This window comes from Triticum dicoccoides, chromosome 2A (genome assembly GCF_002162155.2).
Source record: "Triticum dicoccoides isolate Atlit2015 ecotype Zavitan chromosome 2A, WEW_v2.0, whole genome shotgun sequence".
In the NCBI taxonomy this organism is placed as follows: Eukaryota; Viridiplantae; Streptophyta; class Magnoliopsida; order Poales; family Poaceae; genus Triticum; species Triticum dicoccoides.
Window position 1 is genome coordinate 227056751 of NC_041382.1, and position 64464 is coordinate 227121214.

At 44.2% G+C, this 64464-nt stretch overlaps 2 protein-coding genes across 3 annotated transcripts; both read left to right on the forward strand.

Moving 5' to 3' along the window:
* Positions 1-42584: 42584 nt before the first annotated feature.
* Positions 42585-51665, forward strand: LOC119354329 (protein RRP6-like 3). 2 transcript variants are annotated; one of them, XM_037621063.1, is made up of 12 exons: positions 42585-43023; positions 43836-44086; positions 44159-44257; positions 45018-45101; positions 45825-45911; positions 47440-47560; positions 48335-48513; positions 48598-48636; positions 49296-49804; positions 49893-50391; positions 50567-51225; positions 51355-51665. In XM_037621063.1, exons 1-12 carry the CDS (start codon positions 42717-42719, stop codon positions 51434-51436), a joined length of 2916 nt encoding a protein of 971 aa, XP_037476960.1. In that variant the 5' UTR covers positions 42585-42716; the 3' UTR covers positions 51437-51665. The 2 variants fall into 2 exon arrangements, with proteins under 2 accessions (XP_037476960.1, XP_037476961.1); XM_037621064.1 differs by having other exon boundaries at positions 42589-43023; positions 51371-51665.
* A 204-nt stretch (positions 51666-51869) lies between these two features.
* LOC119354330 (ATP synthase subunit gamma, chloroplastic) lies at positions 51870-53252 on the forward strand. The gene has a single exon (XM_037621065.1). It carries the CDS (start codon positions 51969-51971, stop codon positions 53043-53045), a length of 1077 nt encoding a protein of 358 aa, XP_037476962.1. The 5' UTR covers positions 51870-51968; the 3' UTR covers positions 53046-53252.
* Positions 53253-64464: the final 11212 nt, after the last annotated feature.

Genomic DNA, 64464 nt, shown 5'->3' on the forward strand with positions numbered 1-64464 from the left:
GAGTAGCCATCTCGTATTAAACGAGATCCTGATACAATGTTCATGCTCAAACTTGGCACTAAATAACAATTATTAAGGTTCAAAACTAATCCCGTAGGTAAATCTAGAGGCAGCGTGCCGACGGCGATCACATCGACTCTGGAACCATTCCCGATGCGCATCGTCACCTCGTCCTTTGCCAGTCTCCGTTTATTCCGCAGCTCCTGCTGTGAGTTACAAATATGAGCAACGGCACCAGTATCAAATACCCAGGAGTTACTACGATTACTGGTAAGGTACACATCAATCACATGTATATCAAATATACCTTTGGTGTTGCCGGCCTTCTTATCCGCTAAGTATTTGGGGCAGTTCCGCTTCCAGTGACCCTTCCCCTTGCAATAAAAGCACTCAGTCTCAGGCTTGGGTCCATTCTTTGACTTCTTCCCGGTAACTGGCTTACCAGGCGTGGCAACATCTTTGCCGTCCTTCTTGAAGTTCTTCTTACCCTTGCCCTTCTTGAACTTAGTGGTCTTATTGACCATCAACACTTGATGTTCTTTCTTGATTTCAGCCTCTGCTGACTTCAGCATCGAGAACACTTCAGGAATGGTCTTTTCCATCCCCTGCATGTTGTAGTTCATCACAAAGCTCTTGTAGCTTGGTGGGAGCGACTGGAGGATTCTGTCAATGACCGCCTCATCTGGGAGGTTAATGTTCAGCTGGGTCATACGGTTGTGCAACCCAGACATCTTCAGGATGTGCTCACTGACAGAACTGTTCTCCTCCATCTTACAACTGTAGAACTTGTCGGAGACATCATATCTCTCGACCCGGGCATGAGCTTGAAAAACTAGTTTCAGCTCTTCGAACATCTCATATGCTCCGTGATGCTCAAAATGCTTTTGGAGCCCCGGTTCTAAGCTGTAAAGCATGCCGCACTGAACGAGGGAGTAATCATCAGCGCGAGACTGCCAAGCATTCATAATGTCTTGGTTCTCTGGGACGGGAGCGTCACCTAGCGGTCCTTCTAGGACATATTGTTTCCTGGCAGCTATGAGGATGATCCTCAGGTTCCGGACCCAGTCCGTATAGTTGCTGCCATCATCTTTCAGCTTGGTTTTCTCTAGGAACGCGTTGAAGTTCATGTTGACATTAGCATTGGCCATTGATCTACAAGACATATTTGCAAAGGTTTTAGACTAAGTTCATGATAATAAAGTTCTAATCAAATTATGAACTCCCACTTAGATTAGACATCCCTTTAGTCATCTAAGTGTTACACGATCCGAGTCGACTAGCCCGTGTCCGATCATCACGTGAGACGGACTAGTCATCGTCGGTGAACATTTTCATGTTGATCGTATCTTCCATACGACTCGTGTTCGACCTTTCGGTCTCCGTGTTCCGAGGCCATGTCTGCACATGATAGGCTCGTCAAGTTAACCCTAAGTGTTTTCGCTGTGTAAAACTGTCTTACACCCGTTGTATGTGAACGTAAGAATCCATCACACCCGATCATCACGTGGTGCTTAGAAACGACGAACTGTAGCAACGGTGCACAGTTAGGGGGGAACACTTCTTGAAATTTTATAAGGGATCATCTTATTTACTACCGTCGTCCTAAGTAAACAAGATGCATAATACATAATAAACATCACATGCAATTATATAGTTGTGACATGATATGGCCAATATCATATAGCTCCATTGATCTTCATCTTCGGGGCTCCATGATCATCTTGTCACCGGCTTGACACCATGATCTCCATCATCATGATCTCCATCATCGTGTCTTCATGAAGTTGTCATGCCAACGACTACTTCTACTTCTATGACTAACGTTTAGCAATAAAGTAAAGTAGTTTACATGGCGTTATTCAATGACACGCAGGTCATACAAAAAAATAATGACAACTCCTATGGCTCCTGCCGGTTGTCATACTCATCGACATGCAAGTCGTGAATCCTATTACAAAGAACATGATCTCATACATCACAATTCATCATTCATCACAACTTCTGGCCATATCACATCACATGATCAATCGCTGCAAAAACAAGTTAGACGTCCTCTAATTGTTGTTGCATCTTTTACGTGGCTGCAATTGGGTTCTAGCAAGAACGTTTTCTTACCTACGAATCACCACAACGTGATTTTGTCAACTTCTATTTACCCTTCATAAGGGCCCTGTTCATCGATTCCGCTCCAACTAAAGTGGGAGAGACAGACACCCGCCAGCCACCTTATGCAACTTGTGCATGTCAGTCGGTGGAACCGGTCTCACGTAAGCGTACGTGTAAGGTTGGTCCGGGACGCTTCATCCCACAATACCGTTGAGCAAGAAAAGACTAGTAGAGGCAAGTAAGATGACAAAATCCACGCCCACAACAAAATTGTGTTCTACTCGTGCAAAGAGAACTACGCATAGATCTAGCTCATGATGCCACTGTTGGGGAACGTTGCAGAAAATTAAAATTTTTTCTACGGTTTCACCAAGATCCATCTATGAGTTCATCTAAGCAACGAGTCAAGGGAGAGAGTTTGCATCTACATACCACTTGTAGATCGCGTGCGGAAGCTTGCAAGGTGATGATGTAGTCGTACTCGACGTGATCCAAATCACCGATGACCAGCGCCGAACGGACGGCACCTCCGCGTTCAACACACGTACGGGACGGGAGACGTCTCCTCCTTCTTGATCCAGCAAGGGGGAAGGAGAGGTTGATGAAGATCCAGCAGCACGACGGCGTGGTGGTGGATGCAGGGCGTCACAGCAGCAGGGCTTCGCCGAGACTACGAGGGAGAGACGTAACGGGGGGAGATGGAGGCGCCAGGGGCTGGTGTATGAAGTCCCTCCTCTCCCCCACTATATATAGGGGTGCCAGGGGGGGCGCCAGCCCTAGTAGATGAGATCTACTAGGGGGGGCGGCGGCCTAGGGGAGGTTTCCCTCCCCCCCAAGGCACCTAGGGGTGCCTTCCACCACTAGGACTCCTCCTAGGGGGAAACCCTAGGCGCATGGGCCTATAGGGGCTGGTGCCCTTGGCCCATGAAGGCCAAGGCGCACCCCCTACAGCCCATGTGGCCCCCCGGGACAGGTGGCCCCACCCGGTGGACCCCCGGGACCCTTCCGGTGGTCCCGGTACAATACCGATAACCCCGAAACTTGTCCCGATGCCCGAAATAGCACTTCCTATATATAATTCTTTACCTCCGGACCATTCCGGAACTCCTTGTGACGTCCGGGATCTCATCCGGGACTCCGAACAACATTCGGGTTTCTGCATATACATATCTTCATAACCCTAGCGTCACTGAACCTTAAGTGTGTAGACCCTACGGGTTCGGGAGACATGCAGACATGACCGAGACGCTCTCAGTCAATAACCAACAGCGGGATCTGGATACCCATGATGGCTCCCACATGCTCCTCGATGTTTTCATCGGATGAACCACTATGTCGAGGATTCGATCAAACCCTGTATGCAATTCCCTTTGTCAATCGGTACGTTACTTGCCCGAGACTCGATCGTCGGTATCCCAATACCTTGTTCAGTCTCGTTACCGGCAAGTCACTTTACTCGTACCGTAATGCGTGATCCCGTGTCCAACACCTTGGTCACATTGAGCTCATTATGATGATGCATTACCGAGTGGGCCCAGAGATACCTCTCCGTCATACGGAGTGACAAATCCCAGTCTCGATCCGTGTCAACCCAACAGCTACTTTCGGAGATACCTGTAATGCACCTTTATAGTCACCCAGTTACGTTGTGACGTTTGATACACCCAAGGCACTTCTACGGTATCCGGGAGTTACACGATCTCATGGTCTAAGGAAGAGATACTTGACATTGACAAAGCTCTAGCAATACGAACTACACGATCTTTTATGCTATGCTTAGGATTGGGTTTTGTCCATCACATCATTCTCCTAATGATGTGATCCCGTTATCAACGACATCCAATGTCCATAGTCAGGAAACCATGACTATCTGTTGATCACAACAAGCTGGTCAACTAGAGGCTTACCAGGGACATATTGTGGTCTAAGTATTCACACGTGTATTACGATTTCCGGATAATACAGTTATAGCATGAATAAAAGACAATTATCATGAACAATGAAATATAATAATACTTTTATTATTGCCTCTAGGGCATATTTCCAACACCTCCACCCTCGTGGGCCCCTCGTGGCTCCCCTGACGTACTTCTTCCACCAATATATCTCCATATACCCTAAAACGAACGGGGAGCACAATAGATCGGGAGTTCCGCCGCCAGAAGCCTCCGTAGCCCCCGAAAGCCAATCTAGACCCGTTCCGGCACCCTGCCAGAGGGGGGAATCCTTCTCCGGTGACCATCATCATCATCCCGATCCTCTCCATGACGAGGAGAGAGTAGTTCTCCCTCGGGGCTGAGGGTATGTACCAGTACCTATGTGTTTGATCTCTCTCTCTCTCTAGTGTTCTTGAGGTGATACGATCTTGATGTATCGCGAGCTTTGCTATTATAGTTGGATCTTATGATGTTTCTCCCCCCTCTACTCTCTTGTAATGGACTGAGTTTTCCCTTTGAAGTTATCTTATCGGACTGAGTCTTTAAAGATTTGAGAACACTTGATGTATGTCTTGTCGTGCGTATCTGTGGTGACAATGGGATATCACGTGAGTCACTTGATGTATGTTTTGGTGATCAACTTGTGGGTTCCGCCCATGAACTTATGCATAGGGGTTGGCACACGTTTTCGTCGTGATTCTCCGGTAGAAACTTTGGGGCACTCTTTGAGGTCCTATGTGTTGGTTGAATAGATGAATCTGAGATTGTGTGATGCATATCGTATAATCATATCCACGGATACTTGAGGTGACATTGGAGTATCTAGGTGACATTAGGGTTTTTGTTGATTTGTGTCTTAAGGTGTTATTCTAGTACAAACTCTAGGGCTGTTTGTGACACTTATAGGAATAGCCCAACGGATTGATTGGAAAGAATAACTTTGAGGTGGTTTCGTACCCTACCATAATCTCTTCGTCTGTTTTCCGCTATTAGTGACTTTGGAGTGACTCTTTGTTGCATGTTGAGGGATAGTTATGTGATCCAATTATGTTATTATTGTTGAGAGAACTTGCACTAGTATAAGTATGAACCCTAGGCCTTGTTTCCTAGCATTGCAAAACCGTTTGTGCTCACTTTTATCATTAGTTACCTTGCTGTTTTTTATATTTTCATATTACAAAAACCAATATCTACTATCCATATACCACTTGTATCACCATCTCTTCGCCGAAATAGTGCACCTATACAATTTACCATTATATTGGGTGTGTTGGGAACACAAGAGACTCTTTGTTATTTGGTTGCAGGGTTGCTTGAGAGAGACCATCTTCATCCTACGCCTCCTACGGATTGATAAACCTTAGGTCATCCACTTGAGGTAAATTTGCTACTGTCCTACAAACCTCTGCACTTGGAGGCCCAACAACGTCTACAAGAAGAAGGTTGTGTAGTAGACATCAGTTCTCAAATCCTTAAAGGCTCAATCTGATAAGATAACTTCAGAGGGAAAACTCAATCCATTACAAGAGAGTAGAGGGGGAGAAACATCATCAGATCCAAATATAATAGCAAAGCTCGCGATACATCAAGATCGTACCACCTCAGGAACACGAGAGAGAGAGAGAGAGAGAGAGAGAGAGAGAGAGATCAAACACATAGGTACTGGTACATACCCTCAGCCCCGAGGGTGAACTACTCCCTCCTCGTCATGGAGAGCACCAGGATGATGAAGATGACCACCGGAGAGGGATTCCCCCCTCTGGCAGGGTGCCGGAACGGGTCTAGATTGGTTTTCGGTGGCTACAGAGGCTTCTAGCGGCGTAACTCCTGATCTATTCTGCTCTCTGATGTTTTTAGGGTATATGGATATATATATATATATATAGGTGAAAGAAGTCGGTCAGGGGAGCCACGAGGGTGGGGGCGCGCCCAGGGGGGCAGGCGCGCCTCCCTGCTTCGTGGCCACCTCGAAGCTTCCCTGACCTCTACTCCAAGTCTTCTGGATTGCTTCCATTCCAAAAATAACTCTCCCGAAGGTTTCATTCCGTTTGGACTCCATTTGATATTCCTTTTCTTCGAAACACTAAAATAGGCAAGAAAACAGCAATTTGGGCTGGGCCTCCGGTCAATAGGTTAGTCCCAAAAATAATATAGAAGTGTAAAATAAAGCCCATTAACATCCAAACAGATAATATAATAGCGTGGAACAATCAAAAATTATAGATACGTTGGAGACGTATCAATATGAAACATATATAATTTCATGTTTACCATATTCAATTCATTTAACCATTTACTCATAGAATAAAAGTGAAGCACGAGAGTAAATGACAAACTACTTCAGAAGGATATAAGTGAAGATCAATGAGTAGTCATATAATTAACTAGCCATGGGAGGACTCTCCCTCATTCAAGATTTCAGATCCAATGATTTTATTCAAACAGTAAGTAAAATGAAAATACGCTCCCAGAATAACACATATCATGTGACGAATAAAAATATAGCTCCAAGTAAGATATACCGATAGTTTTGAAGACGAAAGAGGGGATGCCTTCTGGGGAATCCCCAAGCTTAGGCGCTTGAGTCTTCCTTGAATATTACCTTGGGGTGCCATGTGCATCCCCAAGCTTAGGGTCTTTCCACTCCTTATTCTCCTCATATCTATATCTCATCCAAAACTTGAAAACTTCAATAACACAAAACTTAACGAAACTTCGTGAGATGGGTTAGTATGATAAAGAGCAAATCATTCACATTGGTACTATCAAGATAAGATTCATAATTGTTCTCACACAATGCCTACTGTACCATATCATTTCTACAATTTATATTGAGCAATATAAGCCATAGAAACTAGAGAAAAAGCAAACTATGAATTGAAAACAGAATCTATCAAAAACAGAACAGTCTGTAATGATCTGAACAACAACCATACTTCTATTACTCCAAAAATTCTGAAAAATTAGGACAACCTAGGCAGTATATCAATCTTCTGTAGAAAAAATTAGATAAAAAGCACACTTCTGTGATTTTTGAAAATTATTTTACTGGGCACAAAAGTTTCTATTTTTCAGCAAGATCAAATCAACTATCACCGTAAGCCATCCCAAAGGTCTTACTTGGCACAAACACTAATTAAAACACCAAAACAAAATTACTACAGAGGTAATAATGTGTATTTATTGAAAAATAGAACCAAAAACCAAAAATATAAAAATAAAATTGGGTTGCCTCCCAACAAGCGCTATTGTTTAACGCCCCTAGCTAGGCATGATATTTTAATGATACTCTTCCAAGCCCAATTTCAATGATAGTCTTATTCATACTCCAAAAGATATAAGTGAAGTTCATGTATAATTCTACAATTAATATAGATTTACCAACATCCAAGCTCAAAATATATAAGTGAAGCACATGAAGCATTCTATAAAGCCATACTAAAAAGATTTAAGTGAAGAACAAAGAGCATTCTATAAAGCCATACTCAAAAGATATAAGTGAAGATCGTGAAGCATTCTATAAACCAATTAATGACTATCTCATACTAGCATGGTGCATAAAGAAAAATAAAGTAAAAAATAAACTCAAAAGACACATATCATGTGAACAAAACAAAAACCAAGGTATACCGATAATTGTTGAGGTGTAGCGACCCGACCCAAATGGATCAAGTCTCTGTGCTTAAGTGTCATTGCTGGATCGGTATGCTAACACACACAGTACTCGAGGATTTATAACAGAGGTAAATCAATTTATAAAGTAACGTAAATACTATTACCTCAATCCACATAGCGGAAGTAACAACAAAGTTGTGGAGTCCCTAGAACACCAACGGCAAAGTTGAGTGTAGACATCGTAACCCTAACATATCACTTACTCGTCGTAAGAATTCCTGCAACATGAGATGTTGCAGCCGTGTAGGTCAGTACATTGAATGTACTGGCAATTTCACACTATAGAGCAATAATGAGATTTGTCTATCTCTATATGCATATTTGGCTGGTGGAGGCTCTAAGTTTAAATTTTGCATAAAGCTAATTTTTCCCTACAACAAAGGAACAAATGTTATTTACTACTAAGTTAAATTACCCATATTGAGAAGGTAACCCCAACTCAATCCCCAAATCACCAAATCATCAATAACCCAACAATTTCATTAAATAGAGTGATGAGATCAACCAATAATTCAAATACCAGGTACTCAAAATGACCATAACTGGGGACACGGCTAACCATGATTAGTTTATACACTTTGCAGAGGTTTGCGCACTTTTCCCCACAAGACTCGACCACCTCCATGATCGGAAGATCGAGACACAGTCTTTCTGAAGCATTAACTCTTTACTCTAGGTAGACAGTTACACCTACTTTCCCCTACATCTGCTATCCTACCATTGAAAGAGGTCACACAACTTACTCAACTATGCCAGAGCTCATAATGGCTTGTGGCTGCACACGGAAGTTTCTAGCATGAATAATCTTATGATCCCTTTGAGCCTGGGTGGCATTCCATAGGATGATCACACGGGTACTCCAAGATATCCTAGGACAACATTGGATTCTCCAGGTGCCCGCAACCAATCCACCCAGATGTGCATTAAAGTAGCCACCTTAAGTTTCCCTTAGTTAACATTACTCTCCCAACTTTCATGATTCTCACATACCAATCCCCGTCTATGAGCATAGCTAAGCAATATGAGCATAACGTATATTCCCGGGGTGTTCAAAGGTAATAGGTTCCTGCCTCAAGAACTACATAGACATAACCACATGTTCCCGATCCTACTCATGCAATATTTGAGGGTGTGACTAATGCATAAAAACTGGGTAATAAAAGGGTATGATCAAAGTGTGAACTTGCCTTGTACTGTTGATGAAGATTCTTCGCACTCATAATTCCAGATAGTTCTACTCGTCACACTCCGATCAATCTATCGTAAGCAAGCAATTTTATCCACACATAAGCAATCACTCAAAGACCCAAAATAAAATGCAAAGGAAGATTGTGAAAACTCCAAAAGAACCAAATCAAATTATTTTGCAAGATCAGATCCTAATTTTGGTGAAAAAGTGTGGTGATGGCTTAAGATGTTAGATTATGCCTAGGGATTCAATTTGAAAAAGGAATCAATTGAAAAGGCACTACAGTTTAAAATATATGATCAAAAGAAGGTTCGAATAGTTTGAAAGGTTCAAAAGTTGAAACTAATGATGCTACTGGATATAGGAAGTCAATATAAATATGTAGGAAAAAGAATTACTAGATTGAAAATAACGGATCAAGTAATTCAACATAGCATTGAATCTGCTTAGAATATTGTGTAACAACTCTTTGGTGGACTAGTAGGGTAACTAGCTAAGATTAAAATTATATATCGAAAAGATAACACTAATTGTATGAACGGAAAGATTGCTTTGATACAAATCCAACGCAATTGGATTCATCGCAAACGGAGTTACGGATAAAAAGATATGATCAAAAGAAGTTTGAATATGAATCTGAACAAAATTCGAAATTCAAAAGTTGCAAAAAGTTTATTTGATAGATTCACTAGATAGGTGGAATCAAGACGAAAAGCTAAGCGTTGGTTTTATCTAATTTGGATGAAACGAGTAAAAATGTATGGTTATTTAAAAAATCAGGACCAAGCTGTTTTACAGAAAAAAATAGGTATGACTAAAAGAATATAGGTATAATGTATAAATACAGGGACTAATTGATAATCTAATTATTCTATTGTACACTAGTCTAAAAATACGAAGAAAAATACCTTTATAAGGTAAAGAAAAGACGACTTCGGAGAGAGAAGACAAATTCCAGAAGTCCTGCCGGAGAGGAGAAATATATTTTTCTTTAGTGAATCTAGTCAAACCAAATATTGATTTAACCTGAATCGGATGATTTTTGGAGGCTCTATGAGTCTATATTTATTGATGGAAAATAGGTTTATGGGTCAAAAGCTAGACAATGTAAGACTAAACATATACGTGTGCAGATGAAATTTGAAAAAGATCATGCGCATGGGCTAAAAGTTTGGCCCGACCGCACGCTATAGTTTTTTTAACAAAATCCGGTCGAAGTGAAAAAACAAAAATGGCTAGCTGGGCCTGGCCCATGTAGGAGAGAATAAAAATAAAATGATGGGGCGCCCGATGCCACTATGCCGCGCACGTGGGCAACTGTTAGTTCCAGGCACACGCGCAGTTTTTTTAAACAAAAACTGAATAATGAAAATAAAAATAAAATTGTACATAGGCATATTATATATCAAAATTTTAAGAAAAAGATTTCCCAAATGATGAACATATTTTCAGCGGCAAATAAATTCCACAAAAAGTTAAATAAAGCAAACAATGCTATTGGTTCAAATAAAAACCAAATAAAAATGCTTTAAAATACCAAAATAACTTCAAATTTATTTCTCTCCATTTTTCTATTGTAGGGAATCATTTTACCCTATTTTCCATATATTTTATTTTGGAGAAAAATAATTTGAATAAAAACCAAATAACTCCAAATTGAAAGTGGGTTTCAAAATAACTTCAACGAGACTTTCAATTTGATTCTTTGAAACTTCCAACTCTCTTTCTTAGCATTTGAAGAAGTCATTTTATCTTCTCTCAGGAAACTCATTGAGTTGCATAAAGTTTTTGAATTTGAAATATTTCCAAATGGAATTCAAATCTTTTCAAAACCCTTTCATTTATTTAAATGGAAGAAGTCATATCATCTTCACTCTAGGGTTTCTTGATGAAATGAATATGAATTCATGGAGATCATAAATGCAAGGTGAAAGTTTGGGTAAGTCATTTCATTCCCTCTCATTCAACTTTCAAAAAGTTTCAAATTTCACTCAATTTCACAAAACACATCACAGAAGCAATCATTATTGCCTAATTAATATAACATTCCAAAATTTAGAATTTTGGGATGTTACATGAGGAATGAAGATGGTATGCTAACCGGGGCATCCCCAAGCTTAGATGTTTGAGTATCCTTGAAATATTTACTTGGGGTGCCTTGGTCATCCCCAAGCTTGAACTCTTGCCTCTCCTTATTCTTCTCATATCGATAAATTCTCGACCTTCGAACACTTCATCCACACAAAACTTAACAAAACCCTCGTGAGATCCGTTAGTATAATAAAGCAAATCACTACCTTTAGGTATTGTTGTAAACTCACTCCAATTTCATATTAGTATTATATCTACTGTATTCCAACTTCACCATGGTTCATACCCCTGATACAACCCATAGATTCATCAAAATAAGCGAACAATACATAGAAAACAGAATCTGTCAAAAACACGACAGTCTGTAGCAATCTGGAAACTTTGTATACTTTTGTAACTCCAAAAATTCTATTAAAAATAGGAAAGAATATAGAAAATTGTATAGAAGTATTGTGTAAAAATTTCAAAAACTTTTGAAGTTCTAGAAAAAAAAGAAAATTCACACACTACAGCAAAAGTTTTTGTTTTTGCACCGCACATAGGAAACAAGCAATCTAACCATCCTAAAACCAAAACTTGGTGATGCGGCTTGAACTACGTCGGTATTTCCCCAAGGAGGAAGGGATGATACAGCACAACGATAGGTATTTCCCTCAGTCATGATACCAAGGTTATCGAACTAGTAGGAGAACCACGTGCAACCCGACTTAAAAGATGTTGGGGAACGTACTAATAATTCAAAATTTTCCTACGTGTCACCAAGATCAATCTAGGAGATACTAGCAATGAGAGGGAGGGAGTGCGTCTTCATACCCTTGAAGATCGCTAAGCAGAAGTGTTACAAGAATGTGGTTAATGGGGTCGTACTCGCGGTGATTCAAATCGTGGAAGATCCGATCCAAGCGCCGAACGGACGGCGCCTCCGCGTTCAACACACGTACAGCCCGGGGATGTCTCCTCCTTCTTGATCCGGCAAGGGGGGAGGAGAAGTTGAGGGAGAGCTCCGGCAGCACAACAGCGTGGTGGTGGAGCTTGCGGTTCTCCAGCAGAGCTTCGCCAACCACTACGGAGGAGAAGGAGGTGTTGGAGGGTGGAGGGCTGCGCCAGGGGAAAGGGTGCGGCTGCCCTCCCACCCCCACCTATTTATAGGGTGAAGGGGAGAGGGGGCTGACCCCCTTAGATACATCTAGAGGGGGGCAGGAGGGGGAGACTTGCCCCCCAAGCAGGTCCCCCTCCCCCTAGGGTTTCCAACCCTAGGCGTCTTGGGCCCTTGGGGGCGCACCAGCCCACTAGGGGGATAGTTCCCTCCCATATTCAGCCCACTAAGTCCTCCGGGGCCGGTGGCCCCACCCGGTGGACCCCTGGACACCTTTTGATGGTCCTGGTACAATACCGATAACCCCCGAAACCATTCCGGCGACTGAAACTGGACTTCCCATATATAAATCTTCACCTCCGGACCATTCCGGAACTCCTCGTGACGTCCGGGATCTCATCCGAGACCCCGAACAACCTTCGGTAACCACATACAATTTCCCATAACAACTCTAGCGTCACCGAACCTTAAGTGTGTAGACCCTACGAGTTCGGGAAACATGTAGACATGACCGAGACATCTCTCCGGCCAATAACCAACAGTTAGATCTGGATACCCATGTTAGCTCCCACATGTTCCATGATGATCTCATCGGATGAACCACAATGTCGAGGATTCAACCAATCCTGTATACAATTCCCATTACCCATTGAAATGTTACTTGCCCGAGATTCGATCGTCGGTATCCCCATACCTCGTTCAATCTCGTTACCGGCAAGTCCCTTTACTCGTTCCATAATGCATGATCCCGTGGCTAACTCCTTAGTCACATTGAGCTCATTATGATGATGCATTACCGAGTGGGCCCAGAGATACCTCTCCGTCATACGGAGTGACAAATCCCAGTCTCGATTCGTGCCAACCCAACAGATACTTTCGGAGATACCTGTAGTGCAACTTTTTAGCCACCCAGTTATGTTGTGACATTTGATACACCCAAAGCATTCCTACGGTACCCGGGATTTGCACAATCTCATGGTCTAAGGAAATGATACTTGTCATTAGAAAAGCTCCAGCAAACGAACTACACGATCTTGTGCTATGCTTAGGATTGGGTCTTGTCCATCACATCATTCTCCTAATGATGTGATCTCGTTATCAATGACATCCAATGTCCATGGTCAAGAAACCACAGCCATATATTGATCAACGAGCTTGTCAACTAGAGGCTTACTAGGGACATGATGTGGTCTATGTATTCACACATGTATTACGGTTTTCGATTGATACAATTATAGCATGAACAATAGACAATTATCATGAACAAGGAAATATAATAATAACCACTTTATTATTGCCTCTAGGGCATATTTCCAACAGTCTCCCACTTGCACTAGAGTCAATAATCTAGTTACATTGTGATGAATCGAACACCCATAGAGTTCTGGTGTTGATCATGTTTTGCTCATGGAAGAGGTTTAGTCAATGGATCTGCGACATTCAGATCCGTATGCACTTTACAAATATCTATGTCTCCATCTTGAATATATTCACGAATGGAGTTGAAGCGACGTTTGATGTGCCTAGTCTTCTTGTGAAACCTGGGCTCCTTGGTAAGGGAAATAGCTCTAGTGTTGTCACAGAAGAGAGTCATCGGGCCCGACGCATTGGGAATCACTCCTCGGTCGGTGATAAACTCCTTCATCGAGACTGCTTCCTGTGCTGTCTGCGAGGCAGCTATGTACTCCGCTTCACATGTAGATCCAGTCACAACGCTTTGCTTGCAACTGCACCAGCTGACTGCCCCACCATTCAAAATATACACGTATCCGGTTTGTGACTTGGAGTCATCCAGATTTGTGTCAAAGTTAGCATCGACGTAACCCTTTACAACGAGCTCTTCGGCACCTCCATAAACGAGAAACATATCCTTAGTCCTTTTCAGGTACTTTAGTATATTCTTGATCGATGTCCGGTGTTCCATTCTGGGATCACTTTGGTACTTCCCTACCAAACTTACGGCAAGGTTCACATCAGGTCTAGTACACAACATGGCATACATAATAGAGCCTATGACTGAGGCATAGGGGATGACACTCATCATTTCTCTATCTTCTGTCGAGGTCGGGCATTGAGCTGTGATCAATCTCACACCTTGAAATACAGGCAAGAACCCCTTCTTGGACTGATCCATATTGAACTTCTTCAATATCTTGTCAAGGTATGTGCTTTGTGAAAGATCAATGAGGCGTCTCGATCTATCTCTATAGATCTTAATGCCTAATATGTAAGCAGCTTCTCCAAGGCCCTTCATTGAAAAACACTTATTCAAGTAGGCCTTTATGCTTTCCAAAAGTTCTATATCATTTCCCATCAATAGTATGTCATCCACAGATAATATGAGAAATGTTACAGAGCTCCCACTCACTTTCTTGTAAATACAGGCTTCTCCATAAGTCTGCATAAACCCAAACGCTTTGATCATTTCATCAAAGTGAATGTTCCAACTCCGAGATGCTTGCACCAGCCCATAGATGGAGTGCTGCAGCTTGCATACCTTGTCAGCATTCTTAGGATCGACAAAACCTTCTGGCTGCATCATATACAACTCTTCCTTAAGGAAACCGTTAAGGAATGCTGTTTTGACGTCCATTTACCATATCTCATAATCATAGAATGCGGCAATTGCTAACATGATTCGGACGGACTTCAGCTTCGCTACGGGTGAGAAGGTCTCATCATAGTCAACTCCTTGAAATTTTCGATAGCCCTTAGCGACAAGCCGAGCCTTATAGACGGTCACATTACCATCTGCGTCAGTCTTCTTCTTAAAGATCCACTTATTCTCTATGGCATGCTAATCATCGGGCAAGTCCACCAAAGTCCATACTTTGTTCCCATACATGGATCCTATCTCGGATTTCATAGCTTCAAGCCATTTGTTGGAATCCGGGCCCGCCATCGCTTCTTCATAGTTCGAAGGTTCACCATTGTCTAACAACATGATTTCTAGGACAGGGTTGTCGTACCACTCTGGTGCGGAACGTGTCCTTGTGGACCTACGAAGTTCAGCAGTAACTTGACCCGAAGTTTCATGATCATCATCATTAACTTCCTCTCTAGTCGGTGCAGGCACCAAAGAAACATCTTCCTGAGCTGCGCTACTCTCCGGTTCAAGAGGGGGCACCTCATCAAGTTCTAATTTCCTCCCACTTACTTCTTTCGAGAGAAACTCTTTCTCTAGAAAGGATCCATTCTTGGCAAAAAAGTTCTTGCCTTCGGACCTGAGGTAGAAGGTATACCCAATAGTTTCCTTAGGGTATCCTATGAAGACGCATTTTTCTGATTTGGGTTCGAGATTTTCAGGTTGAAGTTTCTTCACATAAGCATCGCATCCCCAAACTTTCAGAAACGATAGCTTAGATTTCTTTCCAAACCATAATTCATACGGTGTCATCTCAACGGATTTAGACGGTGCCCTATTTAAAGTGAATGTGACAGTCTCTAAAGCATAACCCCAAAATGATAGCGGTAAATTGGTAAGAGACATCATAGATCCCACCATATCCAATAGAGTGCGATTATGATGTTCCGACACACCATTATGCTGAGGTGTTCTAGACGGCATGAGTTGTGAAACAGTTCCGCGTTTCCTTAAGTGTGTGCCAAACTCGTGACTCAAATATTCTCCTCCACGATCTGATCACAAGAACTTTATTTTCCTATCATGTTGATTCTCTACCTCGCTCTGTAATTCCTTGAACTTTTCAAAGATCTCAAACTTGTGTTTCATTAGGTAGACATACCCATATCTACTTAAGTCATCAGTGAGGGTGAGAACATAACAATAGCCACCGCGAGCCTCAACGCTCATTGGACCGCATGCATCAGTATGTATTATTTCCAACAAGCTGGTTGCTCTCTCCATTGTTCCGAAGAACGGGGTCTTGGTCATTTTGTCCATGAGGCATGGTTCACACGTGTCAAATGATTCATAATCAAGAGACTCCAAAAGTCCATCTGCATGAAGTTTCTTCATGCGTTTGACACCAATGTGACCAAGGCGGCAGTGCCACAGGTATATGGGACTACCATTATCAACCTTACATCTTTTGGCATTCACACTATGAATATGTGTAACATCACGTTCAAGATTCAATAAAAATAAACCATTGACCAGCGGGGCATGACCATAAAACATATCTCTCAAATAAATAGAACAACCATTATTCTTGAATTTAAATGATTAGCCATCTCGCATTAAACGAGATCCAGATACAATGTTCATGCTCAAAGCTGGCACTAAATAACAATTGTTGAGGTTTAAAACTAATCCCGGAGGTAGATGTAGAGGTAGTGTGCCGACGGCGATCACATCGACCTTGGAACCATTCCCGACGCGCATCGTCACCTCGTCCTTCGCCAGTCTCCGCTTATTCTCTAGCTCCTATTTTGAGTTACAAATGTGAGCAACCGCACCGGTATCAAATACTCAGGAGCTACTACAAGCGCTGGTAAGGTACACATCAATAACATGTACATCATATATACCTTTGGCGTTGCCGGCCTTCTTATCCGCTAAGTACTTGGGGCAGTTCCGCTTCCAATGACCATTTCCCTTGCAATAAAAGAACTCAGTCTCAGGCTTGGGTCCATTCTTTGGCTTCTTCCCGGCAATTGACTTACCGGGCGCGGAAACTCCCTTGCCGTCCTTCTTGAAGTTCTTATTACCCTTGGCTTTCTTGAAACTAGTGGTCTTATTCACCATCAACACTTGATGTTCTTTTTTAATCTCCACCTCCGCTAATTTCAACATTGAATATAACTCAGGAATGGACTTCTCCATCCTTTGCATATTGAAGTTCATCACAAAGCTCTTGTAGCTAGGTGGAAGCGACTGGAGGATCCTGTCAATGATTGAGTCATCTGGAAGATTAACTCCCAACTGAGACAAGCGGTTGTGCAACCCAGACATTTTGAGTATATGCTCGCTGACAGAAGTGTTTTCCTCCACCTTACAACTAAAGAACTTGTCGGAGACTTCATATCTCTCGACCCGGGCATGAGCTTGGAAAACCATTCTTAGCTTTTGGAACATCTCATATGCTCCGTGTTGCTCAAAACACTTTTGGAGCCCATGTTCTAAGCTGTAAAGCATGCCACACTAAACCAGGGAGTAATCATCATTACGCGACTGCTAGGCATTCATAATGTCTTGAGTTGCTGGGAAAATGGGTGCGTCACCTAGCGGTGCTTCAAGTACATATGCTTTCTTGGCAGCTATGAGGATGATCCTCAAGTTACGGACCCAATCCGTATAGTTGCTACCATCGTCTTTCAGCATGGTTTTCTCTAGGAACGTGTTGAAGTTGAGGGCAACATTAGTGTGGGCCATTGGATCTACAAGACATATTGTAAAGACAATTTTAGACTAAGTTCATGATAATTAAGTTCATCTAATCAAATTATTTAATGAACTCCCACTCAGATAGACATCCCTCTGGTCATCTAAGTGATACATGATCCAAATCGACTAGGTCGTGTCCGATCATCACGTGAGACAGAGTAGTCATCAATGTTGAACATCTCCATGTTGATCACATCTATTATACGACTCATGTTCGACCTTTTGGTCTCTCATGTTTTGAGGCCATGTCTGTACATGCTAGGCTCATCAAGTCAACCTAAGTGTTTTGCGTGTGTAAATCTGGCTTACACCCGTTGTATGCGAACCTTAGAATCTATCACACCCGATCATCACGTGGTGCTTTGAAACAACGAACCTTCGCAACGGTGCACAATTAGGGGGAACACATTTCTTGAAATTTTTAGTGAGGGATCATCTTATTTATGCTACCGTCATTCTAAGCAAATAAGATGTAAACATGACAAACATCACATGCAAATCATAAAGTGACATGATATGGCCAATATCATCTTGTGCCTTTGATCTCCATCTTTGAGGCACAGCATGATCACCATCGTCACCGGCATGACACCATGATCTCCATCATCATGGTCTCCGTCATTGTGTCTTCATGAAGTTGTCTCGCCAACTATTACTTCTACTACACACAGGTCATATAATAAATTAAGACAACTCCTATGGCTCCTACCGGTTGTCATACTCATCGACATGCAATTCGTGATTCCTATTACAAGAACATGATCAATCTCATACATCACATATATAATTCATCACATCCTTTTGGCCATATCACATCACATAGCATACCCTACAAAAACAAGTTAGACGTCCTCTAATTGTTGTTGCATATTTTATGAGGCTGCTATGGGTTTCTAGAAAGAACGTTTCTTACCTACACAAAAGCCACAATGGTGATATGCCAATTGCTATTTACCCTTCATAAGGACCCTCTTCGCCGAATCATATCCGACTAAAGTGGGAGAGACAGACACCCGCTAGCCACTTTATGCAACAAGTGCATGTTAATCGGCGGAACCTATCTCACGTAAGCGTACGTGTAAGGTCGGTCCAGGCCGCTTCATCCCACAATGCCGCCGAATCAAGATAAGACTAGTAACGGTAAGCAAATTGAACAAATCATCGCCCACAACTACTTGTGTTCTACTCATGCATAGAATCTACGCATAGACCTAGCTCATGATGCCACTGTTGGGGAACGTAGTAATAATTCAAAATTTTCCTATGTGTCACCAAGATCAATCTAGGAGATACTATCAACGAGAGAGAGGGAGTGCATCTTCATACCCTTGAAGATCGCTAAGCGGAAGCGTTACAAGAACGCGGTTGATGGAGTCGTACTCGTGGCGAATCAAATCGTGGAAGATCCGATCTAAGCACCAAACGGACGGCGCCTCCGCGTTCAACACACGTACAGCCCGAGGACGTCTCCTCCTTCTTGATCGAGCAAGGGGGTAGGAGAAATTGAGGGAGTGCTCCGGCAGCACGATGGCGTGGTGGTGGAGCTTGCGGCTCTCCGACAGAGCTTCGCCAAGCACTACGGAGGAGAAGGAGGTGTTGGAGGGTGGAGGGCTGCGCTAGGGGAAAGGGTGCGTCTGCCCTCCCACCCCCACCTATTTATAGGGTGAAGGGGAGAGGGGGTCGGCCCCCATAGATGCATCTAGAGGGGGCGGTGGCCAGGAGGGGGAGACTTGCCCCCCAAGCAGGTGGGAGGCGCCCCCTTCCCCTAGGGTTTCCAACCCTAGGTGCCTTGGGCCCTCGGGGGGCACCAGCCCACTAGGGGGCTAGTTCCCTCCCATATTCAGCCCACTAAGTCCTCCGGGGGAGGTGGCCCCACCCGATGGACCCCCGGACACCTTTCGGTGGTCCCGGTACAATACCGATAACCCCGAAACCATTCCGGTGACTAAAACTGGACTTCCCATATATAAATCTTCACCTCCGGACCATTTCGGAACTCCTCATGACGTCCGGGATCTCATCCGGGACTCCGAACAACCTTATGTAACCACATAAAATTTCCCATAACAACTCTAGCGTCACCAAACCTTAAGTGTGTAGACCCTACGGGTTCGGGAAACATGCAGACATGACCGAGACATCTCTCCGGCCAATAACCAACAACGGGGTCTAGATACCCATGTTGTCTCCCACATGTTCCATGATGATTGAGGGAGTCTAGGATTAGGGGGTATCCGGACAGCCGGATTATATCCTTCGGCCGGACTGTTGGACTATGAAGATACAAGATTGAAGACTTCGTCCCGTGTCCGGATGGGACTCTACTTGGCGTGGAAGGCAAGCTAGGCAATACGGATATGTATATCTCCTCCTTTGTAACCGACCTTGTGTAACCCTAGCCCCCTCCGGTGTCTATATAAACTAGAGGGTTTAGGTCCGTAGGACAACAACAATCATACCATAGGCTAGCTTCTAGGGTTTAGCCCCTCCGATCTCGTGGTAGATCAACTCTTGTAATACCCATATCATCAAGAATAAATCAAGCAGGACGTAGGGTTTTACCTCCATCAAGAGGGCCCGAACCAGGGTAAAACATCGTGTTCCCTGCCTACTGTTACCACCCGCCTTAGACGCACAGTTTGGGACCCCCTACCCGAGATCCGCCGGTTTTGACACTGACATTGGTGCTTTCATTGAGAGTTCCACTGTGCCATCGCCAGAAGGAAGGATGTCTCGTCTCTTCTTTAAAGACGGTACTACTGTTGGGGGAGCTTTGGCTATCGGCCAAACTCTCCGACTAGGCGGTTTCATCATGACCGCCTGTTCGGCCGCCGCGCCGATGATGACTTCTCGGGTCATCGAAAACAGCCTCCACGTTAAATCGATGCTCGCCGAACAGATGGATCCAATGGAGCTCGCCTCCCTAAACGAGCTCTTGGATCGCGTCGCCGCCCTGGGAGTCGCTACGGACTATGATCGGATTGGGCTTAAACCCGATCAAAGGGAGATTAACTCTCCGTCGGTCACCCATAATATTGCAGTGGTGGAGGAACAATGTGGCGACCTCTCCTCCATATTGAGGACCAACTATGTCTGGATTCCTAAGCTCTCCGAGCCGGATACCCATTCGTGGGAGGACAACATCCAATCCCTGAACTTAGAGTCAAGCAGCGGGCCAGGATTATCGGGCAACACCCCGGAACAATAATTTCCAAAATTAGAAATTCCTCGGCCCCTGGATCCCAGATTGGGTAAGGGTTCGGATTCAATTCCACCCACCCACCCAAACATAAGCGATCTTTCCCACATCAGGCAAGAGCCCCAGGAAACAGTACATCACTATTGGGCCAGATTCCTCCTTGCGATGAACAAGGTTAAGGACTATCGTGAGGAAGATGCAATCTTATTTTTCTGCAATAATTGCATGGACAAGGGAATCCTTAACGCCATAAATCGCCGTGAGATATCACGCTTCCTGACTTGGCGTCCATAGTACAAAAGTACTGTGCGATGGAAAGTGCCTTGAAAACCGAAACAAACTTTTGGGATAATCCGGCCCTAAATACGAACCCAGTCCGAAATAAAAGGGTGCACTATCAAAAGACACCCGGGTCAACTACCAAAAAGCAAAAACCCTCTATAGGGCATGGAACCGTACTGGAGGGATGGCTCACTAGACCCTGTAAAATTCGCAGTACAGAGGGCGCCATACCAACACATAGCCTTAGAGCATGTTGGATACTCCGGCAGGTAGCCAAAAGTGGCGAGGATCTCCTAATTCCAGAAGCCACAAAGCACCATCCCATAAATACCAGTACAGTATTAACGATCTTCGAGACCTTCGCATCAAATAATAGGTGAAAGCGAACACTCTGCAGCCTTGACGAAATCTACCACGTGGCAACAATAAACCCATGGAGTAACACGGCTATTACTTTCAATGCCAGTGACGAACCTAAATTCCGAACAGCCCGAGCACCAGCAGCATTGGTCCTTAGTCCAATTGTGGATGGCTTTCGACTCACCAAGGTACTCATGGACGGCGGCAGCGGATTAAACCTCATCTATGAGGAAACCCTTCAAAAATGGAAATAGAGTGGAACCGCATCGAGCGAAGCAGCACAACCTTTAGAGGAATAATCCCCAGTCGGGAAGCGCGCTGTACAGGCAAAATCACACTAGATGTGGTGTTCGGCATGCCGGAGAATTATAGGTCCGAAGAGATTACGTTCCAAGTGGCCCCGTTCAGTAGCGGTTACCATGCCCTATTAGGGCGAGAGGCATTCACAATCTTCCAAGCCATACCCCATTATGGGTACATGAAGCTCAAAATGCCCGGGCCCAACGGAATTATCACTCTTGCTAGTGATCCGGACACAGCACTCCGCACCGAAAACAAGACAGCCGCACTGGCCCTCGAGGCATTATCCGAAGCCCTAGCGGCCGAGGAACTGACTGCGCTGCGCTCCACGGTGAACAGGGACGATGTGATACTCGATAAGAGATCCAAGTCCACCTCCTTTAAACCGGCGGATGAAATAGTCAAATTCCAAGTCCATCCAACGGACCCTACAAAAACAGCTTCCATCGGGGCACAATTAAACCCTGACGTAGATGCCGCACTACGAGAGTTCCTATGCGAGAACTGGGACATTTTTGCCTGGCACCCTTCAGACATGCCAGGAATCCCACGCAGGTTGGCCGAGCACAGCCTCAATATTCTAAAGGGATTCAAGCCGGTCAAGCAGGCTCTTCGGCGTTTCTCTGAACCTAAGAGACAATCCATGGGAGAGGAACTAGCCAAGTTATTGGAGGCCGGATTCATTAGAGAAATAAAACATCTGGACTGGCTAGCAAACCTAGTGATGGTACCAAAGAAGGACAAATCCTGGCGCCTGTGCATCGATTTTAAGGACCTCAACAAGGCTTGCCCAAAGGATCCCTTCCCCCTCCCCCGCATCGATCAAATTATCGATGCTACCGCAGGACACGATTCATTATGTTTCCTTGACGCATACTCCAGCTACCACCAAATTAAGGTGGCGGAGCCCGACCAAGCCGCAATGGCATTCATCACACCATACGGCCCCTTCTGCTTCAACACAATGCCCTTTGGGCTCAAAAAAGCCGGAGCAACATATCAGTGCATGATTCAGACATGTCTGGCAAACCAGATCGGCAAAATAGTGGAGGCATACGTAGATGACATGGTCGTCAAAACCAAACATGTCGAATCTCTAGTAGACAACTTGAGGCTCACATTCGATAACCTCCGAACATATGACATCAAGCTCAACCCGGAAAAATGCGTTTTCAGTGTGCCAGCCGGAAAGCTCTTGGGCTTCATTGTATCCGGCAGAGGAATTGAAGCAAATCCAGCCAAGATCCGAGCTCTGTTACAATTGGATATCCCAACGGACCTCAAACAAATCTAGAAATTAACCGGATGCGTGGCGGCTCTAAGCCGCTTTATCTCCCGCCTGGGGAAAAGGCATTACCCCTTTATCGCCTCCTTCGGCGCACCGAACACTTTGAGTGGACTAATGCCGCCACAGCCGGATTGGAAGAAATAAAAGCCATATTGGCAACCAACCCAGTCCTGGCCGCGCCAAACATTGGCGAACCAATGCTGTTATACATTGCGGCAACTCATCAAGTTGTGAGCGCAGTGCTCGTCGTCGAACGAGAAATGGACGGACATAAATTCCCCCTTCAAAAGCCGGTCTACTATGTATCCACTGTCCTTACTCCATGCAAGTCACAGTACCCGCATTATTGAAAGATAGCATACGCAGTATTCATGGCATCCCGGAAGCTGCGACACTACTTTCAAGAGTGTTCGATAATAGTAGCCTCGGAAGTGCCACTTAATGATATTATAAACAACCGCGATGCCACGGGCCGTATTGCCAAATGGGCCATTGAGCTCCTCCCATTCGACATAACTTACAAGCCGCGGCGAGCCATTAAGTCGCAAGTATTGGCCGACTTTGTCACCGAATGGACGGAAGCCGAACTCCCTGAAGAGTACGGCGCATATTCCAACTGGATCATGCACTTCGACGGCTCCAAAATGTTGGCTGGTCTGGGGGCTGGCGTCGTTTTGACGTCCCCAACTAGAGATACAGTTCAATACGTACTCCAGATAATGTATACGGAATCCAACAACGCAGCCGAATATGAGGCCCTTTTACATGGTCTCCGGATGGCAGTATCCATGGGCATTCAATGCCTAGAGGTGCGGGGGGATTCGAACCTCGCAATATCCCAAATAAATGGAGACTTCGATGCCAAGGATCCGAAAATGGCGGCCTATCACAATGCCGTCCTAAAAATGTCAGCTCGGTTCAAGGGGCTCGAATTTCATCATGTGGCTCGGGAAAACAATCAGGCGGCGGATATCCTCGCCCACATCGGCGCAAAACGCGAAGCGGTCCCCCCAACATATTTCTGGAGAGGCTGTTCAAGCCATCCGTAGTATGGGAAGGGGACATCGGTAACAATAATCCGGACCCGGCCAAAATACCCGATACCGAACACTCTGACACAATCGGAGGCTCCGCCACCGAAATAACACCTTCGGCCCACGTAATAATGGCCATCATAGCCCCGTGGACAGAACCATTCCTGGCCTACCTAACTAGGCAGGAACTTCCGGAGGACCAAAATGAGGCACGCTGCATAGTGCTGCGATCTAAGGCCTACAGGGTCCATGAGGGAGAATTGTATAAAAAAAGCACTACCGGAGTCCTTCAAAGGTGTATCTCCGAAGAGGAAGGACGGAACCTTTTGGCAGAAATTCACGCCGGACTCGGCGGTCACCATGTCGCAGCCCGGGCTCTTGTCAGCAAGGCCTTCCATACATGATTCTATTGGCCAATGGCCCGGGCAGATGCACAGGACTTGGTCCAATGTTGCGCCGGTTGCCAGCTCTTTGCAAATCAAAGCCACATGCCACCCACCGCCCTCCAAACAATCCCCATTACGTGGCCCTTTGCAGTCTGGGGGCTTGACATGGTTGGACCCCTTAAAGGGGGAACCCACAAGAAAAAATACTTACTGGTCATGGTGGATAAATTCACTAAATGGATAGAGGCCAAACCTGTTAAAGCAGCCGAATCCGGACCGGTGATAGACTTCATATTCGGGGTCGTACACCGTTATGGCGTCCCCACAGCATCATCACTCACAATGACACGAACTTTACTGCCGATGAGGTAAAACTCCGGTGCAGCAAAATGGGCATCAGGCTCGATTATGCTTCGGTCTATCACCCACAAACCAACGGTCAAGTGGAGCGCGCGAACGGTCTTATAATGAGCGGCATTAAACTCAGGCTAGTGTGGTCCTTAACGGAGTCTAACACGCACTGGGTAGAGGAGCTCGACTCCGTACTCTGGGGGCTGCGGACCATGCCGAACCGTAGTACCGGATATACACCCTTCTTTATGGTGCATGGCACAGAGGTAGTCTTGCCCTGTGACATAATTCATGACTCACCTCGAGTGCGCATGTACGAAGAAATAGAAGCCGAGCTTGATCGGCAGGACAGTCTGGACACCTTGGAGGAGGAGCGCGACGTGGCAGAAGCCCGTTCCACATTTTATCAGCAACAGGCTCGCAGATACCAAAGCAGAGAAGTATGGGCCAAAACTTATAACGTTGGCGAACTAGTTCTACGTCTGCCGGATAAGAAAAAGAACAAGCTGGGGCCCAAATGGGAAGGTCCCTTCATTATTAACCAAGTTCTGACCGGTGGAGCATACCGACTGCGGGATGCATCGACTAATCGATTCGAGCCGAACCCATGGAATGCGGCCAGACTCCGAAGATTCTACGCCTAGAGCCGGACCCTGTGTTCGTCCCCTTCCTCTGTCCATTTTTTATACATTATCTGTCTTGTTTTTCTTTCTTTCTTTTATTCTTTCTCCAGGCCTTCAAAGGCCAACTTGCGCCTCGTTTGCACATTACAGATGCGCTAGCTGCACTCATCATACCTGGGGGCTTCTTTCACAGAAGCTTGATTATTTATTTGGGCCTCGTGCCCCGCACATGTGTTATGCTTCCACATGTACCTTTTTCGCCATTATATGCATCGATATGACTTAAGTTTTGGCCAAGCTGGGTTGCGTGGCTCTTGTATTTATGCCCTACATTCCCGTTAATTCGGCTAGGGCATAAGGGGAGCACATCTACGATTGTTACTGCCGGTTCAGCCGGATGTGTACCTCAGACTGGGTGAAGCCGAAAGCTAGCATTCTTAAGGGAATATTCGGTCGGCGAACAATAGATGATTTTTATTTATTTTCCATATCTGCCCCCAGATGCTTTTTCCTGCGTTTCCTATCGCAGTCCGGACATGCACTTTAGGGCATGCTTACCCAGGGAAAGGAACCCTTAACGGAACTATTCTCCTTGGAAGATGTTTCTTACTACCCATGTAATATAACATAACTAGTTGGGCACTTGTCTGTTCAAGCACCAATGACCCACACGCCTGGTCTCCACGCATACCCCGATTCTTATATAACTGAGCGGGTATTCGGATACACTCTGGACTATCAGGTCCCGAGGTTGAAGCGAAAAGGTCCGCCATGACAAATGATCTACAATCCAGCTAGAAGGCATTATACATGTCACTTTAATTACATAGTCATGCAGACTGACTAAATTCCTCCTCTATACCATCCAACAGGCGTTCTAGCCTACAATCCTGTTGGGAATACTTTGCAGCTAATTCAACTTGCCCATAAACTAAGCTAACGGAGATCTCTTTTCCACCGGGCCCCACAGGTCCGACCTCGGCCATGTGATTTGGGTTAGCCTTGGTGTACCGCGTCTTCACCATGGCCCAGGCTTCTCGGGCACCTTGTAGGCAGGTCGATATCTTCCATAATCGGAAGCGCCATCGTGCTCCCTTGAGCTTCTTCGTAAGCTCTGCAACGCCTTCTGGCAGGGAGGCGGATGGCCACAAGGCCTGGGCAACACCTTGCATCACCTGCCGAACTTGTTCATGCAGATGCGAGAGCTCGGATAGAAGATCACCTGCAGACCCGGGCATTTCCTCCGCAGGACGACCCGTCAGCATACCTACAGACATAACGCTGTTAGTCGGCTTCTTCGCCGAACTCCTTCAAAAGGATTCGTTCAAGCACTTACTAAAAATGTCGCGCTGAAGCCGCTTTTTCTCCTTCTCGGAGTCTGCAAGCTGGGCTCGAATGTCTTTTAGTTCCACGCTCAGCTTGACATTGGCGTGTTGGAGATTGTTTTTCTCCCGCCTAACCTTAGTCAGCACGCGTTTGCCAGCCTCTAGCTGCCACACGACATGCTGGTCCTCCGGATTTTCTCTGAATTCATCTGCAAAATCTATTGTTAGATCTGTAGCCACGCCGCACACTATATGGTAACCATCATTCTTTAAAGTAAATGTTACCAGCGGTAGGCTTTTTTGGTTCCTGTAATGCGGCAACAGTGGCCCGCGGTTGGGTCTTGCATTCCTCAAGCTCTTGGGACAGCCTAGTATTCTTCTCTATAAAAACCTGCACAATAAAGATGATCCTTAAATCAGTTCTGCTAACTGTTTCAAGTCTCAGGGGCTACTAATACATATAAATCGCCAGATTTACTTACCCGTACATCCTTTACACACTGATCCGTGGCTCTGGCTAGACCATCTTGAGCAGCACGGAGGTACGCCTCTCCGGAATTAAAGGCATCAAATGCCTCTGGTGAGAAACAAGCGTCACAGAGTACGGCCCGGCGGCGCCTATGATTCATGGCGCTTTCCACTTCTGAGTTAGTAGTGGATAATCTATCTGCATCCTCTGTAGGGGGATTATCCGGCGCCTGCCCCCCATATCAGCTTCCGCCTCTATGTCCGGTCCTGGAGCCTGACTGGTGGAGGCGTGATCAGCAACATCGCCGGACATATTCCGGCGAGCGTTTTTTCTATTAAAGAAACACGGGCGTCATTACATTTTGAGAAAGACGACAACCATGGAGCAGGGTTTTTATACCTTTGCGCCGGCGTCTCCGTCCTGACCGCCTTCCATTTTGGCCTACCCGGCCTCGGCGCCTCTTGTTGGCGAGTTGCTGCGGGTTTGGCGGGGCGTCCCGAATGCCTTCCCTGTAAAAAATGCCATGTGTATATGGTGGGTGAAGTGTCTAAAAGGGGATCCTAGTTTTTGGAGTTGGGATTTTTGGTTTTTCTTACGTGCGATGCAGGGAGCAGTCCGTGATACTCGGTCGTAATGGCCACCATGGCGTCGTTGCAGCTTAACTGATAGAACTGCCGGTCTATCAGATCCACGAAGATAACCGGATCTTCTTCAAGTCTGGAGTCGAGGGCCCGGTCAGGGTCCTCCGGTTGTGGGGAGGGGCTGCTGACCTCCTTTATGGCTTTTCGCAGTTCCTGCCGCAAACTAGCAAGGTGAATACTTACAACAAAGAATGCGGGAAAATGGAAGTTAGGGGATATAGCTTACCCAACTTGGAGGATTGTACATGGAGGATCCATCCTATGGCTTGATGCGGGTGAACTCCTCCTCCTCTCCCTTGAAAAATTCTGACAGAATTTTTGCTAAAGTGGCAGCATCGCTCGGACCCTTACGCCCGTAGCGGGTGGCGTCATCCGCCCCGTTGAAACACCACAAGGGGTGCCCACGGTATTGAAGTGGTTGCACTCCCCGCATTGTGCAAATCGACAAAACTTCGATTATTGTCAATCCTGATTGAGCCAGTGCTTTGATCCGTTCATCAGATAGAGGACTTCTCTGTTGTCTTCCACCTGGGGGCTTTCTACCTCTTGAGCTTGCATTGGTTTTCCCCGAAGAGGAAGGGATGATGCAGCAGAGTAGCATAAGTATTTCCCTCATTTTTTGAGAACCAAGGTATCAATCCAGTAGGAGGCTACACTCAAGTCCCTCGTACCTGCACAAAACGATAGCTACTCGCAACCAACGCGATTAGGGGTTGTCAATCCCTTCACGGTCACTTACGAGAGTGAGATCTAATAGATATATTTTTTTTGGTATTTTTGGTATAAAGATGCAAAGTAAAAAGTAAAGGTAGAGTAAAAAGCAAAACAAGATTAAAGTGATGGAGATTGATATGATGAGAATAGACCCGGGGGCCATAGGTTTCACTAGTGGCTTCTCTCAAGAGCATAAGTATTCTACGGTGGGTAAACAAATTACTGTTGAGCAATTGACAGAATTGAGCATAGTTATGAGAATATCTAGGCATGATCATGTATATAGGCATCATGTCCGTGACAAGTAGACTGAAACGATTCTGCATCTACTACTATTACTCCACTCACCGACCGCTATCCAGCATGCATCTAGAGTATTAAGTTAAAAATAGAGTAACACCTTAATCAAGATGACATGATGTAGAGAGATAAATTCATGCAATATGAAATAAACCCCATCTTGTTATCCTCGATGGCAACGATACAATACGTGCCTTGCTGCCCCTTCTGTCACTGGGAAAGGACACCGCAAGATCGAACCCAAAGCTAAGCACTTCTCCCATGGCAAGAACTACCAATCTAGTTGGCCAAACCAAACAGATAATTCGAAGAGACTTGCAAAGATAACCAATCATACATAAAAGAATTCAGAGAAAATTCAAATATTATTCATAGATAGACTTGATCATAAACCCATAATTCATCGGTCTCAACAAACACACCACAAAAAGAAGATTACATCGAATAAGTCTCCACAAGAGAGGGGGAGAACTTTGTATTGAGATCCAAAAAGAGAGAAGAAGTCATCTAGCTACTAACCATGGACCCGAAGGTCTAAGGTAAACTACTCACACTTCATCGGAGAGGCTATGATGATGTAGAAGCCCTCCGTGATGATGGCCCTCTCTGGCGGAGCTCCAGAACAGGCCCCAAGATGGGATCTCGTGGATACAGAAAGTTGTGGTGGTGGAATTAGGTTTTTGGCTCCTGTTCTGATCGTTTGGGGGTACGTAGGTATATATAGGAGGAAGGAGTACGTCAGTGGAGCTCCGAGGGGCCCACGAGGCAGGGGGCGCGCCCTAGGGGGGGGGCGCCCCCCACCCTCGTGACCGCCTCTCTGATGCCTTGGCGTAAGATCCAAGTCTCCTGGATCACGTTCGATGAGAAAATCACGTTCCCGAAGGTTTTATTCCGTTTGGACTCCGTTTGATATTCCGTTTCTTCGAAACACTTAAATAGGCAAAAAAAACAATTCTGGGCTGGGCCTCCGGTTAATAGGTTAGTCCCAAAAATAATATAAAAGTGGAAAATAAAGCCCAATATAGTCCAAAACAGTAGATAATATAGCATCGAGTATTAAAAAATTATAGATACGTTGGAGACGTATCAGGCATCCCCAAGCTTAATTCCTGCTCGTCCTCGAGTAGGTAAATGATAAAAGGAGAATTTTTGATGCGGAGTGCTACTTGGCATAATTTCAATGCAAATCTTCTTAATTGTGATATGAATATTCAGATTCAAAAGATTCAAGACAAAATTTTATATTGACATAAAAAATAATAATACTTCAAGCATACTAACAAAGCAATTATGTCTTCTCAAAATATCATGGCCAAAGAAAGTTATCCCTACAAAATCATATAGTCTGGCTATGCTCTATCTTCACCACAGAAAGTATTTAAATCATGCACAACCCCGATGACAAGCCAAGCAATTGTTTCATACTCTAACTTTTTCAAAACTTTTTCAATCTTCACGCAATACATGAGCGTGAGCCATGGATATAGCACTATAGGTGGAAGAGAATGGTGGTTGTGGAGAAGACAAAAGGGAGAAGATAGTCTCACATCAACTAGGCGTATCAACGGGCTATGGAGATGCCCATCAATAGATATTAATGTGAATGAGTAGGAATTGCCATGCAATAGATGCACTAGAGCTATAAGTATATGAAAGCTCAAAAAGAAACTAAGTGGGTGTGCATCCAACTTGCTTGCTCATGAAGACCTAGGGCAATTTGAGGAAGCCCATCATTGGAATATACAAGCCAAGTTCTAAAATGAAAGATTCCCACTAGTACATGAAAGTGATAACATGAGAGGCTCTCTACTATGAAGATCATGGTGCTACTTTGAAGCACAAGTGTGGTAAAAGGATAGTAACATTGTCCCTTCTCTCTTTCTCTCAATTTTTTTGGGCCTTTTCTCTTCTTTTTTTAGGCCTTCCCTTTTTTTTATTTGGGCTTCTTTGGCCTCTTTTATTTATTTTTCGTCCGGAGTCTCATCCTGACTTGTGGGGGAATCATAGTCTCCATCATTCTTTCCTCACTGGGACAATGCTCTAATAATGATGATCATCACACTTTTATTTTTCTTACAACTCAACAATTACAACTCGATACTTAGAACAAAATATGACTCTATATGAATGCCTCCGGCGGTGTACCGGGATATGCAATATGACAATGATGAATGTGTCATGATAAATGGAACGGTGGAAAGTTGCATGGCAATATATCTCGGAATGGCTATGGAAATGCCATGATAGGTAGGTATGGTGGCTGTTTTGAGGAAGGTATATGGTGGGTGTATGATACCGGCGAAAGGTGCGCGGTATTAGAAAGGCTAGCAAAGGTGAAAGGGTGAGAGTGCGTATAATCCATTGACTCAACATTAGTCATAAAGAACTCATATACTTATTGCAAAAATCTAGAAGTTATCAAAGCAAAGTATTACGCGCATGCTCCTAGGGGGGTAGATTGGTAGGAAAAGACCATCGCTCGTCCCCGACCGCCACTCATAAGGAAGACAATCAATAAATAAATCATGCTCCGACTTCATCACATAACGGTTCACCATACGTGCATGCTACGGGAATCACAAACTTAACACAAGTATTCTTTAAATTCACAACTACTCAACTATCATGACTCTAATATTATCACCTCCATATCTCAAAACAATTATCATGCTTCAATCTTTTCTTAGTATTCAACACACTCAAAAGAAAGTTTCACAAATCTTGAATACCAAGCATATTATTATTAAGAAAATTACCATGCTATTAAGAGGCTCTCAAAATAATTTAAGTGAAGCATGAGAGATCAATAGTTTCTTTAAAACGAATCCACCACCGTGCTCTAAAAGATCTAAGTGAAGCACATAGAGCAAAATTACTACGCTCAAAAGATATAAGTGAAGCACATAGAGCAAAACTACTTAGCTCAAAAGATATAAGTGAAGCACATAGAGCAAAACTACTTAGCTCAAAAAGATATAAGTGAAGCACATAGAGCAAAACTACATAGCTCAAAAAGATATAAGTGAAGCACATAGAGTATTCTATCAAATTTTAATTCATGTATGGCTCTCTCAAAAGGTGTGTACAGCAAGGATGATTGTGGCATACTAAAACACAAAGACAAAAATAATACAAGACGCTCCAAGCAAAGCACATATCATGTTGGTGAATAAAAATATAGCTCCAAGTAAATTACCGATGGAAGTGGACAAAAGAGGGGATGCCTTCCGGGGCATCCCCAAGCTTTGACTTTTTAGTGTCCTTGGATTATCTTGGGGGTGCCATGGGCATCCCCAAGCTTAGGCTCTTGCCACTCCTTGTTCCATAATCCATCAAAAGAATTCACCCAAAACTTGAAAACTTCACAACACAAAGCTTAAAGTAGAAAACTCGTGAGCTCCGTTAGCGAAAGAAAACAAAAGACCACTTCAAGGTACTGTAATGAACTCATTATTTATTTATATTTGTGTTAAACCTACTGTATTCCAACTTCTCTATGGATTATAAACTATTTTACTAACCATAGATTCATCAAAATAAGCAAACAACACACGAAAAACAGAATCTGTCAAAAACAGAACGATCTGTAGTAATCTGTAGCTAGCGCAAGATATGGAACCCCAAAAATTCTAAAATAAATTTCTGGACGTGAGTAATTTATATATTAATCATATTCAAAAATAATTAACTAAATATCACTCTTCAAATAAAAATTACAGCAGTTCTCGTGAGCGCTAAAGTTTCTGTTTTTTACAGCAAGTTCAACAAGACTTTCCCCAAGTCTTCCCAACGGTTCTACTTGGCACAAACACTAATTAAACACAAAAAACACAACCAAAAAAAGGCTAAATAAATTATTTATTAAATAACAGCAAGGACAAACATTGGTTGTCTCCCAACAAGCGCTTTTCTTGAAAGCCTTATAGCTAGGCATACTATTTCAATGATACTCACATGAAAGACAGGAATTGAAGCACAAAGAGAGCATCATAAAACACGCGACAAACACATCTAAGTCTAACATACTTCCTATGCGTAGGCATCTTATAGGCGAACAAATTATCAAGGCAAGCAAAAACTAGCATATGCAAGGAAGAGGAAAGAAACAATAGCAATCTCAACATAACGAGAGGTAATTTAGTAACATGAAAATTTCTACCACCATATTTTACTCTCTCATAATAATTACATGTGGGATCATAAGAAAATTCAACAAAATAGCTATCACATAGAGTATTTTCAACACGATCCACATGCATGCAAAGTTGACACTCTTCCAAGATAGTGGGATTAACATTAACTAAAGTCATGACCTTTCCAAACGCACTTTTATCAAAAACTTCATAAGATTGAACATTCTCCAAATATGTGGGATCTAAAGTTGACATTCTTCCAAACCCACTTTCAATATTATTGCAAACATTATAATCAATCTCATATTCATCATAGGGCTTAAATAAATTTTCAAGATCATAAGAAGAATCACCCCAATCATGATCATTGCAACAAGTAGAGGACATAACAAAACTAGCATCCCCAAGCTTAGGGTTTTGCATATTATTAGCACAATTGTCATTAATAGAATTCATAATAACATCATTGCAATCATGCTTTTTATTCAAAGATCTATCATGAATCACTTCATAACATACTTCATCGCAATTTTCAGATTCATGAATTTCAAGCAAAACTTCATAAAGATAATCTAGTGCACAAAACTCACTAGCAATTGGTTCAACATAACTGGATCTCTTAAAAAGATTAGCAAGCGGATGAGGATCCATAAATCTTAGGTTCTCTGTTTAGTAATAAATAAATGACTATTCCAACCATACGAGCAAACAAAAAGCAAACGGGCCAGAAGAGGCAAAGAAGGAGAAGGAGATTGGGAAAGAGAGGGCGAATAAAACGGCAAGGGTGAAGTGGGGGAGAGGAAAACGAGAGGCAAATGGCAAATAATGTAATGCGAGAGATAGGGATTGTGATGGGTACTTGGTATGTTGACTTTTTGCGTAGACTCCCCGACAACGGCGCTAGAAATCCTTCTTGCTACCTCTTGAGCTTGCGTTGGTTTTCCCCGAAGAGGAAGGGATGATGCAGCAGAGTAGCGTAAGTATTTCCCTCAGTTTTTGAGAACCAAGGTATCAATCCAGTAGGAGACTACGCTCAAGTCCCTCGTACCTGCACAAAACGATAGCTACTCGCAACCAACGCGATTAGGGGTTGTCAATCCCTTCACGGTCACTTACGAGAGTGAGATCTGATAGATACAATATTTTTGTATTTTTGGTATAAAGATGCAAAGTAAAAAGTAAAGGCAAAGTAAAAAGCAAAACAAGATTAAAGTGATGGAGATTGATATGATGAGAATAGACCCGGGGGCCATAGGTTTCACTAGTGGCTTCTCTCAAGAGCATAAGTATTCTACGGTGGGTAAACAAATTACTGTTGAGCAATTGACAGAATTGAGCATAGTTATGAGAATATATAGGCATGATCATGTATATAGGCATCACGTCCGTGACAAGTAGACCGAAACGATTCTGCATCTACTACTATTACTCCACTCATCGACCGCTATCCAGCATGCATCTAGAGTATTAAGTTAAAAACAGAGTAACGCCTTAAGCAAGATGACATGATGTAGAGAGATAAATTCATGCAATATGAAATAAACCCCATCTTGTTATCTTCGATGGCAACGATACAATACGTGCCTTGTTGCCCCTTCTGTCACTGGGAAAGGACACCGCAAGATCGAACCCAAAGCTAAGCACTTCTCCCATGGAAAGAACTACCAATCTAGTTGGCCAAACCAAACTGATAATTCGAAGAGACTTGCAAAGATAACCAATCATACATAAAATAATTCAGAGAAGATTCAAATATTATTCATAGATAGACTTGATCATAAACCCACAATTCATCGGTCTCAACAAACACACCGCAAAAAGAAGATTACATCGAATAGATCTCCACAAGAGAGCGGGAGAACTTTGTATTGAGATCCAAAAAGAGAGAAGAAGCCATCTAGCTACTAACTATGGACCCGAAGGTCTGAGGTAAACTACTCACACTTCATCGGAGAGACTATGACGATGTAGAAGCCCTCCGTGATGACGGCCCTCTCCGGCGGAGCTCCAGAACAGGCCCCAAGATGGGATCTCGTGGATACAGAAAGTTGCGGCAGTGGAATTAGGTTTTTGGCTCCTGTTCTGATCGTTTGGGGGTACGTAGGTATATATAGGAGGAAGGAGTGCGTCGGTGGAGCTCCGAGGGGCCCATGAGGCAGGGGGCGCGCCCTAGGGGGGCGCCCCCACCCTCGTGATCGCCTCTCTGATGCCTTGGCGTAGGGTCCAAGTCTCCTGGATCACGTTCGGTGAGAAAATCACATTCCCGAAGGTTTTATTCCATTTGGACTCTGTTTGATATTCCGTTTCTTCGAAACACTGAAATAGGCAAAAAACAGCAATTCTGGGCTGGGCCTCCGGTTAATAGGTTAGTCCCAAAAATAATATAAAAGTGGAAAATAAAGGCCAATATAGTCCAAAACAGTAGATAATATAGCATGGACCAATCAAAAATTATAGATACGTTGGAGACGTATCAGGGCTCCGTGGGCGCCAACTTCGGTGCTTCTTCAGAGGAGCATTGTTGAACTCAGGAAGACCCCGCCGAACAGGGTCCGGAAGGGGAACGTCCTCCATATAAAACCATTCTGAAGACCAGTCTTCAGACGACTTCTTCGGGGTACCGGACAGGTATCCGGTATCGGCGATGCGCCATATTTCGGCTCCACCCACTTGATAAAGTGATCCCCTCTGTGTGCGAGGGACGAGGCAAAATAGCCTTCTCCACAGCTCGAAGTGAGCCTCGCAGCCCAGGAACAACTCGCAGAGAGCAACATAGCCGGCGATATGTAGAATGGAGGCAGGGGTGAAATTGTGTAATTGGAGGCCGTAGAACTCCAGGAGCCCGCGGAGGAACGGATGAATTGGAAATCCGAGTCCCCTTAGTAAATAAGGAATAAGGCAGACCCGTTCCCCCATGGAGGGACATGGAAAGCTCTCCGCTTGCTCCCCGCCATTGTAGGTGGCAAGTCCGGCTCGAACAGGCACCATATACGCCGGAGGGAGAAATCCCTTGGCCTGCAGTTCGACCAATCGACTGTGTGGGACTGAACACCTCTCCCAATCACCGGGCTTAGGGCTACGAGGGCGGGAGGAGGAGTTGCGGAGGTCGGCCATGCTGGAATGGATCTTCCCGAAACGCGCTCTGATGGATTCTCACTGAGGGGGGGATGGTGTGGATCGGATCTAAGAATCCCTATCCCTTTAATAGACAATTTATTTATCTGGCTAGGGGGGCAAATGTAAAAATGCCCTGGCGCCTCGTATTCATTCGACGCATGGGAGATAGCCCTTATTGGGCACAGAAGCCAAGAGGTTCGACATTTATGGGGCTGGACACTGCTTACAAACACTTGGAAATTGGAGAAGAACCCGCCTTGCAATGCCAAAGACAATACTGCGCGCCGGACTCATCGTCATTGAAGCCTGGTTCGGGGGTTATTGAGGGAGTCCGGGATTAGGGGGTATCCGGACAACCGGATTATATCCTTCGATCGGACTGTTGGACTATGAAGATACAAGATTGAAGACTTCGTCCTGTGTCCGGATGGGACTCTACTTGGCATGGAAGGCAAGCTAGGCAATACGGATATGTATATCTCCTCCTTTGTAACCGACCTTGTGTAACCCTAGCCCCCTCTGGTGTCTATATAAACCGGAGGGTTTAGGTCCGTAGGACAACGACAATCATACCATAGGCTAGCTTCTAGGGTTTAGCCCCTCCGATCTCGTGGTAGATCAACTCTTGTAATACCCATATCATCAAGAATAAATCAAGCAGGATGTAGGGTTTTACCTCCATCAAGAGGGCCCGAACCTGGGTAAAACATCATGTTCCCTGCCTCCTGCTACCATCCGCCTTAGACGCACAGTTCGGGACCCCCTACCCGAGATCCGCCGGTTTTGACACCGACAATGATCTCATCGGATGAACCACGATGTCAAGGATTCAATCAATCACGTATACAATTCCCTTTGTCCACCGGTATGTTACTTGCCCGAGATTCGATCGTCGGTATCCCCATACCTCGTTCAATCTCGTTATCGGCAAGTCTCTTTACTCGTTCCGTAACGCATGATCCCATGGCTAACTCCTTAGTCACATTGAGCTCATTATGATGATGCATTACCAAGTGGGGCCCAGAGATACCTCTCCGTCATACGGAGTGACAAATCCCAGTCTCGATTCGTGCCAACCCAACAGATACTTTCGGAGATACCTGTAGTGCACCTTTATAGCCACCCAGTTACGTTGTGACGTTTGATACACCCAAAGCATTCCTACGGTATCTGGGAGTTGCACAATCTCATGGTCTAAGGAAATGATACTTGACATTAGAAAAGCTCTAGCAAACAAACTACACGATCTTGTGCTATACTTAGGATTGGGTCTTGTCCATCACATCATTCTCCTAATGATGTGATGTCGTTATCAACGACATCCACTGTCCATGGTCAGGAAACCACAACCATCTATTGATCAACGAGCTAGTCAACTAGAGGCTTACTAGGGACATGTTGTGGTCTATGTATTCACACATGTGTTACGGTTTCCGATTAATACAATTATAGCATGAACAATAGACAATTATCATGAACAAGGAAATATAATAACAACCATTTTATTATTGCCTCTAGGGCATATTTCCAACAAAAGAGGGGTTGTCAATCTCTCCCGGGTAAAATATAGGTAAAAATTATAGTAGATTGGATAAGTAGATCTCGCGGGAACGCGAGATAAAATAAATAAAAAAAATTGCAGCAAGGTATTTTTGGGTTTTTGGATTAATAGATCTGAAAATAAAAGCAAATAAAAATAGATCTTGAAGGCAAATATGATAAAAAAGAGACTGGGGCCCCCGTAGATTTCACTAGTGGCTTCTCTCGAGAAAAATAGCATACGACGAGTAAACAAATTACCGTTGGGCAATTGATAGAACTTCAAATAATCATGACGATATCCAGGCAATGATCATTATATAGGCATCACGTCCAAGATTAGCAGACTGAATCCTGCCTGCATCTACTACTATTACTCCACACATCGACCGCTATCCAGCATACATCTAGTGTATTAAGTTCATGGCGAAACAGAGTAATGCAATAAGAACAATGACATGATGTAGACAAGATCTACTCATATAGGAATAGACCCCATCTTGTTATCCTTAATAACAACGATACATACGTGTCGTTTCCCTTCTGTCAGTAGGATCAACCACCGCAAGATCGAACCCATCACAAAGCACCTCTTCCCATGGCAAGAAAACTCGATCTAGTCGGCCTAACTAAACCAAAGATTCGAAGAAGAAATACAAGGCTATAAGTAATCGTGCATATAAGAGATCAAAAGACTCAAATAACTTTCATGGATAAAAACATAGATCTGATCATAAACTCAAAGTTCATCGGATCCCAACAAACACACCGCAAAATGAGTTACAACAAATAGATCTTCAAGAGACCATTGTATTGAGAATCAAAAGAGAGAGAGAGAGGAAGCCATCTAGCTACTAACTACAGACCCATAGGTCTACAATGAACTACTCACGCATCATCGGAGAGGCACCAATGAGGATGATGAACCCCTCCGTGATGGTGTCTAGATTGGATCTGTGGTTTCTAGAACTTGCGGCGGCTGGAATTAATTTTCATCGACTCCCCTAGGGTTTCTGGAATATTGGGGTATTTATAGAGAAAAGAGGTGGTGCAGGAGGCCACCGAGGTGGGCACAACCCACCAGGGCGCGCTTGGCCCCCCAGGTGCGCCCAGGTGGGTTGTGCCCTCCTCGGCGCACCCCTCTAGTACTTCTTTGGCCCATCATGTGTCTTCTGGCCCAGAAAAATTCTCCAAAAAGTTTCGCTGCGTTTGGACTCAATTTGGTATTGATTTTTTGTGAAGTAAAAAACAAGCAAAAAAACAACAACTGGCACTGGGCACTATGTCAATAGGTTAGTCCCAAAAAATGATATAAAGTTGCCATAAAATGATTGTAAAACATCCAAGAATGATAATATAACATCATGAAACAATCAAAAGTTATAGATACATTGGAGACATATCATGGTACATTATTTTTATAATCAATGGATATATATATATATATATATATATACAAGAGGATAATTATTTTTGAGAAACTTTCATGAAAAATTCTACATTGTTTCCATGAGCATGAACACAAGTGTTGAAGGTCGACCCTCACTTCTCCAATGCATAACCTTCCAATCACTTCTCTTTTTAAAAAGTTTCTAGGAATAAGAGGCAAGTAATTTTTTTGTATTTTCATTCTTTTAATTTTTTTATTTCACCCACAACTAAAGAAAACCAAAACAAAGGGAAAACAAAATCTACTTAGTGAAGAAAGCAAACAAGCACACACGAGAATATCAACCCTACCCTATTGCTCCCCGGCAATGGTGCCAGAAAAGAGCTTGATAATCCCCAAGTGCAAGGAATCATAGTAACAATTTCAAAGATGGAAGTGACAAGTATGGAGTGTTGAACCCACAAGGAGCTAAAGGTAAGATCAATATTCTCTCAAGTCTTATCTGCCACTCATACGACTCTACGTACACCGAACGTTTGCTTCCATCTAGAAACTTAAAATAAAACTACATTGTGGGTATGAAAAGGATAACTTTGCATGATATCGGAGAACTAAAATATAAAAATAGGTGTTGTTAACATAAAGTTAGAATATATTACTATATATTATAAATAACGAGTGTGGAATAATGATGGGTCGGTGTGCGGAATTATCCTAGGCAATTGTTAATAAAATCGGTAGTCATTATTGCAATTTTATATGAGGGAGAGGCATAAGCTAACATACTTTCTCTACTTGGATCATATACACTTATGATTGGAACTCTAGCAAGCATCCGCAACTACTAAAGATCATTAAGGTAAAACCCAACCATAGCATTAAAGTATCAAGTTCTCTTTATCCCATACGCAACAACCCCCTTACTCGGACTTAAGCTCATGTCACTCTAGCAACCCACTATAAGCGAATCATGAACGTATTGCAATACCCTACAGCGGGAATCCTTCACGTGTGCACGATACCGAAGGCACCATAGGACATCACCAAAAAAACATACAACTCAAACCAATCTAGATCATCAATCAACCCAAAAGACAAAAGAAATCTACTCAAAACATCATAGGATGGCAACATATCATTGGATCATAATATGTGGCATAAAGCACCATGTCCGAGTAGAGGATTACAACGGGGTGCGGGAGAGTGGCCCGTTGAAAAGAGATGAGGAAGGTGATGAAGATGGTGATGTTGATGAAGACGATCACCGCGACGATGGTTCCCCCGGTGGCAGTCCGGCGCCACCAAGAGAGGGAGGGGGGAGAGTCTCTCCCTTGTGCTTCCTCCTCCATGGCACCGTAAACGTTTCGGGGGTACCGGGTACTTATCGGGTCATCAGAAGGGGTTTCGGGCACCCCCGACAAAAGATATGGGGCTTATGCGCCAAGAGGGGAAACACACCAGCCATAAGGGGCTGGTGCGCCCCCCATATGGGCCAACCTAAGGAGGAGAAGGAAAGGGGGGAAGGGAAAGAAAAGTGTGGATTGGGATTCCCTCTTCCTTCCCTCCCCCCTCTTTCCTTCCCCCTTGGGGAAACATGGCAGGGGGGCGCAGGGCAGGGCAGGGCCCTAGGGGGCCGGCGGCCAGCCCTAGGGCGCGCCGTGGCCTCCCCCCTTCCCCTTCCACCTATATATATGTGGGAAGGGGCGCCTAGCACACCCCAGATCAATTGTTCGCCGTGTGCAGCACCCCCTCCACCGTTTACACCCCCGGTCATATTTTCATAGTGCTTAGGCGAAGCCCTGCGGAGATCACGTCACCATCACCATCACCACGCCGTCGTGTTGACGGATCTCATCTAATACCCCGACGTCTTTCTGGATCAAGAAGGCGAGGGACGTCAACGAGCCGAACGTGTGTAGAACGCGGATGTGCCCTGCGTTCGGTACTTGATCGGTTGAAGCATGAAGAAGTTCGACTACATCAACCACGTTGTTAAACGCTTCCGCTTACGGTCTACGAGAGTACGCAGACACACTCTCCCCCTTGTTGCTATGCATCTCCATGGATAGATCATTGCGTGTGCGTAGAATTTTTTTTGTTTTTCATGCAACGATTCCCATCACCAAGTACCGGATGGATCCAGGAAGTGTTAGCCGTAGGTACATTATTATTGCATGTGTATTTCACTAATGGGTAGCAAGGGTTGGCCACAGTTGTTCCTTTCACAAAATCTGCATTAGGATCCATCTTGAGTGAAGTAAGTGAATCAAGATAACTTGATAAAAATTTGACCGAAACACCAATAGGTGGTGCCGGCTTGCCATGCACTAACTCATTTCTGATATGCTATAATATCCAGAAAAGCATCAGTACGCGAACTCGCATGGACACATCTACATCACAAACAAGCTGGAGTAACCAATCATCATAGCGCATAGTTGTGGTAACATCAGGAAGCGCCCAAACCTCAGACATAGCTCGCCGCAGTCGACACACATTATCACAAGCATACAAGACATGAAAAATGTCTTCATCCTCTATCCTACAGACTGGGCAAGTACACCGAATCTCCAAAGTCCTCCGCTTTTTTATTTTCCATGTTGCCAAAGAATTCGCTGCAGCACGCCAAGCAAAAGAGAGAACTTTAAGCAGGGCGGGGCACGACCAAATTAGGTTCCAGACCTCACTGTGTCCGTCACGGGCGCTGCTTGTGGAAGCTAAAGAAGGAGCATAGAGCTCCCCCGCTAGCCAGTAAGCACTCCGAATTGTGAATTAGCCATTCTTCTCCTATTCCCCAACAATGAAATCTTCCCCGAAACGCGGAGATGGCCGTATACGACAAATAGTTTGGACATCCACAGACAAAAATAACTGATTTAAACGAGTCAAGTCCCAATTACCATTATGATCAAGTAGTTTTGACACCCATTTATATTGATATCTTCCCCTCTAAGAAAACAAAGAACCTGTCACACCACACATGGTTTGATTACGTTTACTCATTCTTTTAGTGGTTTAAACTAAAACTACAAATTTCAAGCAAATGAAAAAGTAACAAAATAAATATTATGGATGTAGTGCGATGTATATGAGTTAACAAAACATTATAAAACACATTCACTTTTAGCACTCTGGATTTCTAGAGTTTGCTCTTACTCTATTGTTAAGGGCATCTCCAACTCTAGTGTTAAGTAACAAAATAAATATTATAGATCCAGTGCGATATACATGAGGTGTCCAGATGTTTTTTGCCATCTAATGTGGTGTTGTATATGTCCGTTGACATGTCCGGTGTTCAAATTCTCGCAAACCTAAAGTAAATTTGAGAAGTTTTACGGGAGTCCGGGCATCCGCTTGGTCAATGAAAATCACCATGTATCTCATCTTACTACTATCTCTTGCCGTCAATGTTCGGCGAAAAGCCGCTGAAGGATGGCGGAAGCCACACATGAGCCGCTTGGGATGGCAAAAACCACAATGGCGGTGTAAACAAATAGAGGCGAACAATTTTTTTGTGAGTTATTAATAAAAAACAGACATTTAAGACGGTCACGTTCGGCAACACTCCAGCTCCCAACTCCGTGAAGCTGAAATGATGGAGCGGAGCGGGGCATAGTTCATTTCTGAGGAGCAGCTATTATGTTGCTCCTCGTTTCCAGCATCGAGCGGAGCGGAGGGAGTGACCCGTTTCCGAACGGGGCCATAGTGTTGGATGGCCGCTCTTGTATCCGGTCCGCGGTTTTTTAGTGTGTAGCGTGTCTCTACCGCAAACGGTCCAAGATCCCAAACTTAGCAAAGGTCCGTCCGTCACTACCGCGAGCGAGATGCACACCGTCAACCTCAAGTCGCGCGCCGCCTTGGCGGCGGCCGCCGCGTGCTTCGCGTTCCTCGCGGCGGCGGCGCTGCTCCACCGCAGGCGTCGCCGAGGTATATCGCCCACCTCGCCTCGCCGCGTCGAGGAGCGGCGCTCCCGCCGCGCGCGCCGTGCCTGCGAAGAGGAGGAGAAGCCGCAGGGCCGGTTCAAGCGCGTGCTCGCGGATAACTCCTACTCCCCCTTCAAGCACCTCCGACGTCAGGGTGCCGACCAGGCTGTTGACGGCCACCCCGACGAGGCCAAGCCGCAACCGCAAGGTGCGCCGCTCCTTTTGGCCTCGTCATTGCGCTCATTTGCACGGGATTTTTATTTTTGATTTGAGGAGCTGGCGTGTAGGGTTGCGTGGTTGTGAAGCTCCACCATACTACATTGCGATGGCTGACTGACAAGGTTAAGACTCGGCTGTAGTAGTATATGTTCCGTGGGGCATTTCATCGAACACCTCGTACCAAGGTCGTACCGAGTTTGACCATTGCTGCTGGATTTGGACATTGTTCTTCTGCCACACTTGCATTAGGGAATTACCGCGCTGCTAGTCACGGCTTGCGCAAGTGCAAACTACTGTACAGTTGTCGGGTTAGGTGGTCAATACGCTTCGTATTGGAACCAGGTGCAGCTGCTGCGTTGCCACCATGTGTAAAATGCAGCACAATGCTGGTCCGCTGCATGCTTCTATTTACCCATGACTAGACACTAGTATACTTAGCTAATGAAGGTAGTGACCTTCTGCTGTACCAGCACTAGAAATTGTATTTTGCCCTGTATATATAAGATCGTACACATGTACTTGCCCTGTATATTTAAGATCGTACACTTATACATCCTTACAAGTCATATAAATATCTGAAACAACTGATTGCTCTCATTTTCAAAAAAATCCTCACTAGGCAATTTACTAAATCTTTTTGTGCTTATGTATCCCAGGAGCCTAAGCTGTCACATCGAGATAGTGCAACTGCCAAGCTGATTGTACAATATTTTTAATTATCTTTAAATGTTCACCATAAGCAAATTAAATTGTACCTTTGATCATAACCCGAAAGGAATGTGCCTTTTGCCATCATTACAGAATCATCAGAAAAGATGCACCCATTTGAGGATGAAATTACGTCCTTACTGGACAACCCAACCAGATATTCAACTTTTTGTAACTTCACACCAAGCAGCCAATGCCCAGAACTGAGAAACTCATACAATTGGGTCAATACAAAAGCTCAATTGGAGCATCTGGCTGGATTGTTGGGCGAGGAAAAAGCTTTCGGTGTTGATACAGAGCAACATAGCTTTCGGTCATTCCTAGGATATACTGCACTTGTGCAGGTAACTGCTAACAGATGCATTATTGATGCTTTTCAGCTTATTAAGTTCATTAAGGTTGTATTTTTTTGGTAGATATCTACCCAGAAGGAAGACTATTTGATAGACACAATTGCGCTACATGATGTGATGGGTATTCTACAACCAGTTTTTGCCAGTCCGTTCATCTGTAAGGTAGTCCATCTTTTACATCTGATGTCATCAGGCATCCATTTCTTTCGTTTCCAGCACTATGATTAGCTACTTAAAAGCACTACTTAAATTTTATGCATTTCAGTAATAAACTGGGCCTTGGAACGTCTAGAATAGTACACGTCGGTGATTAGGCACCGCGGTGCCTATGGCGTGTGCTTTTAGCACAGTGCATTTAGGACAGGTATTACAGGGATAGCCTGTACATCCTAACAAAAACAGGTTATTTCATCCTGCATCCCAGGCAAGTATATATAGAGGTACACGTGGGGAGATAAGCAACAAACAATACTCACACAACCACATGTGAGGACTTTTTGAAAAATTGGTTTTTGAGCTGGGAGCACATGATTCCAAGCTCTATTTGGCTCTACCACCCAGAAACTCTGAATCATAGCTTCTTAGATATGCTAGCATCTTATTCGTGTGAACACAACGATGTAATACAAGATGCCCATTAGATGACATATCTGAAGGACAATGAGTTGTACTGTTTCAGAGACTTGCCAGTTTCTGTCAACACTAATAAAACATGGATGTGCACACATGTGATCCTGATTCTTGCATGCCCACCTTCTCATAATAACTCTCCCATGGCTTCCTTGATTCTATGTATTTCCCCTCTTCAATATATTTTGGACTTCCTTGAAATATTGATGTATGCTTGCCTCAACAGAATATCCACAATGCTTTTGTTTCTAAAAGGTCACAATCATTTATGTTCTGCTTTCTTTTGCTTTAGATCTTCCACGGAGCTGACAATGACATTCTTTGGCTTCAGAGAGATTTCCATATTTATGTTGTGAATATGTTTGATACTGCCAAAGTAAGTTCCTCTATATCTGGGAAGATTCATTATAATTCTGCAGAGACTTATGCAAGCAATCTGTGAACAAGTATATCTGGTAGTTGTCCCACATTTTTTTTCTTAAGCAGCCAGTTATGTGGTGTGTCATTCACTACTTAGAGGTGGCATGAAACACAGTTTTCATTTAAGTGACTGCAGTTTTATACACTGAAATTTCTTACACAAATGCTTTATTATTTTGATCATTTCAAACTTCTTGGGTACCCATTTCCTGTCGCCTGCTCTTGTGCCCTTTCTCTTAATTTTGAATAGAAGGTTTCAATTTCTTTGTGGGGAAAAAGATGGGCCACTGAGCATCATCATCTTATATTGTGTTCGGTACTTCTGTCTTAGTTTCAGATATATGCTGTCTGAGTATTGCTACAGTCAGTTGCTTCTCTTCCAATTGTGTTGGTTTATGTTTTCAGTTTCAATCACAAAATTCATATGAACTGATCAACTGGAATACAAAAACTTTATATTTGTGCATTGCAGCTCAGAACCAGGAGTAGTTTATAATACCAATTTCCTTTGAATTAGTCCGTGCCCATAAATATTTTGGTTCTTGAACGTCTTTGTTGCTTGGTACCTTTGCCCCTGCTGTTCATAAGGCTGTTCATATGCCTTTCCGCTCTCACTTTTTTGTTATTATCCTACGCGTCTGAGCTTTGCTCAATTGCTTGTTGAAATCAACATTTTCAGGCATGTGAGGTCCTATCAAAGCCACAGAAATCCTTAGCATATTTGCTAGAATTGTATTGTGGAGTGACCACCGACAAGACATTGCAGGCAAGTAATCTTCCAAGTTTGGCTTAAACAGCGAGCTTGCTAAAGCCTGTCAAGTGTTCAGTGACAGTTAGTGTATGTACTGATTCTTTAGTAGCTGGTTAGATCCCATGTGCCTCCTCAACTTGTACATGACAGCCTGTTTGGTTCGGGGGAAGTTGGAGTAGGGAATGGGAATTGAGAGGGTGGGAGACTAAAAATCACTTGTATGGTTGGAGGGTATGGGAATTGAGAAAGAAAAGGGATGGGAGTTGAGGGGGTGAACTCCCGCTAATCTCTTCCCAGGGGAGGGCTGGTAATTCAGCCAGGGAATGGGAATTAGCAAACAAAAAACAGTTTGTTTGTTGCGCCAAACAAGGGCTGGTTCAATTTTGTACGTAAACAAACGTGTCCTCAGCATCTTCTATTAGTTTGACTCGCGAACTAAACAGAGAATTTTTTTTTCTATTAAATTCCCACAAGCAATTCCCAACAGTAGCCAAACGTGGGACTGGGACTAACAGTCCACTTCCCAAGCCTAATCACCCAACAAACTCCCTCTTAAAAACTCCCATTCCCTTTCCTTTAAACTACCAAACAGGCTGTGAATACTTTTCGGTATTTGAGAAAATAAATGAACTATTGATGGTGCTATATACATATTGAACCAAACCACAAACCTTGGTATTTCCTTCTAAGGTTTCTAAATGATGTAGAAGACAACGTCTATAGAAGTTGCAACTAAGGTTTTCAGAAAAATATTTACCAATTCTTGTAAACTGTTACTTTGGTTTATTTACCGGGGAAGGGGAGCCTTGGCGCAGCGGTAAAGCTGTTGCTGGGTTCGAACCCTGGAAACAGCCTCTTGCAGAAATGCAGGGAAAGGCTGCGCACAAAAGACCCAAAGCGGTCATACCCTTCCCCGGACCCTGCGCAAGCGGGAGCTATGTGCACCAGGCTGCCCTTTTTATTACTTTGGTTTATTATAAGTGCCCAACCGGAAGGTATATGTTTCACTTCAGTTTAATTTCATAAGCCCTAGAAAATATTAATTGCGTATTGAATCCTGCTTGATATGTTATTATTCATGATGCTAGAACCCAGTACAGCAGTAGGTTTCCCCCAATAATGTTCTATCAACTGTCTACGTGTATAATTATTCATGATACCTAGTCAGCTCTGACATGATCTCCCGATCACTGGCCTTGACACCCTTCACAACCTGGCCCTGAAATGGATGTGACATCCTTAGTTCTTTTTATTCTTTACTTGCATCGATGAATTTATGCTCAGTTTAGCTGTCTTTTCGTTACAGCTAATATTTTCCGAAGTCTAGTAATTTATTTGCTTATGCATTCAATTTGGTGTTGAATACCTTAGATGCAAAAGAAAATGATACACAAGTGCCTTCTGCCTACTTGTTCTCATCGACTCTTTACCTGTGCTTGCAAATCTCAGTTTGCTAGGCACACGACACATCAGTTCCAAATTTCAAAATTGCTTCCGTGATTGTCGCTATTTCTTTTCATTTGACCTTATTTTGAGATTTCAGCGTGAAGACTGGAGATTACGCCCGCTGACAGCGGAAATGATTGAGTATGCCCGTTGTGATGCTCACTATCTGTTGAACATTTCAAATTGTTTGGCATCAGAGCTCCATGCAAAATCCTGTGGTGTGTTCTAACTTCTAAGTGCTATGTCCTTATTTCCATTGCAAGAGTCTTTACTGCCATCTAGTACATTAACAGACATTGTATTATTTTGCTGTTTAGCACACTCAAAGTCAACAATGAATGCTGAATACAGCTGATTTTGATATCCCTGAACTATTGAAGTAATTAGAGCTGATTTCCATCAGTAGTTTTTGTGTTCTTCACCCTTCAGCCTTTTCTTATTGTCAATAAATGGAGCTTACTTGATGTAGCTGTGGAATTTGAATCCTTCATTACCGGAAATCATGTATAGTTTTCATTTTGTGCTCTAAGTCTCCCACCACCTGAGCTGTGGCAGAACTATCTTTTGTGCTTTCTACATATAAAAGATTCCGGAAATAGTATACTCTTAATCTACAAACAAAAAGTATATTAATATATTAAGAATGGGAAATAGTCTAATACGACCGACTGATTTCATGCAGAAATCAGCCGGGTCGTTCACTTGCCATGTGCACGTGGTCCCCACACATTTCGTCTTCCAACTCCTTTTCTTTTCGTTTTCTCCTTATCTTTATCCCTCCTGTCCCGAAGCTTCTTGGCTTCTTCCCCAACCTCTAGACAACAGATGCGAGCGCTGCTTCCTTCCCCCCATGCGCGCATCAAGCTGGCCGCCGCCGACTGCAGCTGAGACGCGCTGCACCAGCCCAGCCGCCCACTGCTGAGAATAGTATATTAATACCCCCCTGCTTCGCATTTAGTTTTTGATTGGTTGTAATATCAATTGTGCTTCAGATTCTCCCGATGGTAAAATCAATTTTTTCTTGGTGGCTAGCCGTCGGTCAAACATGGTGTGCATGCAACTATATACAAAGGAAATTGAATGTCGTCCAGGAGCTTCCTCTGCAGCATCTATTCTCTCACGAAATGTACAAACTCATGGACTTGATTCCAAGAAATCTAGTGAAGTGAAGGTGCTTGTTTTCCTTTTTCTATGCATCTGGTCAGCCAGCTCGCCAGTGATTTTGTTAAGTTCTAAACAATTTAATCTTTTGTAGGATCTTGTTCGGAAAATTTGCGCATGGAGGGATTTAATGGTCAGCCAACATAATTTTATTTCCCTTTTTGATTGTTTTTTGCATTTCTGTTGGACTATGCTCTTTTATTTGGTGAACCTTGTTAGTTGCAAGTCTAGGTTGTAGCAGTGTAGCTGTGGTAGGTTAAGGGATGAGGTAGTAACACTGCCTTCGGTTCAATGCTGTCTTGGCAGCAACCTATACTTGGCAACATAAGCAGCTCAGTGTTTGGAGTGAGCCTGATCTCCCTTCTCGTGTAGATTGGTCTCTTGAACAATTCTTATATCTTTTCACACAGAGTGATTAGATATATAAAAAGTTTGAAAACATTTTAGGGGTACGGAAAGTGACTAGCTTAGAACAAACCAAATCAAATTGATAAATTTTGAGAGAAGATAACCACACCTGCATTGAAGACTAAGCCGACAAACCTGAGGGGACCTTGTGGCGGCGTGAATAGGTGTGGTCCACATGACATTGGCTGGATCAGCTTACTCATCCATAGATTATAATTAACAGGTTTCTACACAGCCGCTTGTATTTTCTCAAGTATTTTCTCGAGTTCCTTATCTCCTATTCATGGTATATTATGTTAAAAAATTGCACATCTGCATTATTGTGGTTCTGGGCCTTCTGGTCTGTTCTCCTTTCTAATTCCTTCAAATGTCTTGGGATCTCAGGCTCGCATGCATGATGAAAGCTTGCGGTATATCCTGTCAGACCAGGCTATTGCTGCCCTTGCTGTAAGAGTTCCAAAAGGTCGAACGGAGATGTGTGCTGTCATAGCAGAAACTGAGCCAAGTGCTTCAACTATGCATCCTTCCTTGTCGTCACCATCCCCTGTAGTTGTCGCTCACATTGAAGAACCCTGCTATCTAATTGAGGATACCACTGTCAGCATGGATAACTTATTTACAACTTTGCTTGGGAAGTATAAAGAACCAAGTGGGTTATGTCGACTATCAGTTTATAATTATAACCTTGTATCGCAGCTAAGTTTGAAGCAAACAAATATATTTGCTTTTGCATCAAGTGGAGAAAAGTTGTCGACAACACCACCTAACAAAAAGGCTTCCCGGGAATCATTCATTAAAAAGTTTTCATGCAAGTCCCCAGTTTATCACAATTGCAGGATCTACGCTAGTGATGAAAGACTACTTTGCTACTGTGACCGCAAAAAGTTGGAATGGTTTGTTTCTTAAATGCTATAAGTTGTTATAAGTATGTGACACTAACATCATAGTTATTTTGTCAAACTGATTGATTTTATTTCCCAGGTATATTCAACGGGATTTGGCAAAGTTAGTAGAAGACAATCCTCCGGGAATCATGCTGCTATTTGAACCTAAGGGTCGTCCCGAGGATGAAGATAATGAATTTTATATTCAGAGCAAGAAAAATATCTGCGTTGGATGTGGAGAAAAGAGCCACTATATCAGATATAGAATAATACCATCTTGCTACAGGATGCACTTTCCGGAGCATCTGAAGAGCCATCGTTCACATGATATTGTACTTCTTTGTGTGGATTGCCATGAAATTGCTCATTCAGCTGCTGAGAAATACAAGAGGCGACTAGCAGAAGAATTGGGAATACCCCTTTTTGTACAAAAAATAGTGAACTCGGGTGATAGAAGTTTAATAACCGATGCATCAGTATCTGAAGATAAATTGAATGAAAAGGGTGTGTCCCCTTTGCTGCTGAGGACTGCTGCAATGGCCCTTCTGCGGCATGGATCCACTATGCCTTCGAAAAGATGTGAAGAGCTAATGCAGGTCCCAACATCCTTCTAGTATTTCTGGCTTCGTCTATATGCATCACTTACAGTTTCCTGACATTGGATTATGAAACATAACTTTTTAAGCTAGTTGCCAGTATTTTTTTCGTGATTAGACATGTATTTGTTCTTAGCGGTAGATCTGTGTTACCGATACATTCATTTCGTTACAGATTGTGAAGTCATACTACGGTGGTAGGGACGTGACTTCCGAAGACCTGGAGATGGCATTACTTGTAGGTATGAGCCCCAATGAGCGAAGGAGACTTGAAAAGAAAAAAGGGTATCCTCATTCTTTTAGAGCTCAGACTGAAAACATTATAAGAAAGAGCAGCAACAAGGCCATCTTAGAAGACATGGGAGATGATTCAAAAAATAGGCATACTTTATCAGAGCAAGTTTCAGAAGATGGGAACGGGAGTAGCGGTCAACAAGATGCTGACGGGACTGGGTGTAATAGCCAGGCAGAAGATTTAACTGTGAGCCAAAGAAGCGCAAGTTTGTCAGTCAGTATGGATGATTCTACTTGTGACCCTAACACGGAGAAGCTTGGGTCAGATGGAATGCAGCGATCAAGCAGCGGAACTCAGGCAAATGGCCATCTCGACGAGGATCCAGTCAGCAGTGATAATTCCAGCCAAGCTATTTCCAAAAATGCTGACAAGAAGATATCACTGCTAGGACACGGGCACCACGGTAAACAAGTGGTCGAGCTTTTGCTGGCCAATGGTGGGGAGGAGGCCGTTCACCAGTTTTGCCAAAGATGGAGGCATGTTTTCGTCGAAGCTGTCCACCCTCGTTATCTACCTTCTGGTTGGAATATAAAGCACAGGTAAAAAAGATCACCTTTTGCTGCTTGATTGGTTAATTGCTTAACACATAAAATTTCTTGTGCTTGCGAATCGTGATGCTCTTTACTTTGAATCTATTTATCATTTGAAATCAAGATATTTATTTACAGAGCATCTTCTGTGCAGTGGAAGAAGGGATTTCGGCGACTTCAGTGTGTACAAACCATCCAACCAAGAGCCTCAGCCTGCTGACTGATTAGGAGGATCAGTACTTTCTTTTTATATAAAGTTGTTTGCATTTTATCAAGCTTATATATGCTTGTATCACCAGATTCTTTTGGTATGTGGCATCTGGCCTTTTTCCAACTCTGGAATTTTACAAGATTTTTGTATGAAAATGAATATCGAATTTTGATTCACTTGGACTAAATATCTAATATGTACTGTAGTATATCCGCAGTGTATCCATTCCTGCCCTCTCCCAAAGAGCAGTTCCCTTTTTTGTTGCTGTAGTTTTAAGAGTTATATTTATTTGGCAAGGCAAAAAAATATGGATTGAGAAATGGAAGCAGGCAAGGGGCAGAGGGTAGGCGGCCAGGGCGCGCCACATGATCCGCGGCAATCTCGCAGTGACTAGCCCTCCACCACTCAGCCCGGCTTGAAAACCCCACCTGCTCACTTCTCCACCCAAACCCAATCCAAAATCTTTCCCTCCCTCCCATCCTTTCTTCCCCTCCGCCTCCGCCTCTGCGGCCGCCAGTGACGCGCCAGGCGCTAGCTAGCCATGTCGTGCTCCCACCTCTCCACCGCGTGGTCCTCCTCCGCGCTTGCCAGCACCTCCACCCGCCGCCGCGCCTCCACCGGCAGCAGCAGCCTGGTGGTGCGGTGCTCCCTCCGGGACCTCCGTAACCGCATCGACTCTGTCCGCAACACGCAGAAGATCACGGAGGCGATGAAGCTGGTGGCCGCCGCCAAGGTCCGTCGCGCGCAGGAGGCCGTGGTCTCCTCTCGCCCCTTCTCGGAGGCTCTGGTGGAGGTGCTCTACAACATGAACCAGGAGATCCAGTCGGAGGACATCGACCTGCCCCTCACCCGCCAGCGCGCCGTCAAGCGCGTCGCGATCGTCGTCCTCACCGGCGAGCGTGGTCTCTGCGGCGCCTTCAACAACAACGTGCTCAAGAAGGCCGAGGCCCGCATGGAGGACCTCAGGCAGCTGGGCGTCGACTACACCGTCATCAGCGTCGGCAAGAAGGGCAACGCCTACTTCCAGCGCCGCGACTACATCCCCACCGAGCGCTTCCTCGAGCTCGCCGGGATCCCCACCGTCAAGGACTCGCAGGCCATTTGCGACCTCATCTATTCCCTCTTTGTCGCCGAGGAGGTCGACAAGGTGGAGCTCGTCTACTCCAAGTTCGTCAACCTCGTCCGCTCCGACCCCATCATCCAGACGCTGCTGCCCATGTCCCCTAAGGGCGAGATCTGCGATGTCAACGGCATCTGTGTCGACGCCACCGAGGACGAGCTCTTCAAGCTCACCACCAAGGAAGGCAAGCTCACCGTGGAGCGCGAGAAGATCAAGATCGAGATGCAGCCCTTCTCCCCCGTCGTCCAGTTCGAGCAGGACCCCGTCCAGATCCTCGACGCTCTCCTCCCGCTCTACCTCAACAGCCAGATCCTGCGTGCCCTCCAGGAGTCGCTCGCTAGCGAGCTCGCCGCCAGGATGAGCGCCATGAGCAGCGCCACAGACAATGCCATCGACCTCCGGAAAAATCTCTCCATGGTCTACAACCGCCGACGCCAGGCCAAGATCACCGGAGAGATCCTTGAGATCGTCGCTGGCGCCGACGCCCTGTCCGGCTGATTCCTCCTCCCCACTTGAGCTGAGCCGCCGCTGTTATATATAACTCTTTGCCTCCTTTTCTCCTCTCTTCTACTTATCTTGCTTGGTCTGTGTCTGTCTGTAATAATTTCTCATAGCACAAAAAAGGATGTCTGTTCTAAGATTCAGTTCGGAGATGCCAAATGTATAATCCAGAGTAATTTATCTATGCAATCCCGCCTCCACCCATATGCAATTTGTTTATGCAACCCAGAGTAATCCCATATGCAGTTTCTTGGTAGAAACCCTAGTGAGATGGTCCTCACTTAGTAGTCATTCAACAAATCAATACTTATAAAAGACACCCAAAGGGCATCTCATAACTGCTATCAAGGAAAACAGTATAATCAAAGAACAACAAAGTTACAAACCGACATGTAAAAACTAGAATTATATCAAAAATCATATTGGCCATCTTGTTCATTCGCTTGCTTGTCAGTCCGTAGGCAGTGTAGCCACTCGCTCTGATCCAAGCGCCTAACTTGCCAGTGGATGGTATGTGATGTAGTGTCATGCACATTTCGGCTAGCAAGCGTAATGTGTGTAGCGTGATGTAGTGTCATGCACATTTCGGCTAGCAAGCGTAATGTGTGTAGCACTGCTTTAGAGGGATATAAGGGTCCAAGTCCAACACAAGAGGGCAAAAGAGGAACTAATTCATCCCAATCCTTGAAGGAGTTGAGGTCTTGGTATCCAAGAGGATCTTCCCTGGAAGGGGTCTCGAATCCACTTGGGGATCTTCTCTCACATAGAGGCCTTGATCTCCATGGGAGAGGTAGGTGGACGAGAAAAACTCAATCTCAAATGAGTTATAACCTTTGCTAACCCTAGCTAGGAGGAGGAGTGGGTCTATATATAGTGTTTCACGAGATAAGAGAGGGGAAGAGGGGATACATGGGCCTCTGGCCCGGTTAGGCACTCACAGATGCTGGACGTCTGGGTTGAAGGCCGGACGTCTGGGGCTTCACGTTGGGCCGGGGCCGGATGTCCGAGCTGGACTGGGGCGCCGGATATCCGGGCCAAGGGCCGAATGTCCGACCGCTGTAGCATTTCAACGGTCTTCTTCGTCTGTGTACTTGGGGATTTGCTCTTCATTCAGAGCGTCTCCCAGATGGTCTTCTTCATACCTAAGCACACATAGCATTTTCGATTGAGGTAGTACCATGTCTCACATGGTTCATACGGAAGCTTGTTAAGAAGAGATGTCACCTCGGTCTCGATAACTTTTGCACGTGTTTGTATCATCGGTCCACTTGGCACTTGAGGAGACGAAGGTAGGTCCATGGATGACCGTAGGATGCTCCGCATAATCTCCCCCCTTGGGAAAGATCCGTCCTTGGATCGAAATCCTCATCACCATGGAAGGGAGATAGGTATTTGGCGCTGAAGATATCGCTCACGTTGTACTTGTCGCGTGGGAAGTTGATCTTGTAGGCATTGTTGTTGTAGCGTGTTAATGTCTACTACACAACCTTCTTCTTGTAGACTCGTGTTGGGCCTCGAAGTGCAGAGTTTTGTAGGACAGTAGCAAATTTCTCTCAAGTGGACGACCTAAGGTTTATCAATCCGTGGGAGGCGTAGGATGAAGATGGTCTCTCTCATACAACCCCGCAACCAAATAACAAAGAGTCTCTTGTGTTCCCAACACACCCAATGCACTAGTTCGGCGAAGAGATGATGATACAAGTGTAATATGGACAGTAGATATAGGTTGTGGTAATCTTAAAATATAAAAACAGCAAGGTAAGTAGTAACAAAAGTTAGCGAAAACGGTATTACAATGCTTGAAAACAAGGCCTAGGTTCATACTTTCACTAGTGCAAGTTCTCTCAACAATGATAACATAATTAAATCATATGGCAATCCCTCAACGTGCAACAAAGAGTCACTCAAAAGTTTCTATCGCAGAGAACATAAGATGAAATTGCATGTAGGCTACAAAAGCACCTGAAAGTTATTCTTTCCAATCAATCCATTGAGCTATTCCTATAAGTGTCACAAACAACCCTAGAGTTTGTAGTAAAATAACACCATATGACACACATCAATCAACCCTAATGTCACCTAGATACTCCAATGTCACCATAAGTATCCGTGGGTCAATTATACGATATGCATCAAATAACTTCAGATTCATAATATTCAATCCAACATAAAGAACCTCAAAGAGTGCCCCAAGATTCCTACCGGAGAAACAAGGACGAAAACGTGCATCAACCCCTATGCATAGATTACCCCAATGTCACCTCGAGAATCCGCGAGTTGAGTGCCAAAACATACATCAAGTGAATCAATAGAACACCCCATTGTCACCACGGGTATCCCACGCAAGACATACATCAAGTGTTCTCAAATTCATAATAGTATTCAATCCGATAATAATGAAACCTCAAAGATAAAACTCGATTCATCACAAGAAGGTAGTGGGGAGAAACACCATATGATCCAACTATAATAACAGAGCTCGCGGTACATCAAGATCGTGCCAAATCAAGAACGAGAGAGAGAGAGAGAGATCAAACACATAGCTACTGGTACATACCCTCAGCCCCGAGTGTGAACTACTCCCTCCTCGTCATGGAGACCGCCGGGATGATGAAGATGGCCATCGGTGATGGTTTCCTCCTCCGGCAAGGTGCCAGAACGGGCTCCCGATTGGTTTTTGTGGCTACAGAGGCTTGCGGCGGCGGAACTCCCGATCTAGGTTTCTTTCTGGGGGTTTCTATATTTATAGGAATTTTTGGCGTTGGTTTCACGTCAGTGGTGTCCACGAGGAAGTGACAAGGCAGGGGCGCGCCCTCCACCCTTTGTGGCTGCCTCGGGACTCCTCTGGTCCATCTCCGATGGCCCATGGGTCTCTTCTGGTCCATAAAAAATGACCGTAGTTTTTTAGCTCATTTGGACTTCGTTTGATATTCCTTTTCTGTAAAACTCAAAAACAAGGAAAAAATAGAAACTGGCACTGGGCTCTAGGTTAATAGGTTAGTCCCAAAAATAATATAAAATAGCATATTAAAGCATATAAAACACCCAAAACAGATAATATAATAGCATGGAACAATAAAAAATATAGATACATTGGAGACGTATCAAGCATCTCCAAACTTAATTCCTGCTCGTCCTTGAGTAGGTAAATGATAAAAACAGAATTTTTGATGTGAAATGCTACCTAACATATTTTCAATGTAATCTTCTTTATTATGGCATGAATTTTCAGATCCATAAGATTCAAAACAAAAGTTTAATATTGACATAAAAACAATAATACTTCAAGCATACTAATAAGGCAACCATGTCTTCTCAAAATAACATGGCCAAAGAAAGTTATCCCTACAAAATCATGTAGTGTGGCTATGCTCCATCTTCATCACACAAAATATTTCACCATGTACAATCCCGATGACAAGCCAAGCAATTGTTGCATACTTTTGGTGTTCTCAAACTTTTTCAACTTTCACGCAATACATGAGCGTGAGCCATGGATATAACGCTATAGGTGGAATATAATATGGTGGTTGTGGAGAAGACAAAAGGATGGAGATAGTCTCACATCAACTAGGCATATTAACGGGCTATGAAGGTGCCCATCAATAGATATCAATGCAAGTGAGTAGGGATTGCCATGCAACATATACACTAGAGCTATAAGTGTATGAAAGCTCAAAAAGAAACTAAGTGAGTGTGCATCCAACTTTCTTGGTCACAAAGACCTAGGTCAATTTGGGGAAGCCTATCATTGGAATATACAAGCCAAGTTCTATAATGAAAAATTCACACTAGTATATGAAAGTGACAAAATAGGAGACTCTCTATCTGTTGGGGAACGTAGTAATTTCAAAAAATTTCCTACGCACACGCAAGATCATGGTGATGCATATCAACGAGAGGGGAGAGTGTGATCTACGTACCCTTGTAGATCAACAACGAAAGCGTTTGGTTGATGTAGTCGTACGTCTCCACGACCCGACCGATCAAGCACCGAAACTACGGCACCTCCGAGTTCTAGCACACGTTCAGCTCGATGACGATCCCCGGGCTCCGATCCAGCAAAGCATCGGGGAGGAGTTTCGTCAGCACGACGGCGTGGTGACAATCTTGATGTTCTACCGTCGCAGGGCTTTGCCTAAGCACCGGTACAATATGACCGGGGTGGAATATGGTGGAGGGGGGCACCGCACACGGCTAAGGAACGATCACGAAGATCAACTTGTGTGTCTAGGGGTGCCCCCTGCCCCCGTATATAAAGGAGCAAGGGGAGGAGGCCAGCCGGCCCCTATAGGCGCGCCAGGAGGAGTCCTCCTCCTAGTAGGAGTAGGACTCCTACTAGGAGGGGGAAAGAAGTGGGGAGGGAGAGGGAAAGGGGGCCCCCCCCCCTCTCCTAGTCCAATTCGGACCAGGGGGAGGAGGCGCGCGACCCACCTCTGGCAGCCCCCCTCTCTCTCCACTAAGGCCCATATGGCCCATTACCTCTCCCGGGGGGGGGTTCCGGTAACCCTCCGGCTCTCCGGTTTTCTCCGAAATCACCCGGAACACTTCCGGTGTCCGAATATAGCCATCCAATATATCAATCTTTATGTCTCGACCATTTCGAGACTCCTCGTCATGTCCGTGATCACATCCGGGACTCCGAACTAACTTCAGTACATCAAAACTCATAAACTCATAATATAACTGTCATCGAAACCTTAAGCGTGCGGACCCTACGGGTTCGAGAACAATGTAGACATGACCGAGACACGTCTCCGGCCAATAACCAATAGCGGAACCTGGATGCTCATATTGGCTCCTACATATTCTACGAAGATCTTTATCGGTCAGACCGCATAACAACATACGTTGTTCCCTTTGTCATCGATATGTTACTTGCCCGAGATTCGATCATCGGTATCTCAATACCTAGTTCAATCTCGTTACCGGCAAGTCTCTTTACTCGTTTCGTAATACATCATCTCGCAACTAACTCATTAGTTGCAATGCTTGCAAGGCTTATGTGATGTGCATTACCGAGAGGGCCCAGAGATACCTCTCCGACAATCGGAGTGACAAATCCTAATCTCGAAATACGCCAACCCAACATGTACCTTTGGAGACACCTATAGAGCACCTTTATAATCAGCCATTTACGTTGTGACGTTTGGTAGCACACAAAGTGTTCCTCCGGCAAACGGGAGTTGCATAATCTCATAGTCATAGGAACATGTATAAGTCATGAAGAAAGCAATAGCAACATACTAAACGATCGGGTGCTAAGCTAATGGAATGGGTCATGTCAATCAGATCATTCACCTAATGATGTGATCTCGTTAATCAAATAACAACTCCTTGTTCATGGTTAGGAAACATAACCATCTTTGATTAACGAGCTAGTCAAGTAGAGGCATACTAGTGACACTCTGTTTGTCTATGTATTCACACATGCATTATGTTTCCGGTTAATACAATTCTAGCATGAATAATAAACATTTATCATGATATAAGGAAATAAATAATAACTTTATTATTGCCTCTAGGGCATATTTCCTTCAGTCTCCCACTTGCACTAGAGTCAATAATCTAGATTACACAATAATGATTCTAACACCCATGGAGCCTTGGTGCTGATCATGTTTTGCTCGTGGAAGAGGCTTAGTCAACGGGTCTGCAACATTCAGATCCGTATGTATCTTGCAAATCTCTATGTCTCCCACCTGGACTAGATCCCGGATGGAATTGAAGCGTCTTTTGATGTGCTTGGTTCTCTTGTGAAATCTGGATTCCTTTGCCAAGGCAATTGCACCAGTATTGTCACAAAAGATTTTCATTGGACCCGATGCACTAGGTATGACACCTAGATCGGATATGAACTCCTTCATCCAGACTCCTTCATTTGTTGCTTCCGAAGCAGCTATGTACTCCGCTTCACATGTAGATCCCGCTACAACGCTTTGTTTAGAACTGCACCAACTGACAGCTCCACCGTTTAATGTAAACATGTATCCGGTTTGCGATTTAGAATCGTCCGGATCAGTGTCAAAGCTTGCATCAACGTAACCTTTTATGATGAGCTCTTTGTCACCTCCATATATGAGAAACATATCCTTAGTCCTTTTCAGGTATTTCAGGATGTTCTTGACCGCTGTCCAGTGATCCACTCCTGGATTACTTTGGTACCTCCCTGCTAGACTTATAGCAAGGCACGCATCAGGTCTGGTACACAACATTGCATACATGATAGAGCCTATGGCTGAAGCACAGGGAACATCTTTCATATTCTCTCTATCTTCTGCAGTGGTCGGGCATTGAGTCTTACTCAACTTAACACCTTGTAACACAGGCAAGAACCCTTTCTTTGCTTGATCCATTTTGAACTTCTTCAAAACTTTGTCAAGGTATGTGCTTTGTGAAAGTCCAATTAAGCGTCTTGATCTATCTCTATAGATCTTAATGCCTAATATGTAAGTATCTTCACCGAGGTCTTTCATTGAAAAACTCTTATTCAAGTATCCCTTTATGCTATCCAGAAATTCTATATCATTTCCAATTAGTAATATGTCATCCACATATAATATCAGAAATGCTACAGAGCTCCCACTCACTTTCTTGTAAATACAGGCTTCTCCAAAAGTCTGTATAAAACCAAATGCTTTGATCACACTATTAAAGCGTTTATTCCAACTCCGAGAGGCTTGCACCAGTCCATAAATGGATCGCTGGAGCTTGCACACTTTGTTAGCTCCCTCTGGATCGACAAAACCTTCTGGTTGCATCATATACAACTCTTCTTCCAGAAATCCATTCAGGAATGCAGTTTTGACATCCATCTACCAAATTTCATAATCATAAAATGCGGCAATTGCTAACATGATTCGGACAGACTTAAGCATCGCTACGGGTGAGAAGGTCTCATCGTAGTCAATCCCTTGAACTTGCCGAATACCTTTTGCGACAAGTCGAGCTTTGTAGACAGTAATATTACCGTCAGCGTCAGTCTTCTTCTTGAAGATCCATTTATTCTCAATTGCTTGCCGATCATCGGGCAAGTCAACCAAAGTCCATACTTTGTTCTCATACATGGATCCCATCTCAGATTTCATGGCTTCAAGCCATTTTGCGGAATCTGGGCTCACCATCGCTTCTTCATAGTTCGTAGGTTCATCATGATCTAGTAGCATGACTTCCAGAACAGGATTACCATACCACTCTGGCGCGGATCTCACTCTGGTTGATCTACGAGGTTCAGTAGTATCTTGTTCCGAAGTTTCATGATCATCATCATTAGCTTCCTCACTAACTGGTGTAGGTGTCACAGAAACAATTTTCTGTGATGCACTACTTTCCAATAAGGGAGCAGGTACAGTTACCTCGTCAAGTTCTACTTTCCTCCCACTCACTTCTTTCGAGAGAAACTCCTTCTCTAGAAAGTTTCCGAACTTAGCAACAAAAGTCTTGACTTCGGATCTGTGATAGAAGGTGTATCCAATCGTTTTCTTTGGATATCCTATGAAGACACATTTTTCCGATTTGGGTTCGAGCTTATCAGGTTGAAGCTTTTTCACATAAGCATCGCAGCCCCAAACTTTCAGAAACGACAACTTTGGTTTCCTGCCAAACCACAGTTCATAAGGCGTCGTCTCAACGGATTTTGATGGTGCCCTATTTAACGTGAATGCGGCCGTCTCTAGAGCGTATCACCAAAACGATAGCGGTAAATCAGTAAGAGACATCATAGATCGCACCATATCTAGTAAAGTACGATTACGACGTTCGGACACACCATTACGCTGTGGTGTTCCGGGTGGCGTGAGTTGCGAAACTATTCCACAATTTTTCAAATGTACACCAAACTCGTAACTCAAATATTCTCCTCCACGATCAGATCGTAGGAATTTTATTTTCTTGTTATGATGATTTTCTACTTCACTCTGAAATTCTTTGAACTTTCAAATGTTTCAGACTTGTGTTTTGTTAAGTAGATATACCCATATCTGCTTAAGTCATCTATGAAGGTGAGAAAATAACGATATCCGCCATGAGCCTCAATATTCATCGGACCACATACATCTGTATGTATGATTTCCAACAAATCTGTTGCTCTCTCCATAGTACCGGAGAACGGTGTTTTAGTCATCTTGCCCATGAGGCACGATTCGCAAGTACCAAGTGATTCATAATCAAGTGGTTCCAAAAGTCCATCAGTATGGAGTTTCTTCATGCGCTTTACACCGATATGACCTAAACGGCAGTGCCACAAATAAGTTGCACTATCATTATTAACTCTGCATCTTTTGGCTTCAACACTATGAATATGTGTGTCACTACTATCGAGATTCATCAAAAATAGACCACTCTTTAAGGGTGCATGACCATAAAAGATATTACTCATATAAATAGAACAACCATTATTCTCAGTTTTAAATGAATAACCGTCTCGCATCAAACAAGATCCAGATATAATGTTCATGCTTAACGCTGGCACCAAATAACAATTATTTAGGTCTAATATTAATCCCGAAGGTAGATGTAGAGGTAGCGTGCCGACTGCGATCACATCGACTTTGGAACCGTTTCCCACGCGCATCGTCACCTCGTCCTTAGCCAATCTTCGCTTAATCCGTAGTCCCTATTTCGAGTTGCAAATATTAGCAACAGAACCAGTATCAAATACCCAGGTGCTACTGCGAGCATTAGTAAGGTACACATCAATAACATGTATATCACATATACCTTTGTTCACCTTGCCATCCTTCTTATCCGCCAAATACTTGGGGCAGTTCCGCTTCCAGTGACCAGTCTGCTTGCAGTAGAAGCACTCAGTTTCAGGCTTAGGTCCAGGTTTGGGTTTCTTCTCTTGAGTAGCAACTTGCTTGCCATTCTTTTTGAAGTTCCCCTTCTTCTTCCCTTTGCCCTTTTTCTTGAAAATAGTGGTCTTGTTGACCATCAACACTTGATGCTCCTTCTTGATTTATACCTCCGCAGCTTTCAGCATTGCGAAGAGTTCGGGAATAGTCTTATTCATCCCTTGCATATTATAGTTCATCACGAAGCTCTTGTAGCTTGGTGGCAGTGATTGGAGAATTCTGTCGATGACGCAATCATCTGGAAGATTAACTCCCAATTGAATCAAGTGATTATTATACCCAGACATTTTGAGTATATGCTCACTGACAGAATTGTTCTCCTCCATCTTGCAGCTATAGAACTTATTGGAGACTTCATATCTCTCAATCCGGGCATTTGCTTGAAATATTAACTTCAACTCCTGGAACATCTCATATGCTCCATGACGTTCAAAACGTCGTTGAAGTCCCGATTCTAAGCCGTAAAGCATGGCACACTGAACTATCGAGTAGTCATCAACTTTGCTCTGCCAGACGTTCATAACATCTGGTGTTGCTCCAGCAGCAGGCCTGGCACCCAGTGGTGCTTCCAGGACGTAATTCTTCTGTGCAGCAATGAGGATAATCCTCAAGTTACGGACCCAGTCCGTGTAATTGCTACCATCATCTTTCAACTTTGCTTTCTCAAGGAACACATTAAAATTCAACGGAACAACAGCACGAGCCATCTATCTACAATCAAGCATAAACAAGCAAGATACTATCAGGTACTAAGTTTCATGATAAATTTAGGTTCAATTAATTTACTTAAAGAACTCCCACTTAGATAGACATCCCTCTAATCCTCTAAGTGATTACGTGACCCAAATCAACTAAACCATGTCCGATCATCACGTGAGATGGAGTAGTTTCATTGGTGAACATCACTATGTTGATCATATCTACTATATGATTCATGCTCGACCTTTCGGTCTCCGTGTTCCGAGGCCATATCTGTATATGCTTGGCTCGTCAAGTATAACCTGAGTATTCCGCGTGTGCAACTGTTTTGCACCTGTTGTGTTTGAACGTAGAGCCTATCACACCCGATCATCACGTGGTGTCTCAGCACGAAGAACTTTCGCAACGGTGCATACTCAGGGAGAACACTTCTTGATAATTAGTGAGAGATCATCTTACAATGCTACCGTCAATCAAAGCAAGATAAGATGCATAAAAGATAAACATCACATGCAATCAATATAAGTGATATGATATGGCCATCATCATCTTGTGCTTGTGATCTCCATCGAAGCACCGTCGTGATCACCATCGTCACCGGCGCGACACCTTGATCTCCATCGTAGCGTCATTGTCGTCACGCCAATCTTATGCTTCCATGACTATCGCTACCGTTTAGTGATAAAGTAAAGCATTACAGCGCGATTGCATTGCATACAATAAAGCGACAACCATATGGCTCCTGCCAGTTGCCGATAACTCGGTTACAAAACATGATCATCTCATACAATAAAATTTAGCATCATGTCTTGACCATATCACATCACAACATGCCCTGCAAAAACAAGTTAGACGTCCTCTACTTTGTTGTTGCAAGTTTTACGTGGCTGCTACGGGCTTAAGCAAGAACCAATCTTACCTACGCATCAAAACCACAACGATAGTTTGTCAAGTTGGTGCTGTTTTAACCTTCGCAAGGACCGGGCGTAGCCACACTCGGTTCAACTAAAGTTGGAGAAACTGTCACCCGCAAGCCACCTATGTGCAAAGCACGTCGGGAGAACCGGTCTCGCGTAAGCGTACGCGTAATGTCGGTCCGGGCCGCTTCGTCCAACAATACCGCCGAACCAAAGTATGACATGCTGGTAAGCAGTATGACTTATATCGCCCACAACTCACTTGTGTTCTACTCGTGCATATAACATCAACATATAAAACCTAGGCTCGGATGCCACTGTTGGGGAACGTAGTAATTTCAAAAAATTTCCTACGCACACGCAAGATCATGGTGATGCATAGCAACGAGAGGGGAGAGTGTGATCTACGTACCCTTGTAGATCAACAACGGAAGCGTTTGGTTGATGTAGTCGTACGTCTCCACGGCCCGACCGATCAAGCACCGAAACTACGGCACCTCCGAGTTCTAGCACACGTTCAGCTCGATGACGATCCCCGGGCTCCGATCCAGCAAAACGTGGGGAGGAGTTCCGTCAGCACGACGGCGTGGTGACGATCTTGATGTTCTACCATCGCAGGGCTTCACCTAAGCACCGCTACAATATGACCGAGGTGGAATATGGTGGAGGGGGGCACCGCACACGGCTAAGGAACGATCACGAAGATCAACTTGTGTGTCTAGGGGTGCCCCCTGCCCCCGTATATAAAGGAGCAAGGGGAGGAGGCCGGCCGGCCCCTATAGGCGCGCCAGGAGGAGTCCTCCTCCTAGTAGGAGTAGGACTCCTACTAGGAGGGGGAAAGAAGTGGGGAGGGAGAGGGAAAGGGGGGCGCCGCCCCCCTCTCCTAGTCCAATTCGGACCAGGGGGGAGGAGGCGCGCGGCCCACCTCTGGCAGCCCCTCTCTCTCTC

Excerpts from the sequence above, each read along its gene's own strand:
- LOC119354330 (XM_037621065.1), top strand. The coding sequence starts at position 51,969 with ATGTCGTGCTCCCACCTCTCCACCGCGTGGTCCTCCTCCGCGCTTGCC.
- LOC119354329 (XM_037621063.1), top strand. The coding sequence starts at position 42,717 with ATGCACACCGTCAACCTCAAGTCGCGCGCCGCCTTGGCGGCGGCCGCC. Across the intron at positions 44,087-44,158 it reads GATATACTGCACTTGTGCAG|ATATCTACCCAGAAGGAAGA; the intron begins GTAACTGCTAAC and ends TTTTTTTGGTAG. Across the intron at positions 45,102-45,824 it reads ATATGTTTGATACTGCCAAA|GCATGTGAGGTCCTATCAAA; the intron begins GTAAGTTCCTCT and ends CAACATTTTCAG.